At 61.7% G+C, this 66,374-nt stretch overlaps 14 protein-coding genes across 14 annotated transcripts; 7 read left to right on the top strand and 7 right to left on the bottom strand.

The window, feature by feature from the left end:
* Positions 1-36: 36 nt before the first annotated feature.
* On the top strand, positions 37-1,821 carry PLICBS_009417 (uncharacterized protein; the record flags this gene model as incomplete). Its single annotated transcript, XM_018325032.2, has 2 exons — positions 37-1,138; positions 1,196-1,821. The coding sequence occupies 2 exons, from the start codon at positions 37-39 to the stop codon at positions 1,819-1,821; spliced, it is 1,728 nt and encodes a 575-aa protein (XP_018176426.2).
* Positions 1,822-1,876: 55 nt separating this feature from the next.
* On the bottom strand, positions 1,877-3,357 carry PLICBS_009416 (ribosome biogenesis protein ytm1; the record flags this gene model as incomplete). The annotated part of the gene is made up of 2 exons (XM_018325031.2): positions 1,877-3,207; positions 3,261-3,357. 2 exons carry the CDS (start codon positions 3,355-3,357, stop codon positions 1,877-1,879), a joined length of 1,428 nt encoding a protein of 475 aa, XP_018176425.1.
* A 2,316-nt stretch (positions 3,358-5,673) lies between these two features.
* On the top strand, positions 5,674-8,002 carry PLICBS_009415 (glycogen synthase; the record flags this gene model as incomplete). The annotated part of the gene is made up of 5 exons (XM_018325030.2): positions 5,674-5,758; positions 5,816-5,913; positions 5,961-6,236; positions 6,287-7,848; positions 7,900-8,002. The coding sequence occupies 5 exons, from the start codon at positions 5,674-5,676 to the stop codon at positions 8,000-8,002; spliced, it is 2,124 nt and encodes a 707-aa protein (XP_018176424.1).
* A 6,481-nt stretch (positions 8,003-14,483) lies between these two features.
* PLICBS_009414 (uncharacterized protein) lies at positions 14,484-15,521 on the bottom strand (the record flags this gene model as incomplete). Its single annotated transcript, XM_018325029.2, has 1 exon — positions 14,484-15,521. The coding sequence occupies one exon, from the start codon at positions 15,519-15,521 to the stop codon at positions 14,484-14,486; it is 1,038 nt and encodes a 345-aa protein (XP_018176423.2).
* Positions 15,522-22,463: 6,942 nt separating this feature from the next.
* On the bottom strand, positions 22,464-24,373 carry PLICBS_009413 (uncharacterized protein; the record flags this gene model as incomplete). The annotated part of the gene is made up of 2 exons (XM_018325028.2): positions 22,464-24,003; positions 24,057-24,373. 2 exons carry the CDS (start codon positions 24,371-24,373, stop codon positions 22,464-22,466), a joined length of 1,857 nt encoding a protein of 618 aa, XP_018176422.2.
* Positions 24,374-26,379: 2,006 nt separating this feature from the next.
* On the bottom strand, positions 26,380-27,578 carry PLICBS_009412 (uncharacterized protein; the record flags this gene model as incomplete). The annotated part of the gene is made up of 4 exons (XM_018325027.2): positions 26,380-26,714; positions 26,767-26,979; positions 27,034-27,103; positions 27,159-27,578. 4 exons carry the CDS (start codon positions 27,576-27,578, stop codon positions 26,380-26,382), a joined length of 1,038 nt encoding a protein of 345 aa, XP_018176421.1.
* Positions 27,579-29,262: 1,684 nt separating this feature from the next.
* PLICBS_009411 (cytochrome c oxidase subunit 6) lies at positions 29,263-30,080 on the top strand (the record flags this gene model as incomplete). Its single annotated transcript, XM_018325026.2, has 4 exons — positions 29,263-29,462; positions 29,669-29,714; positions 29,775-29,892; positions 29,962-30,080. 4 exons carry the CDS (start codon positions 29,263-29,265, stop codon positions 30,078-30,080), a joined length of 483 nt encoding a protein of 160 aa, XP_018176420.1.
* A 468-nt stretch (positions 30,081-30,548) lies between these two features.
* Positions 30,549-34,646, bottom strand: PLICBS_009410 (uncharacterized protein; the record flags this gene model as incomplete). Its single annotated transcript, XM_018325025.2, has 4 exons — positions 30,549-31,391; positions 31,437-31,634; positions 31,685-34,381; positions 34,440-34,646. The coding sequence occupies 4 exons, from the start codon at positions 34,644-34,646 to the stop codon at positions 30,549-30,551; spliced, it is 3,945 nt and encodes a 1,314-aa protein (XP_018176419.2).
* Positions 34,647-36,371: 1,725 nt separating this feature from the next.
* On the top strand, positions 36,372-38,030 carry PLICBS_009409 (decapping endonuclease targeting mRNA; the record flags this gene model as incomplete). Its single annotated transcript, XM_018325024.2, has 9 exons — positions 36,372-36,443; positions 36,535-36,777; positions 36,864-36,895; positions 36,947-36,974; positions 37,034-37,041; positions 37,097-37,200; positions 37,257-37,427; positions 37,505-37,804; positions 37,861-38,030. The coding sequence occupies 9 exons, from the start codon at positions 36,372-36,374 to the stop codon at positions 38,028-38,030; spliced, it is 1,128 nt and encodes a 375-aa protein (XP_018176418.2).
* A 463-nt stretch (positions 38,031-38,493) lies between these two features.
* On the bottom strand, positions 38,494-40,558 carry PLICBS_009408 (uncharacterized protein; the record flags this gene model as incomplete). The annotated part of the gene is made up of 4 exons (XM_018325023.2): positions 38,494-40,095; positions 40,152-40,319; positions 40,382-40,449; positions 40,507-40,558. The coding sequence occupies 4 exons, from the start codon at positions 40,556-40,558 to the stop codon at positions 38,494-38,496; spliced, it is 1,890 nt and encodes a 629-aa protein (XP_018176417.2).
* A 1,695-nt stretch (positions 40,559-42,253) lies between these two features.
* On the top strand, positions 42,254-45,985 carry PLICBS_009407 (cytokinesis protein 3; the record flags this gene model as incomplete). Its single annotated transcript, XM_018325022.2, has 2 exons — positions 42,254-42,328; positions 42,413-45,985. The coding sequence occupies 2 exons, from the start codon at positions 42,254-42,256 to the stop codon at positions 45,983-45,985; spliced, it is 3,648 nt and encodes a 1,215-aa protein (XP_018176416.2).
* A 1,200-nt stretch (positions 45,986-47,185) lies between these two features.
* PLICBS_009406 (cytokinesis protein 3) lies at positions 47,186-50,778 on the top strand (the record flags this gene model as incomplete). The annotated part of the gene is made up of 5 exons (XM_018325021.2): positions 47,186-48,964; positions 49,019-49,134; positions 49,186-49,743; positions 49,794-49,891; positions 49,946-50,778. 5 exons carry the CDS (start codon positions 47,186-47,188, stop codon positions 50,776-50,778), a joined length of 3,384 nt encoding a protein of 1,127 aa, XP_018176415.2.
* A 399-nt stretch (positions 50,779-51,177) lies between these two features.
* Positions 51,178-52,356, bottom strand: PLICBS_009405 (uncharacterized protein; the record flags this gene model as incomplete). The annotated part of the gene is made up of 1 exon (XM_018325020.2): positions 51,178-52,356. The coding sequence occupies one exon, from the start codon at positions 52,354-52,356 to the stop codon at positions 51,178-51,180; it is 1,179 nt and encodes a 392-aa protein (XP_018176414.2).
* A 1,591-nt stretch (positions 52,357-53,947) lies between these two features.
* Positions 53,948-55,000, top strand: PLICBS_009404 (uncharacterized protein; the record flags this gene model as incomplete). Its single annotated transcript, XM_065601622.1, has 2 exons — positions 53,948-54,071; positions 54,171-55,000. The coding sequence occupies 2 exons, from the start codon at positions 53,948-53,950 to the stop codon at positions 54,998-55,000; spliced, it is 954 nt and encodes a 317-aa protein (XP_065457694.1).
* Positions 55,001-66,374: the final 11,374 nt, after the last annotated feature.

Below are 66,374 nucleotides of genomic sequence, written 5' to 3'. Positions count from 1 at the left end.
CCCATGAGCGCAGGCACGAAATTCATTAAGGCAGCCATGGCTGCGGACAAGTCGAGCAGTCGCCTGTGGGATCCCGCGTTAGGAATCCGATTCTCGCCCAGCCCGGTATCAACGCCGCCGCTGTACCCTCGCCTGGATGTAGCACGATTTTCCCATGCCGTCAGCGCGGGGCGCAACGTCGATGTGCTAGAGGAAGAGGCCGAGGCTGGAAACGTCCAGGAAAATGGGCGAGACGAGGGCGGCCAGGTATATGCCGGCCCGTCGGAAGTCCTCGCGGAAGCTCTCTATACCCCTCAAGCAACATCAACGAGCGATGGCAAAGGCGGCACCAAGTCCATCGCCACGGCTGCCGACAGAGCACCCACGACCAACGGCGAGCCCGGCAGAGCCCAGGACGCCGTCGACCCGCCGCACACGTCGCTGAGCTTCAACATGTCGAGAGACCTCTTCCGCGCCGCCCGCGCCGCCGCCCCCGGCTCCGCGCAGTCGTACTGGTCGCACACGCTCTACCGGCGCGTCACGCCGTTGGGCGGCGTCGAAAAGGTCCGCGTCCACTACTGCACCAGCAGGCACACCATGGAGCACGTCTGCCGCAAGTACTTCCTCGGGGAGCCCGTCCTGGGGCTCGACCTCGAGTGGCTCCCCTACGCGAGCCGCGCCGCCGGCCCCCGCGAGAACGTCTCCCTCATCCAGGTCGCGAGCCCCGGCCGCATCGGGCTCTTCCACGTGGCCATGTTCTCCGACGCGGGCTCTGCGGCAGAGAGGCGCCGGGCGTTGTCGTCCAAGGGAACAGCCTCCTCGTCCGCTTCCACCTCCCGCAAGGCGTCCGACGACCTCGTCGCGCCCACGTTTCGCAGCATCATGGAGGACCCCGCCGTCAGCAAGGTCGGCGTGCACGTCCAGGGCGACTGCACCCGGCTCAGCAACTACCTCGGCGTCCGGCCGCGCGGCGTCTTCGAGCTCAGCCACCTGTATAAGCAGGTCAAGTACTCGGCCGCGCGCACGCCGCGCCTCATCAACAAGATACCCGTGGCGCTGTCCACCCAGGTCGAGGAGTGTCTGCGCCTGCCGCTGTACAAGGGCGACTCGGTCCGGTCGAGCAACTGGATGCGACCCCTGAATTCCGAGCAGCTGCTGTGTACGTGTACCTGTGTATTGCGCGCTTGAGGACGAGGAGCTTGCTCACACCGATTAGATTCTGCATCTGATGCCTATGCCGGCATCCAGCTATATTACGTCCTAGAGGGGAGGCGCATGGAGCTCGACCCCTGCCCACCGAGGCCTCACCACGCCGAGCTCGGCCTCCCGATCCCCTATGTAGAGTCAGAGCCGGAAAGCGACGACTCTAGCCAGGAGTATTCCACCAGTGACGACGCCGCTGCAGTCGCCCCATCTACTTCCAAACCCGCAACGGCAACGCCCAAGCGCAGGCCGCCCAAGGCAGTTAAATCCCCCTCTCCAGCGCCCAAGCCTCGCGACGCGCGCATCGCCGCCGCCGAGCTACGCAGCCGTGAATACCGCTCCTCCAAGCAGACGCCCGTGTCAGCGACGCCAGCCGCGCTGCGCGCCTACTACCTGTGGCACACCAACGACGGGCTGCGGCCGGAGCCCATCGCCGGACTCCTGCGCGACCCGCCGCTCAAGGTCAACACCGTCGTCTCGTACATACTGGACGCCATCACGTCGGAGAGGCTCCCCTACGACAAGGCGAGACTTGGAGGTGAGATATTGCCCCTGCTGGACGCGAAGCTGGTGGGTGGGCGGTATCGCTACCTCGCGAGGGCGTGCGCCGCAGACGAATCACGGGGCGCGGCATCGTGACGCACATCCTACAGAGGCGAACCCCAATCTATTGGTATATAAACAAATGCATCATCTATGACGAGAGCAGCCCTCTCCCCCTGTTGATCTGGACCTTCTTGTCCTCGCCGCCGCTCACGATGCCCCACGTCTTGTCCCACACGACGCTCAACACCTTGGCGCCGTCGCCGGCAGGCGGCAGCTTCTTGCCCTGCAGCCACTCCCTGCCGATGGTGTAGGCGGGCTCGCTCACGCGGCCGCCGCCCTCCTCAAGGCTGCCGGGCCGCACGCTGCGCAGGTCCCAGACGCGGCATGTGCTGTCGTGCGAGCCGGATACGAGCGAGTAGTCGTTCTCGGGTGACGGCGACAGCGAGACGACCATGTTGACGTGGCCGCGCAGGGTCATGGCGGCGGTGGCGGCCGCCGACTCGCGGGGGTCGAGGAGGGTGATGTGTCGGGCCGACGTGCCGGCCGCGATGAGCGAGTTGGTGGGCAGCGCGGCGGCGCACATGATGGGGTGCATGGTCGTCAGCCGCGAGACCTCTCGTTGCGTCGTCAGGTCAATCGTCCGGACGGTATGGTCCTGCGAGGCAGAGTACGCGACGGTGGCGTCGTTGGGGTGGAAGATGGCGGCCGTGACGGCCTCGTTGTGCACGGGTATCATGGCCAGGGGCCCGCGCTGGGCCGTGGAGCCGGCGGCGGCGGAGAGCTTGGCGCGCTTGATGCTATGCGCCGAGGGGAGGGTTTCGGGATCGGCCTGCGGCGCGGCCCTCTTGGACGACGTCCAGACGCCGATGCGGCCGTCCGACGACGCCGTAAGGACGCGCCTCGTCGAGCCGTTGACGTCGATGCTGTTGATGCCCTTTTCGTGGCCAAAGAGCTCCATGCTGGGCTTGAGGGAGCCGGAGAAGCCGTCGTCGGCCTCGCTGTAGTCCCACACGACGACCTTGCGGTCGAGGCCCGCCGAGGCGAGCTGCGTCGGCGACAGCCACCGGACGGCGTTGACGCGCTGGGTGTGGCCGCCGGCCCTTCCAGAGGATGAGGTTGCCACGGTCTCGCCGGAGGGGTTCCATATCCTCACCAGCCCGTCGTAGGATGCACTGGCGAGCCGCTCGTTGACGTTGGGCCCGTCGGCGAGGCTACCGGCCGGGGACGTGGCGGACAAGACGTCGACGCTGCTGACCCAGTCGTCGTGCTGGAAGCTCGCCTCGTAGACAGGAGGGAGCAAGCTGCGGACATACTGGAGGGTCAAGGTGGTCTCGGACGACAGGCCGTTGGTGGCGAGGTACTCGTCGATGCTGGTGCGCAGAAAGGTGCCGTTGGCGAGGAAGTCGAGAGGGACGGGCGATGAGGTGTCGAGCATAGACTCGGAGTTGAGGATGCGCGACAGGCCATAGCGCTTGATGTCTGTTCACGTCAGCGTCTCTGTAAGCTCTGCAAGGATAGTCGCGGCGACGTACCGGCGGGCACGAGGAGCTGCTGCTTGGACTCGGGGAGCCGCAGGTCGGGCTCGTTGGTGGTGAAGATGACCTTCACCTGGGTCGGTGAAGAGTCCATCGCAAGGTTGGACGGCGGTCCGCCGAGGTACCGCGTCAGTGAAGCAGTCTCTGCGAGAAGATTGACGCAATATTGTCAGGGTTGAGGGTGTGGTCTCGAATGTTTGACACGATTTGACACAATTTGATGTGGAATGGCTCCCGAAAGCCACTGCGAGCTGCCGATTCCAGAAAATTTTGGGAACTCGGTCAGCCTCGCGATGGAGGTCCCACAGCGGGGCAACTTGGCGGCCAATGACGACGACGCTAGCGCAAGGCTGAAGGTCCTCCACCTAGACTGCACAGGCAGGTCGCCATGGGACGGCGACGATGAAAGTCGAGAGGAAACGCAAGGGTCGGCGATTCGGAGTCATTGTAGAATGCGTGGCTCGATACCTTAAGCCCATGAGCCTCGTTGGCGGGTTCAATGCTTCGCGAGGTCCATCATGGTGTTGCTCGTCAAGGTGAGAATATTGAGTGCAGCTACATTTTAGCAGGCAGGCCCAGAATGGCAGCCCAACTTGCACGACTGCAACGGCAACAGCCCAACAAGAGGACCCGCGGCGCAACGTCGAGTCGCGGACCCGGACAAGGCACCGAGCATGCCCCGGTGAGGGCGCGCGCTACCGGGCTTCGCTCGGTGGACGGTTGCGGTCGAGGACATTGTGGGTCGAGCTGGAGCGGGGCGAGGCGGCGGACCAGAGGGGACTCGGGAGGGGCAGATTGAAAGTGGCATCCCATCCTCAGCCCATCACCCTGAACGTCAGTCGTCTCTCCCGCGCTGACTGTCTTGTCTGCCCATGCTCGCTTGGCGTGCAAGGGAATTGAGTGTCGAGATGATTCGGCAGAGACGCGAGCGCTCCCGCTGGCTGGTCTGGGGTGGTTGCCATCCCCGCATCGCCATGCCGTCATCCCGTTGTCGCCACGCACCTCTCTGTGGTGAGAAAGCCGGGCCGCCGACGCAGGCATTGTGTCATCCCGTGCCTGGCGGCCGGACGGCTGCATGAACTCTGCGTGCGGCAGCCGGGCATGGGTGCGGGAAGGGGCCCCCAACAGGCGCCATCTGGCCGAAAAAGTAGTACTCGAAGACACCAGCCGTCGACGACCCAGAGCAGGCGGCGCCAACGGGTTCCACGATGGACCATCCGTCCGTGCGTGCCTGGCAGTAGTATGAGGGCTTTTTCTGTTCCTCTGGCGCATCTGCATCTGCCGGTGGTGTTTGCTCACGCATACAGTACCACTTGTAATCGGCGAGGCCGCTGTCGCGCCGGGTCCTCGAACGACTAGACCTGGTGATGGCGGCGCTTGTGGGCGGACGGTGGGCAGCCCGCCAGGAGTCAGGCAAGTCAGCGCACAGCAGCGAGCCCGTTTCGCCCAACGAGAGCGTCCCGGACAACCCCAGACCCACGCAACCACACCTGGCAAGCGCGGGCAAGAGTCTCCAGGTCTCCAGGTCTCCAGGTTTCGAGGCGCGGGCTGGGATGCTACCTCAGGCCACACCGTAGGTCGGCTTGGTCAGGTGCGCGGGCCTGGCCTCCACTGTTTGTGCCAGTGGGCACTCCTCACGCACCGCGGTGGGCACTCTAGCGGGCGGCGCGGCACCTCAGTGGACGTTGCTCACCTGGAGACCTCCGTGGAGGGCTCCTCCGGGCTGCAGTGCAGGCGGCCAGCACCCCACCAGTGCTAGGGGGCAGGGCCTTGCCCCCACGACGGAGAGACACCCTGCCCGCCGCGATTGTGCCGGCGGCTGAGAGACGATCAATCCCATCGCTGCCATACAGGTACTGCAACAAGACCTTGCGCGTATGCACCAAGCCAACGAACGCCTCTTCAAGCTCGAGGCTGCCCCTCTCGCCTTCCCCTCACTCTTTGCCTCCCAGCCTCAACTCTCACATTTCAACGTCAAGCGCCGTGCGTGCTCCGGAAAAAAGAGACTTCTGCCACTATCTCTGGCCCGAGCGCTGCCTGCCCTTTGTCGCTGTACCAACCGCCTTAGCTCACCTGGAAAACGCCCTGCAGCCCAGCCCGCAACCGCCGGCCACCGGGCAGCTCACCCCACCCGCTAGTTGTGCCACCACCAGCTCCCCCAAGCTCTGACGCAAGGATCCCGTCCCCGATCGATCAGGCTTTGCCATCATTTTGCGCAAATCCCTCCCAGCCTCGCTCCCCAGCTCCTGCACCCTCAAAATCTGGTCAATCGCCCCCGGCGAGCATTGTCCCAGCTTCGCAGGACCATTCTCCAGCTTCATCAGTACGGTGCTCTTTGCGCGCCGCCTCTCCGCCTGGCCCCCGGTCTGCTGCTTAGCTGAGGCCGACGATCGCCTCACCTGCCCTCGCCATGGCCTCCGATGAAGGGGCCGCGCCGGCTCGCGATGTCAAGAACCACCTCCTCTTCGAGATTGCCACCGAGGTCGCCCATCGAGGTGCGTCTGCGCTCTTCCGTCTGTTCTTGCCCCATCGTGCGCGCTAATTCCGTCCAGTCGGCGGCATCTACTCCGTCATCAAGTCCAAGGCGCCCGTCACAACTGCCGAGTATGGCGACCGCTATACCCTCATCGGCCCGCTGAACCACCAATCGGTGCGAAGACCTCCCCTCACCATTGTGATGCGTGCTGACGACGGTAGGCTGCGGTCGAGGTGGAGGAGATGGAGCCAACCAACCCGGAGATTGCTGCCGCTATGCAGTCCATGAAGGATCGCGGCATCGGCATGCTCTACGGCCGCTGGCTGATCGAGGGCGCCCCGAGGGTGCTCCTCATCGACACCAAGACGGCTTACGGCTACATGAACGAGTGGAAGGGCGACCTGTGGAACATTGCCAGCATCCCCTCGCCGCCCGGCGACGACGAGACCAACGAGGCCATCGTCTTTGGGTACCTGGTCGCCTGGTTCCTGGGAGAGGTGAGCTTGACCCTGCGGTGCATCCGTAACTTCTAGACTGACGTCCGTAGTTTGTGGTGCACGAGAAGAAGAGGGCCGTCATTGCCCACTTCCACGAGTGGCTGGCCGGTGTCGGTCTGCCGCTCTGCAAGAAGCGGCGCATCGACGTCACCACCATCTTCACGACGCATGCCACGCTCCTCGGCCGCTACCTGTGCGCCGGCTCCGTCGACTTTTACAACAACCTGCAGTACTTTGACGTCGACGCCGAGGCGGGCAAGCGCGGCATCTACCACCGGTACTGCATCGAGCGCGCGGCGGCGCATTCGTGCGACGTCTTCACGACCGTCTCCCACATCACCGCCTTCGAGTCGGAGCATCTGCTCAAGCGCAAGCCCGACGGCGTCCTGCCCAACGGCCTCAACGTCACCAAGTTCTCGGCCGTCCACGAGTTCCAGAACCTGCACCAGCAGGCCAAGGAAAAGATCCACGACTTTGTGCGCGGGCATTTCTACGGCCACTACGACTTTGACCCGGAAAACACGCTCTTCCTGTTCACGGCGGGCCGCTACGAGTTCCGGAATAAGGGTGTCGACATGTTCATCGAGTCGCTCGCCCGCCTCAACCACCGCCTCAAGAACGCCAACAGCAAGGTGACGGTCGTGGCGTTTGTCATCATGCCCGCGCAGACGACGTCGCTCACGGTCGAGGCGCTCAAGGGCCAGGCCGTCATCAAGTCTCTGCGGGACACGACGCACGTCATCGAGCAGAGCATCGGCCGCCGGCTGTTTGAGCGGTCCCTCAAGTGGCACGAGGGTGACCCGATGCCCGACGAGAAGGAGCTCATCTCCGGACAGGACCGCGTGCTGCTGCGCCGCCGGCTCTTCGCCATGAAGCGCAGCGGCCTGCCGCCGATTGTCACGCACAACATGGTCAACGACCACGAGGACCCGGTCCTGAACCAGATCCGCCGCGTGCAGCTTTTCAACCACCCCACGGACCGCGTCAAGATCATCTTCCACCCCGAGTTCCTCAACTCGGCCAACCCGGTGCTGCCGCTCGACTACGACGACTTTGTGCGCGGCTGCCACCTGGGCGTCTTCGCGTCGTACTACGAGCCGTGGGGGTACACGCCGGCCGAGTGCACCGTTATGGGCGTGCCGAGCATCACGACCAACCTGTCTGGGTTCGGCTGCTACATGGAGGAGCTGATCGAGAACTCGAGCGACTACGGCATCTACATTGTCGACAGGCGGACCAAGGGCGTCGACGACTCGGTGAACCAGCTGACGTCATATATGTACGACTTTTGTGGCAAGAGCCGTCGCCAGCGCATCAACCAGCGAAACCGAACCGAGCGGCTCAGCGACCTGCTTGACTGGAAGCGCATGGGCATGGAGTACGTCAAGGCGCGTCAGCTGGCGCTGCGGCGGGCGTACCCGGGGTCGTTCAGCGGCGTCGAGGAGGACGAGGACGACTACATCCCCGGCGTGGAGCAAAAGATTTCGCGGCCGTTCTCGGTGCCGGGCTCGCCCAGGGACCGGACGGGCATGATGACGCCGGGCGACTTTGCCAGTCTGCAGGAGGGTCGCGAGGGATTGAGCACCGAGGACTACGTGGCGTGGAAGCTGCCGTAAGTGAGCACGACGAGGTCTTATTGAACATTGCTGACGAAGACGCACAGTGACGAGGAAGACCCCGACGAGTACCCATTCCCCCTGACTCTGCGGTCGAAGCAGGCGCCGGCCGAGACGGCAGCCGTCGAGGCCACGCTGAACGGGAGCTGACGTCACGCCGGCGACGTTGGTTGAGCGCATCGCATGCACCTCGGCGGTTCTGCCTGGGCAGTCTTTTGTAGTATCTTGGTTGTGTCCGTGCTGGTTGTTTGTTTGCTTTGATCATTTGCGCTGAACATCGACGACTGTGAGATGAAGGGAGGGGGACGGGGGATGTACCGCTAGGCCACGGGGGCGCCGTCAGATTATTCAGTTCCTTCATGTAGTTACCCGGGTGGAGGAGCACTCTCGCATAGCATTGTACCGATATCTCTGACAGTTTGACGGCCACTCGCGGTGCTGGTGACGTGACGGCTTGTCTTAACACGTGGGGAGAGTCGGTCCAGTCTCGTCGACACGCGGCGTCCGGAACCAGGGCCAACCACAATCTGCATCTCGAGCTCGTGGAACTTTGGTATCTGTCACGAGGGGCACCTTTGACGGGACCAATGTCCGAACAAGAGTAACTGAGGGTTTCCGTAAAGTTACAACGACCCCGCAGCGAATATGGGAGTGACTGCCTCTTTCGGGAGACGCCATATATCCCGTGCAAGCCAAGCAAGCCAAAATATATTGCGCCCAATATTGGCCTGGGGGTGGGGGCAGGACATGATGTAGTATATCTGATGGATATATCAGCTCGGGTTATTAGCACTCAGGGATGACGCAGATCAGCCACGGTGGCGCCGGGCGTTTCAGACAGAGTGATGGGTTTGTATCTGATGCTGCCTGCTTACTTGCTGTACTGTACAGTAGTGTACAGGACAAGAAGAATTGCACGATTATGCGAGGACGGCGGGAACATATTGCTGTACGGAGCTACTGGGGATCTCCTGGGGGTTCGCTTGGGGGGGGGGGGGGGGGGGGGATATCACGCATAGGCGCGTGGATAGCGTGCTCGTTGAGCATCACTGGGGCCTATCTGACGCGGGCGTTCATCGCCCCCATCTGCCTTCCTGCCTACCTGCCTGCCTGCCTGCCAGCTGCAAAGTTCCGCCATGCAGGTTTCCGTGCCATGTCATCGTGGGGTCCGGGCCCTGGGGGCGATTGGGCGGGCCCAGCCCAGCCAAGACGACGGTTCGAGGCACCACCTCGTCTGGTCTGGCTCGCGCCGGGTCGCTGCACGGATTAGGGTGCGGGTTGGGGGCCAGCCGAGCGGCGGCGGCGACGACGACCTCTGCCACATTGGCGGCACGTTTCAAAGGGGGTTCAAAAGTCAATGCCGGGGGGGGGGGGGGGGGGGGCTTGCTGTCAGGGACGACGCCACGAGCATGTTCAGGTGTGGCGGACGGCTTAGCACTGCACATGATGCATGGCTGCTCGTCGGTTGCTGGGATGGGACCCCGGAAGCCCATGCCCAGCAACCAGCGCCAGCACCAGCAACTGGCAGCTTTGTGGAGATGCGGTCGATGATGAGGTTCGTTGACGCGAGCGAGCTGCAGGCGCGCTAGCCGGGTAGCTCACGACGCTAACTGCTTGGTTACTTGGTTAGTCAAGTGAGCTGCGCTGGCTCGACGTTGAGAATCGGCCGACCGGGCCAAGAGACGTGATGTGATGATGAGGCGACGCACCGAGGGGGCGCTAGCTCAGGGGCTGCAGCGGGAAGAGCTCTGGTGGAGCGCAATACGTATGTCCGTGGGTGGGATGGCGATGCTCCGGAGCTTTTTTTTTTTTTTTTTGGTGGCCTCGCGTTGACTATTATGTGCTCGTACTCCCGCGGGAGCTCTGTTCGAGCGCAACGAACGGGGGGATGGAACGGGAATGGGGGAAAACTTCGGTCGCCTCATCAAGCTCGCCAGGCCCTTGACCATGCTGAAGAGGAGATGAGCACTGACGTGTAGTTCGCGTGGCGTCCGCAGGCAGTGAAGAGCACGTCGAGACCGCCGCCACAGCGCACAGCTCGCCCCATCTCCCATCTCCATCTCCATCGTCCATCTTCATCACCCACTGCGTACGTACTACCACTTGCGGGGACGGGGGATGCTTGCCAGTGCATCGTCATGCCATTTGTAGAAAGTCCCATGCGAGGCCCCCCGGCACGTCTCCTCCGTAGTCGTACCCGCTCCTGCTCTGTCTGCGTGAAGCTCTGTCTCTCTCCACCGGGGGGAGCAGGAGACCGGGGGGAAACATGCTCTTCCTCATCAACGCGACACTTGCCATCGGATGTGGTGGGGTCAATGGGCGGACACAGTGCACAGTGCAAAGGCGTTGGTCCGGGGGGGAAGGGGAGGAAGAGAGGAAGAGAGGGGCCAAGGGCCCTTGGTGAGCAGGGGTGAAGCCGAGAAGCGGTGACAGGGGGGAGACGTCGTTTACCCCTGGCGCGAGGGGACGCTGTCGCTGTTCCCCCTCGTCTCGTCTGTGATGCGTGAGGTCAGGCCAGGCGTTTGGTCCCCTGCACGTCTCTGCACCCTTGTCGCGAACGAGCAGACGTGACGGGCTGTTCCACCGTATTTTTTTTTCTTCTTCTTATTCTTCTCCTCCGGCGAGACGACGGCTTGGCATGACCGCTTCGTCATTGACAGAAGAGAAATTGAAGTAGTGCTGCGCGTGCATGACAATGTTTTTCTTTGTTGTACGTGCGCGCATTCTAGAAGCATTTCCGTGCGTTGAAGCGAGATTCTCTTCAAGTGCCGGTGCATGAACATCGGAGACGCCGCGGTCTCTCGCGCACGGAAGCAACACACGGAATGGCAATTTGGATAGACAGGCATTTTGGGGGAGGTAAAACAGCTCGCCGCTGCCGTGGGCCAAAGTACGTAGGTAGGTATTCATGTGTTTCAAAAGCCATGTCTTCGTCGACGGACCGCAGCGGACGGACGGACAATGGGACAATGGAGAGGGGGGCATTCCTCAGCCGTTTCCTTTCTCTCGTTGAGCCACTCGACTTGTACGAAAAGTACACGCTATACTGTCTCGAACTGTGCAAAAAGCGCGTTTTATGTATGCGTGTGTGTGTGAGAGTGAGCACAACGCGGAGACGCAGCAGACGCGACGCCTCCACTATTAGGGGACCGATTCCTTCCTTTCTTCTTTCCTTATTAGTCGTCTTCGACAAAAATGCAAGACATGTCGAAACACACGCGACGCGTCGGATCCATTTCTTTTTCTTTTTCCTTTTTCTTTCTTCTCGTGGCGTTTGGACCCTCCGCCTTCTCGTGTCTGTCTCTGCACACCCCCCTCGCGTCAATGGGCGGGCACTCGGCGCTTGAGGCGGGGCGGCCCCAAACGGTCGCGTAGCAGCACGTAGTGGCAGTATTTGGCACTTATGCAAGGTACGCGGGAGTACGTGCGTTGCGTCGCATCGCATCGCATCGTACTCGGCTTTATCGTCGACATCGAAACGTTGGTCCCCCTTGTGTAGGTACGAGCGTGCACGTAACGCACGCACGCACGCACGCACGCAGCTACGGATTACTCATTCGGTAGATGCAAATGACACGCCCATATAAAAAAGCACGCAAGAGACAAGATCGGAAACGAGGAGAAAAGCAAAGACCGCGAAATAGAAACACAAGAGAACGGTAGAAACGAAGAAAAAGAAGCAACGAAAAAACAGGGGGCCGCCGCATGCCAAGCTCAGAAGCCGAAACGGCCGGCTCGTGGAAAAAAAGGTGACAGAGAGACCAGAGAGAGATGGAGAGCAAGAACGGAAGGCGAAGCGAGATGGGGGGGTCGGTCGGTCGGTCGATTTCGGTGGAGCTGCATCGCCGCCTCACCGTCCTCTCACCTGAGGGCGACACGCGCGCGACCCGTCCTTCCTTCGGTCCCGGAACCGGGTCCGTACCACGTTCTAATACTGAGGTGCTTAATATATCTCGTGCAGGCCCTTGCAATGTGTAACTGGTAACTGGTAACTGCCCGGCAATCTGTCACATTTTTGCCTCTCACCCTCTCTATATCTGTCATCATCATCTGCGCCCATCATCTTCAGCTGCAAGGCACGGAATGACGGCACGCAGGGGACATGGCGGCGGCCCGGGAGAGGGGTTGCGGTACTGTTGTTCCCTGTTGCTGCTGCTTAATTAAGCACTGTACGAGCTTGTTGGAAGGACAACAATGGTGGTGATGATGATGATGATGATGCCATGGGTGGTGGTGGTGGTGGCCCAACGGGACAGAAAGTCAGTGATTGACTGACTGACTGAGTGACGGACTGACTGAGTGAGCCCGGTGCATGACGCAGCGTAGGTAGATGAGCCGTGGCGCCGCGCCCGCGTGATGGGATGCTCCCCCCAACAAGCAACGAGCACGCTGGAGGCGGGTATGGCACTCACTCCTTCACTCACCATGGGAAAGAAAGCGGGCCGCCTCGGTCAGTTGCCCCGTCCCATCCCGTCCCATCCCATCCCATCAAGCGTCCCCCGTCTGCGTCGCACCAAAATCCTGTACTGTACGGAGTACCGCAAGGAAAGTACTCCGTGCATGACGACGACGACGATGGCGACGGATGCCGGCACGGGTAATGAGAGAGAGAGGGCGGGCGGGCGTGCATGCGGCGGTGGATGAGTGAGCAATCCGCATGGACGACGAGATGAGAAAGGGGTGGGCTGTTCGATTTTATCGAGAGAGAGTCAACGCTCGACTCACGGGCCCGGTCCTGGCACGAACACCAGCCAACCCGCCGCTATCACACACACACACTCTCTCTCTCTCTCTCTCTTCCTCGCTCTCCCTCGCTCTCTCGCAGCGCGCGGCGGCAATCGCCCTCTCGGCTCGTGTTCCAGATCTCCAGGTGGGCGGAGCAGTGGCATGGCACAGTGCTGTACGGCAGTGTGTAAAAATGTACTCGGACTCCGTAGACCCTGGGGAAAATCCCAAGGCCATCTCCCCTCCCAGCATCATCCTGGGAGGCACCGCGTGAACCACTCTCGCATGGCTGAGCCGAGCCAAGCCCGCTTCGCGCAGCCGAACATGGGATGCCAGATGGAGCCACGCACAATCCCGCAAGGTACTGTACCCTGTCGGAAGTCCAATGCAGACCATACACGGCACGGCACACACAGTAGCAGGTAGACAGAAAAAGCGTCGCCGGACCAGGCCCAACGGCGTCGGCTTCAGCCTCCATCCATCCAGTGCGTGCAGCCAGCCAACAACGGCAACGATAGCGGCGGCGACGACGACGACGACATGGGGCACGGCGGCCCAACGGCAGCAGCAAAAGATGGACAGCAGCAGCAGCAAGAGGAGCAGCAACACCACGCCGCACCACGGCCGTCCGCCAGCCGAGCATCCCACACCCCCTCCTCGTCCTCCTCCTCCCCCGCCAATCCACCAGCGCCCACTATCCGCCAACCGCCACCCGCCAGGCAGCTGTCCACCAACACCACTTTCGAGTACACCAGCATCACCACCAACAGCAGCAGCAGCAGCAACAACAACAAAAGCCCACACATCACCACCACCACGCGCGCGCGTGCGCAAAGACCACCGCGTGTTGGCGCGCACATGGTACAGTACCTCACCGACAGCACAGTGCAGTGCAGTGGCAATCCACTTGAAGACTTGCCCCCGTTTATCGGCCTGTGTCTTTTACAGTACCCCAGACGATGTTGTCAATCAATTCGACGCGCCCGACAAGCGCCACCGCCCAACCCCAATCCAAGCCAACGCATCCCAGCATGGTCAAGGCAAGGCAAAGCAAAGCAATCAATGAGCGGCGGCGGGCGGCGGCGCTGCGAATAAACCACGCAAGCAAGTCGTAGACATTTGCTGCTGCTGCTGGTGCTGCACTGCTTTGTACACGCTCAGGAGGTACTGTATTTGCTAGGTCACTCCACTATGACAACGACAACAAGAAGAAAAAAACATCGCACAAAGAGAGTGAGTGAATAAGAGAGCGTGTGAGAGAGACATGTCCCATGGCCGTAGTCGTCCATCTTGCATGTGCCTGGCGTCATGTGCGTCTCAGTGCGTCGTACAAACATCCATGGCTGTACACGCAAAATGTCCAGCGCCTCTCCAAGTCATTAACAAGTGTCGTCGACAAGGGGTGCCGAGATGACCCTGTTTCACGGCTCGCACACCCGCCGCCGCCGCCGCCCAACGCTGCCGACCCCCCCGGCCAGCTCATGTCACCGCTGTCAGGTACAGCACTGCATGGATGCATGTACGCGCAATGGCTTGTGTGTGTGGAAATGAACAAAACGTGTCTTGGTATCGTGGCTGCTATGAACAATCTGTTCGGCCGTGCCCGCCTGCTCCCGACGCCGTTTCCCAAAACAAGTGTAACATGACGCCCTAGAGGCCGGTTGGCCTTGATGACTCCCAAAATAAACATGTCCCATTACCCTGTTGAACGCCGTGTAGTCCCATGATTCCCCCCGGGGTCCGGAAGCCCGTGTCCGTGCCTGCGCCGCTAGCCCAGAACCGGCCGTCATGGTGAGAGAGTCCAAGCTCATTAAGAAAGCCGCCGGTGCTGTTATGCCCAAGAAAACAATGCGCGTGTAGAAGTGAAGCCGTGTCCCATGTCGTAGGTGGCGCCGCCGCGACGCGCTCACGCTCTGATGCTCCGCGGCCGGCTCATGGACAGCCCGCTCCGGAACCGGCTCTTGTGTGTGCTTGGGGATGATGGCGTTGTGCTCTCGGTCCTCGGGGTGGCCTCTGCGTTCCGCTTGGCGCCCCGCATGATGTCCTGATAGCTAGTGCGCACCTGCGTCTTGGGGGACTCCTCGCGCGGCGACGGCGCCACCTCCTCTTCGCCCAGCTGCGCCATGGGCGACAATTGCAGCGAGAAGCTGTCGCGGTGGCCGCCGTCTTGGTTGAGCATGGGGCGGCTTCGCTTCTTGACCAGGCTGAGCGTCTTCCTCAGCATCCCCGTCGGCGTCTTGGGCGTTGGCCGTGCCGACTCTATCTCCTCGGGCTCGGTAACCTTGGGTGCGAACGGGTCGATTGTGAGAAACGTCGGTCGCTTCTTCTCAAGCATCTTGGGCTTCATGCTGCTTGACCTGGGCGGGTGCAATAATGTCGAGGTGGATGAGATGGATCGGGTGCGGAAAACGGTGGTGGGCTCCGTCGAGGTGCGTACAATGCCCGTAGAAGGCCGCCTCGAGCTCGTCAAGCTGGTCGAGCTGGTCGAGGCGGGTGTCGAGGACCTCGGCGGGAGCTCGACGATCGAGGGGCGGCCGTGAAAGACGACGGTCACGATCCGGGCCGTGTCCTCGTGGCTGGTCCGCGTGGAGTCGGACCGCTGTGACTGCTCGCTGTCCGAGTCGAACTCGTCGAAATCGGAAAAGTCGTCTGCCGAGGACGAGGCGTCTTCTTCAGACGAGAGGTAGACCTGGTGAGGGGCGGCGTGGGGGAGGATGGGCCTCTCTTCGGAAGAGGCCTTTTGCGGGAGGGAGGTGAGCAGCCTCGAGGCGCGCAGGGCGCTCTTGGCCGGCAGGGCAGGGGCGGCGAGGCCGTCTTCGAGGTGCGGTAAGGAAAGCATTTCGTGGTTGTCTGGTCGTGGCGAATCTGCAACGGTGGAATCGACGGCAAGAGACTCGACGCCGGGACGAGGTTCTTGGGATTCGGCGGGCGAAGAGGGAGACATGGCGGCGTCGGGTCTATAAGAGAGGGCGTCCGGTTGCAGCGCGTTAATGGGCTGAGGGCGTGGAATGGAATCGACAGCCCCCCTCGGCGGTTCCACCGACGGCATGGAGCGGTGACGTTTCCCTTTGGCTCGAGGAGGCCGTGAGACAGGCCGTCGCGTGGTCGAGCCCGTGGGCGTCGGGCGGGCGTGGGTGCTGGTGGGCGTGTAAGCGAGCGGTGTCGTGTGGCGTGGCCGCGCAAAGGGCAAGCAGCAAGGAGCTCGATGAAGGAAGGTCGCGAAGCGCAAGACCAAAGGGAGAAAGAGTGGAAGGGCACAGGAATGTTTCAAGCCCGGGGCGGGGACGGTCAAGTATGTAAAAAAGGACGACGAGATGGTGGTGGTGTGGCAGAGTCGCCAGAGATAATGGCCGTCCGTGGCATGGCATGTTCCAGTTTCCACCTCCTGGCATTCCGCCGACGGTGCGCGGGGCGGCCGCTCGCACTGGGTACGACAGGGGAGTGGCTAGCGCGGTGGGCTTCGGGCAGGGGCCGCTGGGCTGGGCTCCATGGCATCCATGGCATGGCCCCAAAGCTCCCCCTGCCTCGTCTCCCCTCGACGGGATGGGCTCCTCCAGGCTCCCTGTGAGGCCCCGCCGCCCGCACATTGGCCGGCTCCGTTCGGTGCTGCTGCGCTGCGCAGCGGCCGTTCAGGGCATGCGAGCCTCCATTGGGGGTGCCCAGGGGGGTTCCTCTGCACGATGGAAGCCGGGTGGACGACGCTGCTGCTGCTGCTGCTGTTGAGGCCCTCTCCATCCAATTCTGCACCCCTGCCCAGGCGGCCCCCGAGGTGTCACGCGCGGGGGACGGCCAAGCGTGGCTCGTTTCAAGTGCATTGCACCGCTTGCTTGCTTGCTCCATCGACATCGTCTGCTCTGCTCTGCCGTGCCATGCCCTGCCTCGCCCGTTGTCGGGTCATCACTTTGTGCCGGGCCCCATTGTCGCTGACGGTTGGCGCAAACCTTCGTGCTTGATAAAGGGCCTTCCATGGGCCCGGTGCCTGCAGGCCAAACTCAACTGCCTGCGGATACCTCGAGGCTGTACATAATATCTGCACATACAGTGCCCACGAGGCTGGCCAGCTCCAGTTGTGGCCCAAAAAAAGATGCGTCCGCGCTCAGCCAAGGCATCCCGATCCTGCACCACCACCACCGACCCCGACCCCGTCGGCGACTGCTGCAAGCCTGCACCATATCATCATCAGCCGCCACCGCCTTGCTCGCACACATCCATCCATCCATCCATCCATCCATCCCAACTCGTCCTATCCCGAGAGGGCTTGGAGGGCCCTCGCCTGGGCAACCCGCCGTGCCGGCCCTGCGCCAATGGCAGCGCCCCGGAGCCCCCAGGGGCGCCGTGCCCGTCACCTTGGCTGCTCCACCATTCCAGCACGGGGCAGGGGACCAGCCGTCGGCCGCCCACGGAAGCCCAAGGCGCCCCTGGCTCTGTCCGTCATCCAGTCACCATCAACCTGCGAGCCATTCCGGCTCAGGGGACATGGGGGCAATCCGCACGCAGCACCGACCGCACTGGCGGCAGCCCATTGGATGCCGCCTGCGAATATCGCCAGGCCATGGAGATGGAAGCAGTGGCCAGGAGCTGGTCCCGTCGCTCGCCCTCCCCACGACCGGCGTTTCGAGTCTCGCGCCTGTCGATGATCGGCCGTCATGCAAGAGAACGGGGGCCGTCCTCCACGGCGATCCTCCTCAGACCAAGCGTCGCCAATCTATCTGCCATCCGGGGCCCGTCGCCCATCCATCCATCCAGGGCCCTTCCTTTCGCTTCTCCGTGCTGGCGTCGACCGGCGTGTTGCAGAAACTCATCTCTCAGGAAGGCCCCTTTCGAGAATTCCATGACGGTCGGTACAGTGCACTGCAGTCGATCCTTCGTGCTGGGCCAGCCGACCAACGGTCGGCCGTGGGCCCTTAATTAGCAGGCAAGGGGTTTGGCACGAATTGTCGGTCGAGAGGGCCGCTTTCGCTCCCAACGGCCGACTTTGCTGGGTCGTTTCGATCCGTCTCCGCCGACTCTGACGCCCGTCCTTAGCCGGAGCGCCCAAGTGTTGAGCCCTACCTGCCTCGTGCAGCGTCGTCTTTTGCCACGATGCAGTCCCTTGGTTGCAGGCAGAGTAGCCGTCGACTTTTGCTTACGGCATGATCGACGTAATCATACGTACGGGAGGCTCGCGCAGCCGTCATCTCGCGCAGGTCCTCCGATGCGTCGGTGGCCCTTCCATCCCCCGTCGAGGCGCACGGCGCGCCAGAGGGCCTGCCGCCGGACCCCAAAAGCTGGTCATGACATGGCGAGAATAAGCATCGCGTACGGGCTGCTGGCGGGTGCGTTGGCGCAGAGGCGCCTCCACCACACCACTTGGGTGTGTCGCCGGCTCGTATTGCCATGGGCGGCGACAACGAATGGCGGCTCGCGTGCGAACCGGGTGCGCAGACCGACTTTTCCGCGAGTCGCTCGCTGGCGGACGGGAGGCTTCAGCCGCCCTCGCATCGCAGCGCATGGCATTGCCTCGCCTCGCCTCGCATCATGGGATGCCTCCGCGGATGGCGGGAGAGCCGTTCCCCTTGCGACACCAGTTCCTGCTCGGGTGCGCTCCCTCGATGGCGGCGCTGCTGCTGCGACGCTGCGATCCATCGTGGTGGTTGCGGCAGCTCAGACAGGAGGGACAAGCCAGGGCGTCTCGCCGCGCCGTGGTGGTGCTACCTTGATACCTTGGCTTGCCTAGCACCACCACCACCACCACCACCACCACCACCACCGCAGAGGGAGCGCTGAAGGTAATCGGGGCGGCCCAAGTACCTCTGCGGTGGCCACAGTGCGCTGCCGCACATCGTCTCCTTGCGACAAAAAGGAGTCGCTCGCGTTCGCCCTCGGGCGCCGGCTCGCCCTTTGGCGGCAGCGCCGTCGTATCTAATGTCGTCGAACCCGGCCGCGAGGACTGCCGCTGTCCTGCGACGCACTCGCCCGACGGACGGTGTCGCCGGTTCGTCTGAAGATGGCGACGAGGAGCCCTAATCAAACGCGGCTGATACTCGCAATGAACCAAGCCACCTGAATTAGACTACCGCCGCCTACCGGTGTCGCTGTGGCAATCGATGCCCACGTGTCCCACGTGTGCGCAGCGCTTTGACGGCGAAGAAATTATGGCCCCTGGTGCTTCATTTGGCGACTTGCCTGGCCGGACGGCGAGGGGAGCGATGGTGACCGCTGTCTGTCGTCGTCGTCGCCGTCGTCATGGTCGGCTGCCGAAACGCGGCCCAGCGACAACGATTTCAGGCTCGCACAAAGATACAGAGACGAAACGGCGTGGGCGCACGGCATCTGGCGGCGGCGCTGCAGACGCACTCGACTCGACTCGACTCGTCGACGGGGTCGAATCGCTGGCTGCAGGCCAGTCGTTGCACAGTGGACGACCGACAGGGGCTGGATGGCTGGCAGCCTGAGAGAGGGACGGGGCACGGGGCGCGTACCTTATCCACCATGGCGTCATGTTCATCTGCCGCTGTGGCACAGCAGGCGTGCTCCCCACATGCCCGATCTAGCGAGCTTCAGGCCTGTGGCGACAACCTCAAGCTCCCCGCCGCGCCCGCCCGCCTGCAGCGCCACACGGGGGACCCTCATGAAGATGTCATGGGTGGCTGGAGAGTTGTGCACCAGCCACGCTCCCGCATTGAGGTCCCGTGTGGCACTTCTCACATCAGTTCGCTCGCACTGCCCCGCCATCCCGCCCGCTGGTCCTTCCAGTGGAGGGGGTCTCGCACCGGCGGGCGGCTTGACTTTGACTTGACTTACGGCGCCCCCCAGCCACGCCATTGTCGTTTCGGGCCTAGACGGTGCTTCTAAAAATGTGCCATCCCACTAATACTTCGTAAACCGCGTGCCACACGCCTGTCACGGCTGAACGACGTTTCTGCACCACAGGCAGGAATTCTTATCCGAGCTTAAAAAACACAGATCTGCCTGGGCGCGCCATGCCATGCTTCGCTGTACAGTAACGCACGACACTGTACGGTGCCAGTCAGATCTGCCCTTGGCTCGCGCCGGCATCGGGTGGGCTGGCTGCCCGCTTATACCTACTAGGCGTACCTACCGTCGGCCCCCAGGACCCTGCAGTAATACGGCGCCCCCACTACCGACCTGGTACCCGCCACTGTTGGGCTTTTCTGCCATGACCATCGTCTGATCAGTTGCGAGGGCAGACGGCCAGGAACCCTGCCCGTCATGCCAGAAGTCAAGTCAGTCCGTCAGGCACGCGGCTCTGTCCAGAACGGGAACCCGCTCCCCGCTGGGGCTGACGAGGGCCACGGCCACGGCCATGGACGGAAGTTGGGAACCCCTCCTCCTGGCCTTTGCGACGCGAATATTGAGGTCTGCGTGCCAGACGGGGGCCGCACGCTGGCCGGCCCCCTCGCCTTTTTGGGTGTTCCGTGACGGCTTCTAGACCCCCTCTGTCGATGGGTATCTGCATGCCTGTGTGGCTTTGTATGGATGTTATGTTACCTGTCTCTGTCGGGTGTCTCACGGGATGGGGGCGTGCGTGCGTGCGGCCCGAGCAGTGCGCGCTGCACAGACGGGCGGACCACGACGGACGGACAGGACAGGGCAGGGCATTGTAAGCACGCCTCCCCATTGTGTCGTGTCGTGTCGTGTCATGTCGTAACATCTGCGTAACAGCCAGCCAGCTGTCGGGGAACTGGCCAGAAGGAGAGGGACATTCGGCAAGGGGGGCGAGGGAGCCTTCATCGTGAAACGGCAGAGCATTCCATAAAGGCCCTGCCCGTCCGAATACTTTTGGAGACGCATGCCGCGTCCTTGTTCGTACGTACGAACAGTGTGTATCGTGTACGTTTCTCCTCCTGAATGCCGTCACTGAGCATATGCGAGTCGCCACGAGGAGCAGCTTTTCCCGCGCAAGGTCTCGGTTACACGACAGCTTTTTCTCTTCTCTTTTCCCCCCTTCCTTTTTGCCCTTTGCCTTTCCCGTTCCACCTCCTCTTACGTAGATGGCAACCTCTCCCCCAACCTCCGTTGTCGCCTTCCCCTCCCCAGCCTCCCTCGCCTGCGCAGCCGCTGCCGCAGCCCATGCAATGACATCTGAATGCGTAAACGAGTTGACTACGTGGCGGGCGAGGCGGGCGGCAGCACGGCGTCCCGGCTTCGGCTTCTCGAAGGGGAGGTAGGAACTTTGACTGCATGGATAAAGAAGGAAAAAAAGGCTGCAAGACCAGGTGTCGTTGTCGTCTCCTCTCGTCCCTGCCGCTTCCCCCGCCCCGGGCACCCGCGAGAGGGGAACGAAACGAAACGAAACCCGGCCCGGACGATGACGCCAGGCAGGGCACACTGACCGTGCCGCGCTGGGTTCTGGAAAACCCTCGGGTCGCGGACGGGCCGCCCGGAGGCGAGCGGGCGGGGAGGAGGCATGACGTGCGTTGCATGACGTGCATCAGACACGGGCCGCGGCCGGGGGCTGGGGCCGCCGTCGAAACGTCGCAGAAAGAGAGAGCACGCACACACGCAGCGCAAACGCGGGAAGCCCTCCCGGCACTCGGGGTGGAGGCGTCAAGTTACGTAGTATACTCTGTAAGTTGGGAGTGTAATGCACTGTACTGTATTTACCGGGCATGGGACGACGATGACGGCGAATGAATAAGGCAAGGAGATACCAAACACACAATTCGGAGAGGGCGATATTATCTGTGCCCACGGGCAACAGACAGAGCCCGGCATGGAGACGAGGAGGGAAGTACACTCCGTCCACATCGAATAAAGACGTCGTACGAGTGACCTCTCATCCCTTCGAGCCATCCTCGGGATCTCTCTACCTTAGTTACCGAGTAACGATCCCTACCTAGCCGTGACACGGCCTGCGCACATATGTGACCGGCTTGCAAAAAAAGCTTAAAAGTTCCCTTCATAGTCTTGCTACGTGCCTGGCATTACTCAATCTGGCCGAGCAAGGGGGGCGTCGTCGTCGTCCTCCCAGGCTATAGTATGTACATCATACAGTATTCACACCCGCATCAACCCTCGGCACATTACCTACATTACCTTATACGCCCGCCGCACCGCGCCGCATCCCCACCACCACCACCATCGTCAACGGTGCCGTGCCCCAGGGGCCATTCATTCATTCATCCATGCATGTACGTACCTACATACATAATACTACTTAAGAGATTGCCCCGTGATGCGGCACGCTTGGGGAGGGAGCGGAGGGGACGAGCGGGTGCCTAACTGCCCACGGTTCCCCCGGCGAACAGGCATGACTCGCCGCGGCCTGTTTACATGATGGAAATCATAAATAAAAAAACGTAGGGAGGGCATGGGACGATGCTCTCAAGATGAGGGAGCGTTATGCGCCGGACGCACCGCGCCCTCGCGACAGGCGGGGCCGTGGAAGTGTGCATGGACATGACGAGAAAAACTTCATATGTTTCGTCGCGTGGTGGGCCACCACGGTTGACAGAACGCAAAGGCATGCCCGCTCCCAGGGCGGCAGGCAGACGGTATATTCTTGATCCCATGATGGCCCCCTTCACGCATAGTTACACATCGCATTACTCTACTCTTTAGGCGAGATGCCGGTGGTGCATAAAGCCCTATCGGTGACGCCGACAATGTACTCTCTTCGTTTGCACACGGTGCTATCCCCGTAACGTGAACATGCTCGTTGCCTCGTTTCGAGATGCATTCCATGAAACCGTCATTACGTTGCGGCTGAGGGATGCCGCCACCGTTGTCCTCGTCAGCCATCGTCAGCCATTCTTGCCCGGCGCCTCCTCGCGTCTCTTCGTCCCTTTACATGAACACAATCTCCCGTGCCCGTCGACGGCCGGTGAGGCGTCGTGGCACCCGCGCGCGCACGCGCGACTCAAATCGGTGCGTCCGGCGCACCCTACTTCCAGTGTCCCCTGCTCCTCGTCGGCTCGCCGCCGCTGCTGCGAGGCCGCGCGGCGTTGGCAAAGGGCTTGGGCGGCGCGCTCAGCGTAAATCCCGCGTCGCCCGTGCCTCCGGGCACCGCCAGGAAGCCGCTGGTCCCGTTGCCGATCAAAACACTCCTCCGCGCCTCTCCGCGGTCCCAGCCCGGCCCCGTCACGTCCGCGGCGAGGCCGTAGCTGCTCATTGGCCGTCTGTCGCCGTGTCCTCCCGTCTCGGCGGCGGTAAACGAGTCGACCCGAGCAAAGTTCCACTTGCCGTACTCGTCGTTCTTGGTAAACACCTCGAGCGTCTGCGTCGGCGGGAATGCACCCGCCCTAGGTTGCGCGAAGGGGTTGTTGGAGCTGAACCGGTTAGGATTGCCTGTGGGCGACATGGGCTGTCGGCTGGGAAACGTAGGGGAGCGAGGGGGCTGGACGGGGAGTGGCGAGACTCGTACCGCCGGCGGGCTCGCGTTGGACGAGCTTGAACCTGGTCGTCTACCGGAAAAGGCGGCTTGGGGCGGTGGCAGTCCGGAAAGTTTGTCAGGAAAGCTCTCGTCGCGCACGTAAAGTCTTCGGAGCCGGGGTAGATTGCCCGACATGATGCACGACGCCAGATACGTGTAGTATCCGGGAGTGGCGTACGGGCCTGCTCCAGACGTCGACGATATCTCGTACCGCAGCGTCTTAAGCCTCTTGGACGACAATAGCGCAGGCGATTCGTTGGTTGGGAACGGATCCTGGACCTTAGCCTGGATGGCAAGCGTTCTGAGTGCCGGCGCCATCTGCAGTACCTCCTGGAGCCGCCAGGGCTGGACCCCGGTGTCCTTGAGTGTCAGCACCCGGAGCGCCGACTGCGTCTCGTACCACGACAGATACTCAACCAGGCCTGCAACCGTCATCCGTGGCGCATCCTTCACCACCAGTTCCTCCAGTGCCGGCATGGGCGGCAGGCTGTCGGCAGCGACCATGACCTCGTCAGAGAAGCTCGGCGTCTCCGTCACTTTGAGAGCGCGAAGCCTCGTGAGTGATCCCAGGACGTTTCGCAGGACCATCGGATCCACGTCCAGACGGTCGAGCTCCAGCACCTCCAGGCACGGCCATACCTGGGGCTGGGCCAAGGCAGCGAAGCTCCTCTCGGATCCCTTGACGTACGACATCTTGCGCAGGTTGGGGCATCGGGCCTGGACCTCGAGTCGCAGCGTCGCGTAGTTGGGTTCGTCCGCGAACATGCCCTCGGGCAGGTCGACGTACTTGAGATTGGGGAGGACGGCGATGGTCTGGGCCAGCTCGACGTGGCAGGACTCTCGAATCATGTACGGCGTCTTGAGAAACTGGACGAGCTTGCCTATCCGCGTCGGGTCATCACGGACGGTTCGTCGAAAGAGCCTCAGGCGGGCAAGCGCAGGGTCCTCGGGGATGCCATTGCGATCAAACCGTGACGTCTTCTTGCGCTTCTCCGCCAGAAACGCCTCCAGCTTGCAGTAATGCACCGGGTCGATGCGGACGCTGTGATATCTGGGGCCGGGTCAGCTACGCCAGGGCTTCGTCCGTCGTCGGGGGAGACATACAGGATCGTGACGGCGCTCGCCCGCCACGTCCGGTTCACCTGCGCGCAGTGTGAGAGGTCCCGCAGGTCGCAGAGCATGCACCCATCGTCGCCGGCGCTCTCTTCGCACGGGTCGTAGCTCTCGTCGCGGGTGTGCGGGCAGACAAAGGCAAAGATGCGCTGCAGCAAGACGTGGGAGAACTGGTCCAGGAGTTGCGCCGACCTGTACGTCGGCGGCGCGTGAAAAGTCGTGGCGGGCGGCCAGGGGCGGAACTCCTCGGGGTACGACGACGACGACTCGCTCTTCTTCTTGTCCTTTCTGCGGAAAGGGAGTCTCATGGTGGCGTCGGGCGGCGCAGCGGCTCGGGAGCGAGCTCGCGCCTGGTCGGGAGGGGAGGGGACAGAACTTTATGACCAGGCGAGGCTGCGGTCGAAATGTGAGACCAAGGGAGCGAGGGACGCTATGCCGTCAATATGTCTCTTGGCGCTGAGACAGTCGTGGCACGCCTGAAGAGGATGGTGTCAGATAGATCAAGGCGTACTCTCTGCGCACATGCTTTGCTGCTGGTGCTGCTCTGGTCGGGGGCCTGGGCGCGTCCTGCAAATGAGGCAAGACCCAAAGTTGAACTTGGAGCAGAGCTGGTCAGCAAACGTTTCTCACGCCTTCGCCAGTCGTGCTCACTCTCGCGGGTGGCTAGGGTCAGAGATGAGCGCGCTTCGAAAAGAGGTGCCCTTGGAGCCTGGCTCGCGATAGACTGGGCAGGCGTCGCTCTCTGCCCGATCGCGCACTTTGCAGGTGTCGAAACGAGAACACAAAGTCGTGACAAGGCCAGCCGGCTCTCTCTGGTGAGGAGGATGTCGAGAGGTGAACAAGGCAAGCCGCTCAAAGACGCGAGAGAGCAAAGCCGTGCTGATGCGACCCCTCCCATTCAGATTCAGGAGCACAGGCTGCCCGACGGCACTGAATCCAGCTGCCCGCCAAATGTTAGCGGGCCGGGCTAGCAGCCCCAGATGACAGCGCAGGGGGTGGGGCGCTGCGCGTGCTAAAGCCGTCTGGGCGGGCACTCGTGCCTGTCCCTGGGCCCGCCCGCCTGCGCGCACATCAGATGAAGTTGCGTAGGTGTGGGGGAGAGGCGGCCACGCTGCGGCTAGTCGAGACGCTGAACAGTGAACGGGATGGACCTAGGGGGGACGGCCTGGACCCGACGCCCGCTGGCACTTGGCGCGCACCTCCAAGGTTGTCCCAGGTCCAACCCGACAGCCACCACCTCAGCGACTGACGCCAGCAGGGCAAGCAGGCAAGGCAGGGCCAGGCACCTCACCCCCGCCGCCGCGGAGGCACCAGGCTCGCCCGTGCGCCTAAAAACAGCCCGGAGCCCTGCAAGGCGCTTCCAGGTTCTGCACGTCCCAGCCCAGGCCTGCCCTGCCCGCCTATCGAGGTCCATCCATCCATCCCCACGCCCGTCCCTCACAGGCTCGCGCCTCGGCCGCCCCTGAACGACAGGATGATTCCAACACGAATGTTGCACGGAGAACCTTCAGCCAATAGGCCGGGCCCAGGTGCTGGCTGCAGGTGAATACCTCTCACTGCCGCCGCGGTCGCATCGCCAGTCAGCGTGCTTACCAGAGCCGTTGGTGCAACCCATTGCTCAAAGAACCTTGCCAACTACAACGTCGAGACGTCCTCGTCGCAGGCGAGCCCTACCTGGACGTGCTTCTCTCGCTCGATTGGACACTGCCTGCATAACCATTACCACTGGGCTGCAGTCTCCCGCCGCGAGCCGCGACGTCCTGCAGACCACCAGCACCAAGGTACACACCACAACTCTTTGCAGACATGCGGAACGAGACTCGATTCCACCTTCTATATACCCCTCACTCCGGACCGGGAGCGATCTGATGCTTCAGTTTACACGACGGCCGCCAGCCGAGATTAAAAGTCGTAGTGGCAGCAACTCCTCCCTAGCCCTGCCATGCAATTCGGCCCCAGCCGACGAGCAGTCACCGTGTCATGCTTTCCGTGAACCCAAGCCAGTACAGCGTACAAGTGTCATCAAACCCCCCATCATCGTGACCGCCAGTAAAAACACATATTAACGTCGCCAGCGCTGGCGACGGCTCTCGGCCCAACTCCTGACCAGATTCGCCCGACTGCGTAAATCGAAAAGTACTCCAAAAAAGGGGCCGAGGTGTTTCGCCATTAGTTGTGAATAGTATGACGTGGTTGTAATGATTTGCCTCCTCGACAGTCGACAGCCCGAGAGCGGCTGCGTTGCCATTGTCGTCCCTTCCCCTCCGACGGCAGCACGCCTGTCCGCGAGAGACCGTGGGCTTCGGTCGGACGCTTAGGCCTTGCGAGAGCGGGTCGTGGCGCCGTTGGTCTTGGCTCCGGTGGTGCTCGCGCCGTTGCCGTTGGCAGTGCCGTTGGCGGCCGCCTGGATGTGGAGGGGGTCGGGGAGGGGAGCCTGGCTCATGCGGCGCAGCGACTTGCGGGTGGTCGTTCCCTTGCCGCCCTTCTTGTACGTCGCAAAGTAGAACGAGATGAAGAGCACCAGGTAAGAGCTGAGGATGGCAATGCCAGAAAACGCGGCGAACTCCTCACCCGCGCACGTGCCGGCGTTGGGCATCCACTGGAAGTAGGTCGAGGTGAAGTACGTGTACGAGGCAAAGTAGACGAAGCCTGGGCACTGTCAGCAACCGCATTTATGCGTGATCGCGCAGGGGAAACTCACCAAGATCAATGATGAACTGGATGATCTGGAGACGAGTGACCCACTCCTTCCACCAGATCTTGACGCCGCGCGCGCTCTGGAAGTAGTACCAGTACATGACCACGTGCACGGTCAGGTTGAGCGTGATGACGACCCAAGAGACGGCAGTCGAGCCAATGAGCTGGGTGTAGCAAAGCAGGGCGGTGGCACCATGGTGGTAGCAGTGGAGGAACGCTGCACGTCGTTAGTCAGATCCCGACCAATTGCTCTGCTGCTGTGAAGACTCACTCAGGGGCTTCTTCTTGAGGAACAGGAAGACAGTGTCAAGAAGCTCGAGGTACTTGGTCAGGTAGTTGAGCTGCGCACGTGCGTTAGTGACTGAGCCGTGCTCGCCATCGTATAGGGACACCCACGTAGTACAGCACAACCAGGGGCTGGGTCCAACCGCCATTGTGGTCGCAGATCGCGTAGAAGATGCCATGGCGAACGACGGTGGGCAGGAGCTGCTCAATGAAGAGAGCCAGGAGGATGCCGCTGATGGCGGTGAGGTAGAAGTTGTGGATGAGGAACAGCGTCTTGAGCTTGAAGGGCTCGCGGTTGCGCATCAGCTCGCGGCCGCCGAGGATGACGATGTAGTAGACGACGATGAAGATGGCGCTCGACTTGAGGGTCGACAGGGGCGTCTCAAACGGCACAAACTTGAACTCATCGGTCGGGTAGCCGAGGACGGCGGTCCATGCCTTGTCGAAGATGGGCCACAGGTGGATGCCGAAGGGACGGTCGAGCGTCGGCAGCGGCAGCTGCTCGTAAAAGGAAGCCGGAGCGGACGACATGGCGGGCGGCTGTCAGGCGCGCGATTGCAGCGGTCGGGATGATGCGAGTTTGATGGATCGCGGGTCGCAGCGACCGGTGAGGACACTCGTTGCCGTATTAGGTTTCGAGTGTAGGAGGAGGGGGGGGCGTTGACGCGACGTAATCGACGCAGGCGCGCGACCAAAAACGAAGTATGGGGGTTTGGTTCAAGGAACGACGAGAAGAAAAGAGCAATCGCACACGGGGCAGCCTCCCTCGAGCCGAGCGCACGCACAAGATCGGGTTGTTGGGAGGTTGTTGAAGAGAGGGATGAAGGGAAGGGGAAAGGAAGAGGGCGAACGGGGGGGCGGACAAAATTTGGGATGGACGGGAAGTCTGCTGCTCGGGCGTGTCGGGGTCGCTGGGGCACGCGTCGAAAAGGGGAAATTTGGCGTGCCCAGCGCTTTTTTTCCCTTTCCAAGGCCTCATCATACCCCATTGGGGGGGTCGCCTCTGGGCCTCTGGGCCTCTGTGCCACTGGACCTCTGGGGGGGCGCGGCGCCGCCGGCGCGGACGGGACGGGACTTGGCAAGAGCGACTTTGCGTCGCGGGGCTCGCATGTGATTCGCTGGGGTCGCCGGCGTGGCCAATCAGACGCCCGGACCCGGCGAGCTGGGTGGACGGCACGTGACCTCATCGTGCCGCGAACGCTGACACGCGCGCCTGAAGTTGCCGTGGCTGCCAGATGCGGCGTCGGGCGGCGCTATCCAGATTGCCCTCCGCCCCGTGTGCCCAATCTCCGTGGCCCCGTCAGGATCAGGACTCAGGCATCCATCCAAGACGCCGTGCCTGCGGTAGCGTACCCTACAGCTGCAGGGACCACGAGTCCGCGACGTTGCCTCGGCCTAGGTGCCGGCTGAGGGAGGCGGCTGCATTGCTGAGCTGAAAATGTTGAGAGCGTGGCAACGGGCAATTGATGCACGAAATGCTGCGGCGGTCAATTGCATGCATGCGATTTGTAGCGTTGCTACAAGGACTTTGTGAGGTTCGAAGGGATCGGCAGCTTCAACAATGGCAACTCAACGTCGAAGACCACACTCTGTCGCAGGCGCCGGCGCATCGGACATGCACGCCTCACTCGGATTACATCATGGATAGATGCAGCAAGAAAAATCACCATGGACACGTATAGAAAGGCGCATCGCAGAAATACCCGACTCCAATCCTCGACTTAAGCAGCCGCCGTTTTCATGATCACCAGCGTAGCGCAGCGCGTCGTTGTGACGCTCGCTGCTGCCGGCCGCCCGGCCCACTGCCGCGAGCACTCAATTGTCGCTGCCCAGGTTGGCTGCATTGGGGTGGAATGCGGCAGCGCTGATAGGCGCGGCCCCAGTGACGAATTGGAATCGGGCCAAAGCAAAGCTCCCCCAAGCAGCAGCCAGCACCGGCGGCAACGCTATCAGACGCGCCGTGTCCGAAACCAACCGCACGGTCCCATCTCCACCCATCCGCCGGCCTAGCAAGCTCCCCTCGCATCCAATTCACACTGTCCCTCGCTCCCTTGGCAGTCAGGCTACCGCCAGCTTAGTCATCGGCGATCAGACGATTCTTGCTTTCACAACACCTCTGCAAACCGTCACCGAAAAATACGATCACAGCACCTCAACTGCATCGCAGCCCATCCGTCACGCCGCGCCCGCCCCTCCGCATCTCCAACCACCAACAATGCCGTCCACGTCTCTCCTCCGCGTCGCCGTCCGCGGCTCCACCTCCTTCCTCCGCGCCTCCTCCGCCCGCCCCGCGCAGCCCCTGATGGCTCGCTCGGCCGCCGCCGCCGTTGTCGTCGCCCGCCCGGCCGCCTTCAGCACCTCGGTTGCCCGCCGCAGTGAGCACGCCGAGGAGACCTTCGAGGAGTTCTCCGCCAGGTGAGACCCGCGACGTTGCCCGCCGCGCGCCGACGCAATGGGCAGATATCCGGCGCACCCGACCTCGTTCTCGCCCCGAGATGCCGCGCCCGTACGGCCGGATGAGCAGTATATTGCTCCAGGTCGACTGGGCTGCCCGGGTGCTGCCCATTGGCGTCCCAAACGCCGCTTGCAGGACTCAATTGCTGACGGGATGTCGGGGACAGATTCGAGAAGGAGTTTGACAGCGTTCAGGACGTCTTCGAGCTCCAGGTGAGTCGCCCTGCTCGTCCCGGTTCCATCCGCGACAACAGCTGACCTTGACGACCCAAGCGCAACCTCAACAACGCCTTCGCCTACGACCTCGTCCCCTCTCCCACCGTCATCGCCGCCGCCCTCAAGGCCGCCCGGAGGGTCAACGACTTCGCCACCGCCGTCCGCATCTTCGAGGGTACGTTGTCGCGCCGCCGATTGATGCCGCCGACCCAACGCTTGGCCAGCTGCTAACCCACCCTCGCAGGCGTCAAGGCCAAGGTCGAGAACAAGGGACAGTACGAGCAATACCTCCAGGAGCTCAAGCCTCTCCGGGAAGAGCTTGGCGTGCCGCTGAAGGAGGACCTGTACCCCGAGGAGAAATAAAGGGCAACCATAAAAGCGCCGGCGCTGCGGGGATGACGCCCGTCCCCCGGTGCACCGGTATGAATCTTGTACATGTTATACTGACGGAGGGTTTGGCTGAGCGGGGGATTAGACCGGAGGGCTCGTCTTGTTGACTTTGCTCAATGCAAACGTGTGTCATAGCACTAGGATATGCACGCCGCATCTCTTTGTGATCTGTCTTCTCTCTGCTAAACCGGTATCCGTGCCTGCACCTGTTTTAAAATCAAAGTCTGCTTCCATGCCGATGTCCACTCGAAATTTAGAGCAGCGACCACACAGGAATTGGTATAAGTCTAGAACACCCCACCGGGTCAGTCTGGTTGAGCAATACGAGATACCCGTCCTCCGCAGTCCTGCTCTCCAAAGTCAAGACCGCTGCCTCTCTAGTACCCGAGATAACCGCGTCCAAAAAACGCCAAACCATAGCCCAACGCCATATAATAGTGCCTAGTCGCGGAGATGATTCCCCCATCGCCCGTTGCCCTGCTGCTGCACGCTCATGTACTGCGTGCCGGGACCGTCAGCGCCGGCGGCCGCCGGGCTGGTGCCCCTGCTAGCGGGACCGGCATACGCACGACCGGTGCGCGGGCTCATAATGCCCATCCGGGGACTGCGCGGCACGCTAGACTGGCGAGTCTCCCTTCGCCCGTTCTTGAGCTGCCGCACGTCGTCGCGGAGCGTGTCCAGCTCTCTCTCTCGATCCCTCAGCTGCTGCTTGAGGTGGCCAATGTGTCCCAAAAACTCTTTACTCTCGTGCTCGGTCTGCATCCGATGGACGCGTTCGAGGGTTGCCGTCTTCGCTTCGTCCAAGGCCCTATTCTGTTCAGTGAGCCGGCTGTTTTCGTTCCTAAGCTCAGCAGCCGCCGTGGACGCGTCCTGGTACAGGTTTCGGGCGTACGCGGCGTCGTTTTGTGCATTTTCCAGGCGCTTCTCGAGCGTATGGATCTTGCCTTGGGCTTCCTTGAGTTGCCGCTCTGACACGGCCAAGGGTGAGTCCTCACCAGAGGCCCCGGCAGTCAGACGCGCAATGTTCGCTTCTAGCTCCTCGATCTGTGCGCGAGCCTTGTCGCTCTCTTTCTGAGCCGCAGCCGTTGCTGCTTGCAGGGCAGCCTCGGCCTTGAGCTTCTCCTTCTCGAACAGGGTTCGGTCGCCCAAGGCTTCTCGATAGTTTTTGTAAATCTTACGGGACGTCCGTTCATGTTCTTTGACTCGCACGGACAGTCCCTCGATGACGCTTTTATACTCTTCCTCGGCATCCTTGGCCGCAAGCTTGCGCTCGAGCTCGGCGCGCTAGTATCGTTAGTATCGTGCGCGCAGTACCTTGAGGACTCGTACCTGCTCAGCAAGGGCCTGCATGACGGCCAGGGACACTTTGACCTGCACTTGTGTCGATTTGATGGCCGTTGAGTTGGGGTCGACACTAGCAAGCAGGTCTCGGACTTCATCGGGGAGAGGCAGTTCATCATCCTTGATTGCCGGCTCCCTGCTTGGAAGAACGCGCATCCTTTTCGGTTCGTCATCGTCGGACTCGTCCTGCGTCTAAGTTAGCGACCTGGCGCGGCAATGGGCACATCCATGCTTACAAGCTTGCGCTTGCGTCCGTTGTCATCTGCCGCAATTGCCGGAGGCATTTGCGAACGAGTCTGAGAATTCAAGTAAATGTCAAGGATGTCGTCTGGTATTGGGATAGGATCCCAGGCAACCCCGTCCACGTCTCCGTTGAGGTATTGAACAAACAGGCTTGCGAGTTCGTGTGGCTCAGGGTAGCCTCTGTCAGGATCGCTCATCAATTTTCGGGCATGAACGATTGCGGCCAGCAACGCGTTCTTTCGCTCCAGGGGGCCCATGTCCGAGGGTACATGAAGGTCGATATGTTCAATCGAGTGAGTCGTGACCAGGATCAGCACCAGGGGGCCTTTGAGGCGCTCGTCCTCATCTGCCTCCAGGCCTTTCAACACCGGCGAGCTCGCAAACGTATGGTCGAATCCCACAACTACGTCAAAGGAAAAGCCGTTGACGTCTTCGTCGGACAACGCAAGTCTGACCGTAGCTGCCGATGCAGGGTGCCTGTCCATAATGCCCAGGGCGTCGCATACGCATTCGACGTCCAAGGCCTGCGTCAGAGCATGCAGAAGCCGGAGTAACTCGACGGAGCGAGCCACCACCAGTATCTTGACATCTTTCTGCAGCCCTTGCAAGAGCTCGTACAAAAAGTTGAACTTGGCATTCGCGTCGCATGAAAACTTGGCGAGCTGGGCAGGTGGCAAAGCTTCCAAAACCGTGCCCACCGCGTCCTGTGGATAGTCGCAGATGCCGAATAACCGCCCCAGGAGCTCATCAATCTTGCCGACCAAAGCTTCGCTGGGTGGCACATAGACTTCGTTGTTGAAGATTGTGCCAAACGCGGTGACCTCCCGCTTGTATTCCAGTAGAGTGTCATCGTACAACGGTCTCAGACTGGCTTGAAACGGGAGGGTGATGATGTGTTTTGGATCCTGCGGGCCCATGTCACTCTCGCTAGAACCACTGGAGGCTTGCTCGCTGAGAACCTGACCCATCTGTGGCGGTAGCTCCGAGCTTGCGCCTTCGAATAGATTCGACGACGGGGCTTCGTGAGCCGTGAGCGAGGGCATAAAAGGGAGCGCTGTGCCCTCCAACTCTGTATGCCTTGAAATGTCGGCGGGTGAGATGGTAGCCTGTTGGTGGTGCTGAGGCTCGTCTAGCATATGGGTTGCAGAGGGAGGTTGACTGGGAGTCGTCGAATAGGCCTCGTCGACCATGCGGTTCAGCAGGTCGACCGCTGATGGCTGCGGTGGGCCAGAAACGGCGGGAGGCAGGTTGTCCGGCGGATGTTCAGGGGTCACTACCTCGTCAAGGTGAACTAATTGACTCAGGTCTTCCGCCGCGGAGCGGTGCGGCTCGGAGCCGTCGCCGTCGCCGTCACCCTCCATGTCGTCGCTTCCCTTTGTGTCGACTGCTTTACCTCCTTCAAAAGATTGGTATAGTGAGTCTACCAGCTCTTGAGCTAGGCTACCAGGTTCGTCGGGAGTTGCTTCAGACCGCTGAATGCTATGTGTGGTCAAGGGGTCCTCTTCTGAGCCAAAGTCGGGTTGATGTACAAGTTGAGCGTCTTGGGACACGGGCTCGGCGCTCGTGGCTGACCGACGGACGTCGGGTGGGATACGGCTCTCGAATACCGGTGTCTGTTGGACTGCGCTGTGACCAGATGACAGTGGTCGTGGACTCTGTAGAGAGCTTTCCACAGCGGGGAAGGATCTGGCAGGTGGCTGGGTAAGAAATACAGAACTCGCCTGAGACTCGACTGCCGCCTCGCTCTCAAAATGCGGTACTGAAGCGGAGTCTTCTTGTCGCTCGCTCGGCTGGTCGTCTGGTTGGGGATCAAAGACGGCCGGGGAAGGCCCCTGACTCTCGGCCGGGAATGATTGCGACTCGGGCTGTCGCGACGGGATCTCCGACGGAATCGACTGACTCTGTGAGTTGAGTCCTAGAGCACCCCCGGTTGACGCCAAGGCTTGCGAGGCTGCGGCCTCGTTGCTTCCCTGTAGCCAAGAGCTCTCGCCAGAGGGATCCTGCGAGTCAGGTACAGTCGTTCGCACGGTAAGTTGAGAGTTGATGGCGTGCCTTTCGTCTTCAGCTTCCAAGTCGGCCAATGGCTGTGAAGTGCCTCCGCTGTCTTGGGTGTTGGGAACGCTCTGGCTTTCGTACTCGGCTGGGTCAAATGAGGGGCGCTTACGGCCTAATTCGACATAGAAAGTAGGAGCCTGAGCTCGCGCGATATCCAATTCTGGGCTCTCGAACGTTTCGCAGGAGGCAACCGACGCACGGGAAGTGATGGAAGGTGGCTCCTCAGAGGGAGTAAGGCTGTAGTCGACTCTGCGGATCTTGCGCGGCCTCTCGCTTGGCTCTGGGCTGACGGATCTTTGCCTAGATGACGCTGCGCGGGTTGCTTCGAGCTTCCTCCAGTTGGATGGGCGGGGAGGCTGGCTGTCCTGGCTGCTATCCCGGTCTGCCGGAGGTGAGTGGCTCTCCTGCTCCGCCGACGGCAAAGGACTCTCCCGCTCCGCCGATGGCAAGGGACTCTCCCGCTCCGCCGATGGCAGAGGGTTCTCCTGCTGCGGTGCCGGTAGACTCTCGCCCTCGTCCTCGGACTCAAGAGGCTTCTCCTTTTCTAGCAGGATCCTTTCCTCTGCTTCCTTCTCGCCGTGCAATGCTTTGAGCGCCTCCCACTCGGAGAGGGCCTCTGGTGTGACTTCAAAGCTCTGTGAGAGATAGGTTAGCTACGACGCGCGCGACGGGGTAATTGACGGGCATGCGTACCCAGCTAGCGGGATACTTTTCGCCCGTCTCTGGGTTATCGTCCCATTCCACCAGGTACTCTACGCGGCGGCGGTTGCCCTGTCGCTCGTCAACGATGCCTTTGATCGTGTACCAGCCGCCGTCGTCGTCGGGGTGCACGTCCTGCTTCTGGCTCTTCTTGGATCTCGTCTTTCGTCCTGCCGGGGCCTTCTTGCGTGATCTGGGCATTGACTCTGCGTGTCGGCGACGCTCGGACGATGCGCGGGAGCTGTGCGCGCCGACGTTTGGGTATGGGCTGCGCTCGCGACGGGAGCTGGGGCCGACGTGTGGTCAGTCGCAGCCGCGGTCGGGGCGGGATGTAAGCCAGGCGATGCCGGGGCGACGACGATGGAGCGGGCGAGGCTGCGAGTCGAGCTTCTTGCTGCCCCACGCGGGCGTCGTGCTGCTGGAGCTGGCGGCGGCGCGGCAATCACGTGCTGTCTGGGCACCTCGACACTGGCGCTGGCGCTGTCACTGTGGCTCCCGCTGCGGGCCAACGAGCTCGGCGACATGGGGCGGTTGAAGAGCCCCGGGCGTGTGCTGGCTTCGGCGCGGCAAGGGCTGCGAAATGCAAGACGGCGAGGTTGCAGAGATCAAAGGCGACGGGCCAAGTTGTCCGGCGGAGGGGTGCGAATGAATTTGGGAGAAGTGGAAGAAAGCTGTTGAGAAGAGGGCAGAAGGGGGCAATCACTCGTGGCTCTTGCCAGTGACTAGAGCTCCCAACCTACCCAAGGTTGCCCGGGCGTGCCCTGCTCTCCCTCCCTCCAGGCTCTCAGCAGCTCTGGTCACCACCCGTCACAAAGGGCCCTGGACACAGCGCACATAGGTGTGTTTGCTGGTGGCACCCGTTAGCGCCCGTCCCCGGCTGTTTGTGCGACGGGCGGCGCTGGAGAGATCCATGGATCTGGCGCTGAAGGCGGGGGTGCTCAGGCATCGCTCTCTTTGGGTGTGCAACCCACCTCGCCCTGCTCCCATGCAGTTCTACAAGTGATCAGTGTCTCTCAGTCGATTATCTCGTCGCTGCGTTGTTTACAGGCCACCGCTTTCAACCCGGGTTGCTGCAGCCCGGGTTACAGGTCGCCGCTCAGACGCAAGCCACACCATGGGCAAGCTTTCGTCGAATCCAACATACGAAGTACTAGGTAGGTGATGCATGTCTCGAGGTCGTTCGCACCTGTCATCTAAGGCACTTTATGATGGGTGGCGATGGCTCCCGTCTGCCATGGAAGTTGTCGCCCACGGGGTTCAACGGTCCGGCCACGTCTGGCCCCGTGACTACTAGGTACGCAAGGGAGAGGATTTGATGCTTCATGTAGCGATAGCGAAGCAAATTTTCTCTCCTGCAGGCAGTCTTGAAGATGTTAGCTGGAAGGGCCGCTGCGAGTGGCCAACCTGCCTCATGCTGCTGGCCTTCGAGGGGCGGCTCACGTTTCACGCGCTTGCCAGTTCTCAGCTGAGGACCAAGACGCAATTTTCATGCATGATGTTGACCAACCGCATCATGATACAAAATGTGCGAAGTAAATCTGCTTCAATCGAGCTCGTTGATCGGTGATGCTGTCGCTGGCTGGCCGTTGTCGCGCGAGCACTCTGTGAAACTCTGCGTGGGCTAAGTCTGCGCCGGTTCGGGTGTAGCAGCACAGCTTCTGGGCGGCGTTGGAGGTTCCTGCTTCCATGCTTCGTATCCACTACCTAGCCCATTCAACGACCTTCAACACCACGCGACCACCAACGCCAACGGCAGCTCTCACTTCCACGCCACGACGTCACTAACCCAACCGCTTCACCTCCATTCATTTTCATCGAGCAGAGACTAGTACGCGAACCGATCGCATCGCTAACTTTCCTCCGCCGCCCGCAAGCCCGGGCCTCGCTTCCGGTGCAGGCCCTCCCTGCGGGCACTCGCCCTTCACCATGGCCGCAAACTTCTCGATACAGCCCGTGGGCCGCTTCGCCGGTCCCAGCCAGCCCGTCAAGAGACCCAAGGTCAGCCGCGCAGAGCCTCATCTCGCCCCACCTCTCCGAGGGAGAAAACCAAACGGACACGCTCCCGCTGACGACGCCCCCCCTTCGGCAGGAGTTCGCCTGCTTCTCGTACGACGAGAATCATGAGTTCCACCTCGGTGACCGCTCCATGAAGTGGTACTACACACCTAGGCTGGGCGCCGACCTGTCCAAGGGCTTTGACTCGTTCCAGAAGCACGATGACTCGCGGGACGAGCACCTGGACAGCCTGCTCAAGACCATTGTCGCTCACGAGCAGGAGACGGGGCAGAAGATTGACGCCAACGTCGTCACTTGGCGCGGGATGGTGACCAAGGTATGTGTTGTTGGCCAACGCCGTCGCAACTCACGAGCCGCACGAGCCGCGTCCATGTCTGACAATGGTGGAAACCCCTCCTGCAGATATTAGCGACTCCGTTTGAGCAGAATGATGGGTACTGAAGAATACCGCGTGCCGCCCCCGGATCTCCTCTGACTGGCTGTAGATTTGAAATGAACGCCACGCTGTACCAGGTGAGTACCGCTTCCTCCCCATCAACGAGACGTTGGGCACCCTGCTAACGCACAGACAGGGTTGCATGTAGGATTGGGCCCGGCTCTGTGAACGGGCGAGAGCATGTTACTGACCATTTCAGCTTCATCGAGGAGAGCCACGAGCACAAGATGGCCATGCGGAGGCAAGAGGCTCAGCGGCCACCCCGACGAGGGGGTCCGCCGCAAGAGGTGATGCAGTTCTGGGGTGCGTTCCCCTGCCTTGCCATTTGTGAGAAGCTCGCCATCTCACATTCTTGCCAGGCTACAAGTTCGAGACGCTCTCCACCCTGCCCGCGACTTGGGACGAGACGTCTCGCGACTACATCGAGAGCCGGGAGGACCATGTCGTCAACAACAAGGAGCAGTACTGCTCCGTCGTCCGCACCGGGATCGGCAAGGCCGTCCTCTGCCTCGGCGGCGAAGTCGATGCCAGTACGCCCTCCCCCAACCCACTCCACCCCTGCCCCCCTCGTCCCGCCTGGGGAACCCATGCTCACACGCAGCGACAGTCTGGGACTCCAAGCCACAAGAGCCCGGCGCCCCGATCAACTGGGTCGAGCTCAAGACATCGGCCGAGATCCGCAACCCTGGCGACCTGGACAACTTCCACCGCAAGCTCATGAAGTACTGGATCCAGTCCTTCCTCCTCGGCGTCCCTAAGATCATCGTCGGCTTCCGCACCCGCGACGGCGTCCTCGTCGACATCAACGAGATTGAGACGCACCGCATCCCCGACACGGTCAAGGCGCGGCCCAACCCTCGCTGGGACGGCAACATGTGCGTCAACTTTGCCGCCGCATTTCTCGACTGTTCGTTTCCCCCGCTCCCCTGGCCTTTGCTCGCCGCGTACTGACTGTGGGTGCAGGGCTGATGAGGACCATCAACGACGAGGGCGTGTGGAGGATACGCAGGCGGCCGCACTCGCCCACCATCGAGGTCTTCAGGGTAGAGGAGACGGGTCATGGGGACATTTTGACAGACGAGTTCAAAAACTGGCGGATCAAGCTGGCCCTGGGCCCGAGACCAGGAGACTGAGCGACCAAGGGGCATCGGCTGGCACGTCGTGTATTATACTTGTATACCCACACCTTCACAGATCCGGATCGCAGGACACGAGCTTCTGCCTCTATGAGATCTTCCTTATTTCACAAAGTGATCGTACACTACCTACGTCCAAAACCTGCGCAATGAAAGCCTAAAGCCCAGAACCCATGATTCCCCAACGCCGTCGCCCGCGGAAAGCAAAGACCAGGACCCCAACAGACCCGAAACCTCATAAACAGGGCAGGCCCGCAAAGGGGTTGCCATGAGAGCAACAACCGAATGCCTGTCATGCTTTTCCAATGCCGGGGTATGCAAATACATGCTCGCTCCGCACACAAGATCGTACAGTCCATTCAGGGTATTGTCGGAAACAGACAGCAACAAAGAAAGAAAATGCTGAATGACGTCGACGCCATTCAACTCGGATTACATCACAGCACGGCGCTGTCGTATATCAAACAGCGGGCCAGCGAATGCGGAGGTTGTCCGTCCAGCGCTGGTAGAGCACGTCGGACAGCTGCTTGCAGTGCTCCATGCCGACACGCGCGTCGCAACCAGGGTACTTTTCCTCGAGGAGCGACTGCTTCTCCCTCTCGAAATCCTTCTCGCTGAGTTTGAGGGGGGACGTCTCCGTCTGTCGTCGGCGGTGGCTCCGTAGGTGAGGGTTATTCGACGCCAGGACCAGCTTGTTGGGGCTGCCGGCAGAGGGCGTTGAGCTCTTAATAATGACGGTCCCCTGCGGCGTCCCGTCATCAGGCACCTTTTGCAGAGGCTGCCGAAGCAGGGCTGCGTTGAGCTTCTTGTCCTGTGACATGGACGCCACGAGACTGCTCATCAAATGATACGCGCCTTCGGGGTCGACCGCGTCAAGGGTCGCGAATGCATCGGAGAGCTTGGCCAGGGCTTCTCGCTTCTGCATGGCCGACGTCTGAGCATGCAGCTCGGCCAAGCTAGGTTCCACGGCCTTGTTGTAAAGCCTGCGCCCGAGAACGGCCTCTTTGCCATACGGTTCTATCGGGGCCGCGATCGGAGGCGGCAAGTTCTCATCGCAAAAGACATCGTCAGGTGATGTGGGACGGCCCGATTGCCCTGATGTCGAGCTATCGGACGGCACTCTCCGGAATAGTCGCATGGTCGATCCGGAATTGCCAAAGGACATGTCGGGCTGTAGCGGTTTCTTAGCGGCCAGAGACGGACGAGGCGATCCATTGGAGCGAATTGATGAGGTACGGGCGATGGAGGGTGTACGGCGCACCGTCGACTTTCGAACAGTGTCGGGTAAAGGAGATGGAGCACCGAGCGGACCTTCGCTGACGTCCAGCCTTCGGAGGCCATCTTCCAAGCCCAGCATGGAGGACCTCTTTCGATGCTTGATGGTCGGCCTCCTGGGCGGGGCCACCGATTTGACCGTGTCAAACACCCACTCTTGGTCGTCGTCCTTTGGCGCCATCGACTGCAGCGTCTCCTGATAGTAGATCGGATGCCTCTGGCGATTTTGGTTGGCGTCCCACATCTGGCGCCGGGCGATGAGCTCCTGCAGAGCCTCGACCTTGCCGGCGGAGCGGATGAAGCGATGCTTGAGGAGATCCTGGGCGGACGGCCTGCGTTCGTAGTCCTTTGTGAGACACTGGGAGACAAAGTCCTTGAAGTCCCGGCTGAAATCTCCCTCGAGCTTGGGCGGCGAGTTCTTGGGGATGTGGAAGAGAACCTTCATGGGGTGGATGTGGCACAGCGGCGGCTCGCCGTTGGCCATTTCCATGGCGGTAATGCCCAGCGACCAGATGTCGGCCTTGAAGCTGTAGCCATCCTGCTGGATGACTTCCGGGGCCATCCAGAAAGGTGTGCCGACAAAGGTGTTGCGCTGGGACTTGATGTTTGTCAACTGGGCGGCGACGCCAAAGTCGGCGAGCTTGACCTTGCCGGTCTCGGAGAGCAAGACGTTGGCGGCCTTGATGTCGCGGTGGATCTTGCCTTCGCTGTGGAGGTATTGGATGCCCAGGAGCAGCTCGCGGCAGACAATGGCAATGTGCGTCTCGCTGAAATTTGCCGGTTTGAGCTGCCATGTGTCAGTTTCAGTCTGCGAGGGGCATCTCGAGGGAGAAGGCGACGAACCAGGTCAAGGCATGAGCCGCCTCCCAGATACTCCATGACAATCCACAGCTTGTGCCCTCGCAGAAAGGAGCCCTTGTACTGAGTGACAAAGGGGCTCGCGCATGTGCTGAGCACGGCGATCTCGGCCTGGATCTCCTCGATGTCGTCTTCGCTCGATTCCAGGTCGATCTGCGACGGGAACTGTTAGAAGATGGGATACGGGACGGGGATGGGCGTAGGGTAAAGCATACGTGCTTGATGGCTACTGTCTCGCCTGTGGCCTTTTCGATGCCCTTGTACACGACTCCGAAGCTGCCTCCTGCGTGGCGTTAGCGATTGCTGTCTCGAGACCGTGGTGTTTGGAGAGGAGACGCACGTCCAAGCTCCTCCAACACCTGGTAGTGCTCGGCGACACCCTCGACGGCCATTGTGTCTGCGCGCAGCGTCCGCGGACAGCTTGAGGTGCGCTGCTTGCGATTGCGTTGCGTTGCGTTGCGTAGAGATGCAATGGGAGGCGGGACGGCGGGACCTGAGCACGTGGTGTCTGTCGCTGTCGCTGTCGCTGCCTCACGTTGCAGCACCGGGACGTCGAGACGGAGGCTTATCGGGACGAGGGAGCCCAATGTCGAAACCCAAGCGAGGGCGGTCGTCAGATATTATTTGGGTCGCACAGTCAATTCACTCTCTGACCGCAACCCGGCGCAGCTCGCAGCCCGGGGTCCTTGGTTTAATGAGCCCCGTTGTCTGGGACAGCGGAGCTGGGGGGGAGCTCGGACCCAGGCTTGTTTACTGTATTCCGCTTTGGGATAGCTGTGAGGAGCCGGGGCAGCTGGCCGTCGGGGGCCTGATGGAGCGCAACGACTGGGATAGCGATGCCGTCGAGAAGAGTCGTGGATTCGGGCCTTGCATGGTGATGCAGCGGATTGCGATGGTGTTGCGGCGTAAAGGGGGAAAGAGCAAGACGACGAGAGGTGCATCGTCTGCCTACATATCATGCGCCGGGTGCTGCGTGCCTCCCGCCCACCACATCGCCAGAGCTTTGGTGCCCGGCCGCCCACACTGATCAGATCGGCTGTTGGTGCCCAGGTGCTGTGCGGGTGGTGCGGCTCGCTGGAATTTGCGATGACGGGTGTGCGCCGCCAACGCTGGACGCCGGTTGGTCCGTTGCGGCACAGCGCACGCCAGCCGTCGCCATGGCGGCCCTGGGGTGAGGTGGTGGGACGGGCAGCATGGGCAGCAGCTATGGGCCTCTGGCGTGCGCTAAAAGCGATTGATCACTGAGGCGAGCTGGCGAGGTGTGGTGCGCCCGACGCTGGTTGGTAGGGCTCCCCGGCGGTAAAGCCAACCTAAAGTGACGGGCTCCAGCGGGCCCCTGGGCGGGCTGTGGGGGGGTTAGGTAGGTAGGTAGGTTCAGGTTCTAGGCTGAAGCGGGCGGTCTCAGCGTGGCAGGCGTGGGCGCCCATCACGCGTCGCCTGGGGCATCGGCGGGCCGCTAAAACCCAGCGGTAAGCAGCCGTTTGGGGCGCCCCTTCACTGGCTAGCGGCGCCGTTGTCGTGGCAACAACAGATCCGATGCCCCTCTGTTGTTTAAGCTCCCCTGCCTGGTCTGGCAGCCAAGGCCAATCCCGGCCAAGGCTCCCACTCCCATTCCCATTCCCACTCCCACTCCCACTGCCACTCCCACGCCCCGGCACTCGTACTCTGGCGGAGAGGCTGCGACGAGGCGAGAAACAGGCGGTGTTGTCACCGTCATCCCGCGCGTCGAGACATTGTGCTTCTTGGATCATTCATTCCCCGTCGCTCGCTCACCGTCTTTGTTGGCCCACGCGAGAGGGCGTCTCCCTTCAGACCACCCGCCGCCTTCCCGTCATGCTGTCTTGACATCCACGCCAGCTTCACCACCCGCCAGACAGTCCGCGTCCATGCCGCACCCGCAGACTGCCCTCCGCGCCATCTCACCGACACCTTGCTTTCGAACCGGCGCGTCCCTGCAAGCTCTGGCTGCGCCGTCGGCAGCGTCAACACGAACAGACGCATCTGCTGCGCGATACAAGCCCGCCACAACGCATCCGCGACGCAGCAAGCACCAACCTTAATCGCACGCGACCGCGCAAGCAGCCGTCATGGTGCCTGCGCCGTCGCCGCTACCCATGCGGTTCCCGTGTTGGTGCCGGGCCGTGTATTCCTGGGGAGGCGAGGTAAGCAAGACTGATCATCGCATGGCAACGCATGGCAAAGCATGCATCCTCCCGCGAGCACAGATCGCTGACCGCACCTCACAGTCCAAACGTGATCTCGGCTTTATCGAAGGAGATCTGATCGAGTGCCTGAATGCCGGTGACGGCTCGTGGTGGGTTGGTCGTCTCTACCGGGATCGCAGAACAGTTGGCTCCTTTCCCTCCAATTTCGTCGAGGTGCTCCCTGACGAGTTCCGCCCGACAACGCGGTCCGTGAGCCCGCTCCCGGGAAGCAACACGCCCAGTCCCAAAAACATGCCTGGCAAGTCCAAGACGTTTCGCAAGCCCTTCGAGGCGTACGCCAAGGCTCCTCACTACACCACAGCTAAGCAGCCGACGACGTTCAAGGACCCCCAGCTGTCGGCAAAGCCGTCGCTGGCGAAGCCACCGTCCAGAGAAAACTCCAACACATCACCCGCCAGGAGTGTCCATGAGGGAATCGGCCGCGTGCCGTCCCCTCCTGAGACGCGCGGCTATGGTTCCAGAGCGCCATCGCCCGCGCCGTCAATGCACCGCGCTCCCAGTCACAGGGCGCCGTCAGAACGAGCAGACTCTCCGCCTCCGCCGCCTCCGCCGCCTCATCGCCATGTTGCCCGGAATAGGTCCCACGACATGCACCAGAGCAGCCACCCTGACCTTTCCCGCCAGGGCTCTACAGCATCCTACATTCCCTACCGCCCCGGATCGCAGCTCTCTTTCCACGAGCCTCATGATCTGTCTCGCCAACCTTCCTACATGACCAACGACGATCGGTCCTTGGACCATCGCCCACGCACACCCCGGGCCGTGTCGCCCCGGCCGCCTTCTCCAGATGAGATGCATATGACGCCCTCGCCATTGCGAGAGGCAATGGACGGGGTCATGGAGCAGCTGGATCAGCTTGAAGGTCTTGGGAGCTCTTGGGAACCAGAGCCTCTGGGCCCGCCCGCTGATCCTTGGGCTCCCGAGTCGTTCGGCATGGCTTCCCCGTTGTCCCCCCGGTCCAAGCGCAGGGGAGGTGACAGCGCCCGACCACTTACCTCGACGGGTATCGCGCATCACGATGAAGGCTACGAGACCTGGAGCGGCGGCTCCTCCCAGAACACGTCGTATCAGGGCCGCCAAAGGGGCAACACCAACGACCTGCCACAGCTGAGTAACTACGTGGAGCGGATGGAGAAGCAGTTTCAGACATTACACCAGCACAGCGTGAGCATGCCTGAAGCTGCTCTTGAGGACATGCCACCGCCACCGCCACCCAAAGGCCATCCCTACGATCGGCCAAAGTCGTCTTGCGGTGAACAGAACAATGCTGAGCGCAAGCTGCGAAGCCGCAAGTCGGCCTACGAGATTGGCCAAGGGGTCAGTCGAACGTATACCACCAAAACCAATGCAACCAATTCGTCGGCTGGTAATCAAAGCAATGCCAGCGGCTCCACTCAAAGCAGCAGTAGGACGCTTTGGAGTGGCATCTCGGCGGGAGGCTTCAGCTCGACCAGCGCAGGTAGCATGGCTCGCGCCCATCACCAGCGCGCCCAGAGTGCGTTGGGCTCACGCGAGGCCGACATCCTCGAGCGACCCGAGACGCCATTCTCTGGTGTCACCTATCATAGCAGTCATGCTAGCAACGCAGTGGCACAGCGCCCTCAGTCTCAAGCGGGTTTCCACGAGGACCTCAACGCAGGACTGGGGGGCCTTGTGCATCCAAAGGCGCCCAAGCGCAACATCTTCAAGAAGATATTCGAATCTGCCAAGACTGGGGTTGCTAGCAACCGCAACAGTATCGCCGTCGGATCCGGCTCGGGCCTCGCCTCGGTGAGATCGTCTCCCTTTAATCGGTCTACCGGGCACAGCTCTACCAACCTGTCATCTGGCATGGCGGCCATCAGCGGCCCTCCCGTCGCCGGCCGTGACTCGGCACGCGAGATGGGCCTAGGTGGCGGCGTCGACTGGGTACAGGTGAGACGTGATGTGAACCGCTCCAACTCGCTCAGCAAGATTGAGCGGAGCGAACGCAGGGACCGCTGCCAGATGATGGATCACCCGGCACTGAACCCGGTCGATGAGCTGTACGAAAGCATTGAGGGTGACGAGGGCGCAAATGGGATGCCGGTGGCGGATCCGATCAACTACCAGGCCATTAACCTCAGCCAGGTTGATAAGAATTCGCGCTTCATCGGCGAGCCTCCGCCTATGACGACCGCCATCACCTTGGCAACGACATATGTCTGTCGGCCGTATCGCAGCGACGTACAGCGGCTCCGGGCCATTTTCACCTGGGTCGCTGAGAAGATATGCTGGGAAGAAGACTTCGAAGGCGAGATCGACACGCGCCGCGTGATCCAGAGCAAGCGCGGCTGCGCGGAAGAGTATGCCGTGCTGGTCATGGAGATGTGCGCCGCAGCCGGGCTGAGATGCGAGATTGTACGCGGCTACCTCAAGACGCCCGGCGATGTGACGGACCTGAACGTGGTACCCCGTTCGAACCACTGGTGGAACGCCGTCGTTGTCGACGACGAGTGGCGCATCATGGACTGCTGCTTGGCAAGCCCGTCGAACCCTAAAAGAGCCCGCTACTCGAGCGTCAGCGGCAATACGGCCGACTTCTGGTGGTTCCTGGCTCGGCCAACGGAAGCGTGCTGGACGCATGTGCCCGAACACCACGATCAGCAACACGTCGTGCCGCCCGTGGCCCATGAGATCCTTCTCAACCTGCCGTGCACCTGTCCGTCGTTTTTCCGCAACGAGATCGAGATGGTCGACTATAACACCTCTGCGACGAGGATCGAGGATCTCGAGATGGTGCACATCAAGTTCAACGTGCCGGCCGACGTCGAGATTGCGGCCGAAGTCGAGGCTCGAGGCTTTGCCAAGGACACAGACGGAGACGTGTTTGAGAACGGCGACTTGGTCAAGAAGAGGGCACTGGCGCAGGCGGAGTGGTTCAACGGCGCAAAGCGATACACGGTCAAGGCGCTGCTGCCGGGTGACGAGGGTCATGGCACGCTCAAGATTTACGCAGGCAAGAGGGGCCTGATGCACAGCATCAAGGATATTCCTCACCCGCTCGCGTTTGCCATCCCCATCATCCACTCGGGCGAGAACCCGCCGTACGAGTTTGTTACGCGACATCCGACACCGCACGCGCAGCGGCACGACATCTACGTGGTTCAGCCTCAGTGCCAGCGATTGGCCCTGAACAATACCTTTGTGTTTGCCATCCGGCAGCACCCCAGCTCGCTGTCGAGCGGCGGACTTCACTCAGCCCTGACGCCGGCGTCGAACCCGGGAGCGACGAGCCCCGTGCCGTTCGCGCGACCCAGCTCGGCCATGAGCATCACGGCGTCGAGTGTGAGCGGGTCGAACCCGAGCTCGGCGAGCGGCACCGTCGCAGGCAAGAAGCCGGCGAAGCTGGCGATCCAGACGCCAGGCGGCAAGATCCTCCGTCTTATGCGGAAGGAGGAGCGGCGCGGCATCGGCGTCGGAGGCAAGCTGGCGCTGACGGACGAGGACGCCAGCGACGGCGGCACATGGGAGACGATTATCAAGTGTTCGGAGAGGGGACTGTGGCGGGGCCTGGTCCTGGCGGACCGCACTGCGCGATGGTGCGTGTTTGCCGAGTGGGTGTGTGTAGGTTGAGGGAGGCGTTGAGGGAGGCGTTGACGGCATGGCATGACATGGCATGGCATTCCACTGGTGGGTTGGACACGGCCTGGATAGAGGATTGCGGTTCGGACCAGGCGTTGTATCAAGGACAATGCATGGATGCTTGCCCGGAGCATATTTGGCGTTGGGGATCATGATGTTTGGCTGCAAGTACGGACCGTCTTGCTCGCAATGTATTTGGTGTAGGTGTATGGATGTAGGAGTACAGGTATAAAAATGTACTACACGCTGCCTGTACGGAGGCGCGGACTTGTATGAGCGGCGCGGGGTTTTTGATCCATTTGTTGACCGCCTTGCCGTGATTTGAAGTTGAGGTACTGGGAGTCTTTGTGTCTTGACAGTTTCAGTCCAGAAGGTGCATAGTAGGCGTAAAACAACTGGGAGCGTGTAGTGAGGTTCACCGCAAAGCAGGTTTGGGAAATGTTGGCGTTTTACGCTGGCCTTGCAGCGACAGATCCATGGATTCTTGGACTGGGCCTGGAGGGGGAGCCTGCAGGGCACGCTCCAGTGGATCGTCAGCCATGTGACGCCCTGGCACAGCGGGCGTGGCTGCAGCATAACACCCGCCCGCTGCTGGGCCTCTCCACACAACCTGGAACCCACTTAGGGAGGCGCGCGCCCGCGCAGCAAATCCCGCCCAGTGGCCGCCAATCCATCCACCTCTGGGATGGGGGATGTGGACGAATAAACTAAACCCAACTGGGAAAACGGACTGCCCGCCGAACGAACATCGAACCGCCCGTCTTCCGTCCACCTTCGACTTGGTCTCCTCGACTACCCTACCTTCGCTCTTGCGACGAACTCGACTCGACTCGACCTCAGACCGCGGCTCGACACGATACGACGAGACACGACACGACAGCCACTTCCAACCCCGGCGCCGCACGGACACGGCCAATTCGCCGAGACGCAAGACGCGCGAGAGTCCCGAGCAGCGTCTTCCCTCTGAAACCCTTCCCTCTCTTCCGGACAGACGGGGACCGCCACGCGCGAGCGCACGCACCGACGACCGACGACGCCGGACGCGCGATGGAAGCATGATCGACCGCCGGCCGCGACATCTCGATCCCCTCACGTAGCAGCAGCAGCCGCAGCAGCAGCGCCGCCGCCGCCGAGCACCGCCGTCGCGTCTCCCTCTCCGGTCGGACCGTCGTCTGATGCCGAGACGGTGACATGGAGTACCGAGGCTCGCTGCCCTCGGGGCAGGCCGCCGCCTTCTCGGGGCAGCCACAGGACGCTCACCTGTACGCGCCCCAGGCCGGCTATCATCACCAGCAGCACCAGCACCAGCACCAGCAGCACGTCCATCCGTCGCAGCAGCAGAGCCCCCAGCAGAGCCATCATCATGTGCAGCAGCAGCAGCATCACCAAGGTCTCTATGCGAGCAATGGTGCGGGCGCTGCGGCGATGCCGGGGCAGTTCTACGGCGGAGGACAGCCGATGCAGCAGCCCCAGCAGCCCCAGCCGCAGCATCACCATCAGCAGCAGCAGTTCCTCAACCACCACCCCAACCAGCAGTACCCCATGTCGCCGCAACAGCCACAGCACCACCAACACCAACAACAACAGCAGCAACGGCAGCAGCAGTTTGATCAGCAGCGACAGCAACAGATGGCGGCGCGGTACGGCGTGGGCTTGAACGGCTACCAGGTCTTCGACGCGGGCGGCGCGACCTTTGCGCCCATGGAGATGCAGCAGCAGTATCCCAAGCAGCAGATGATTGCGCCGCAGCAGCAGATGCAGCACCAGAGGATGCAGATGAGCCAGCAAATGAGCCAAGTCGCCCATCATCGACACCAAACGTCGAGTCCTTTCATGCCATCCCCGATCATGGGGATGTCGCAGCAGCACTTGCAGTCGCCTGTGTCACGACCCCTGTCCGGGCCGCACCTGCAGCAGCAGCAACAACAGCAGCAACAGCAGCAGATGCACGCCCAGCAACAAATGTTTGGCAGCCCTGTAGCCTCGCCCCAGATTCACCACCAGGCTTCACCCCAGCCTCGTCCCTCCTCGACACGACCTCTGCACCAGCAGCCGCCACGACCACGACAGCCATCCACACCGCGCGCCCAATATCAATCGCCGACGCCTCAACCACAAATCCCACAGCAAACACCGCCTCCGCCTCCACCACAACAACTGCAGCAACAACAGCAGCCACCCACGCCGCAGCCGATCTCGCAGGCGCAAACACCCGTGCCCGAGCCTCAACCGCCGATACCAGAACTCGAGCAAACAATACCGCAAGAGCCGTTGCCGCCGCCGCCGCCCGCGCAAGAGGAGATTCATTTCGTGAACCCGTTAGACATCCTCCAGGCACCCCCTCCTCCGCTTCCGCCGCCGATACCCATGGGCAGCGCGCAAAGCTCATCCTCCAAGACTCCAGCGCCGGCGGCGCCCGAGCAATCGGCGCCCGAGCAGCCAAAGCAGAATGACACTATCCAGGACACCATCCATGTAAAACCTCCTATACCAGGCACGATCAAACCATCGCCGGTGCAAACACCCACAACAGCCAAGCCTCGCCCTAGGAAGGAGACGAAAGTTGAACCGCCGAGGATCAAGTCGAGCCCGCACTCTTCCGTCTCCAACTCTCCTGCTCTGTCTACGAGGTCGCCCAGCATCACCAAGAAGTCGCCTGCGATTCCCCCGAAGCCGCGGCCCGTCAACACTGGCCCGATCATGGTGGCTATCGCAGAGGAATGCCTCGACAAGGCACGCGCCTCAGTGCACGATGTTGCCATGTCTCTGCATCCGAAGAGGGTCGACGAGTATCAGAAGCTCATCGCCACAAGCCTCTCATGTCTGGAGGCCACCCTGCAAAACAGCCGGTTATCACCTCGAGAAGAGGCGCGCTTGAGGTTGCGGTACGCCGCAACCATGCAAGAGGAGACGGACAACATCATGGAGGCAGAGACGGCGCTGGGCAAGGGTATCACCATCTGTGACAAGGTATGTCTTGACTATTAACCGCTTCGACCAAGCCGCATGTTCTGACATGACCAGCACCGCTTGATCGACCTCAAATACTGCATGCAGTACTTGATGCTCAAGGTACTCTTTCAACGCAACAACAAGGCAGCGCTCAAAGCCGTCGACGGCGACATCTCGGACTGCGAAGCGTAAGTCCCATTACTGTCTAGATCTGGTGCACATTACTAACGCCAGCTCAGATTCAAGCACGTACAATGGTACTACGCCTTCCGCTTGCTCAAGGCCACATTCTACTTGGAAATGGGAAGCGCCTCCGATGCCGGCGCCCTGGAGAATATCCGCTCGCTGCAGAACATCGCCAACACGCGCGGCGACAATGCATTGAGTGTCCTCTCGTCGGTTCTCGAAGGCCTTACCCTTCTCAAGACATCCAAGGACGGCGGCATCGAGCGGGTGCAGGCGTGCATCGCGCAGGCGGCCAAGTTCCAGTTCGATCCGACGGTCAAGATAATGCAGCTCGACATGCTCACGCTGCTTCTCGACTTTGCGTCCAGCCTGCACCGGCAGAGCCCCGACACGACGGCCCAGAAGCTGCGGCTTCTACAGAAGAGGCTCGACGAGTGCGAGGACTGGCACAATGTCAAGTCGGAGTTCCTCGTGCCCATCAAGAAGCAGCCGACCAATGCGCGAACCGTGAGCGAGGATACGGCGGCGATTGTGCGGGCTGGCGACGGCGACTCTGCGTTTGACTATCTGGTCATGTCCTTTATGACCAAGATGGAGCTGCGGTCGCTCATGTGAGTCTGCCGGTGTGTCTGAATTCGGTGCTCGTGCTAATGTGATGCAGTTTTACATTCAGCGGCCTCGCTGACCTGCACAAACCCTCGTCGCAGGGCCGTCGGTCAACAGAGTTTTGGCGGGAGGGCCTCAAGATCCTCGACACCTGTAAGCTGCATTGGAAACCCCTCCCCCAAATTGCCATACACTAACACATCGCAGGGGACAGCTCGACGGCAGGCATCCCGTACGGAGCACCCGTCCCGCTATCAATCGCCGTGCGGCAGCGGACGTGGCGTGTCGAGGCGCAGGCGTATATCAACGTCCTCCTGGGTCTCATGGCGGCTAGTCACTGTCAGTGGGACACGGTCAAGCAGATTCTGGCAAAGCTGGGCACGCTCATCACGCCTACGACGCAGCCGACGGTGAGATTACTTTCTGTTTATTTGTCTGGAGTCTACCGCCAAGGCACAGGGGACCTCAAGGGCGCCCTCGACGTCTTCGTCGACAGCCGCTTCGCGGTGCCGAGGGGATCGTCGGCTATCAAGGCTGGACACCAGGAAATCGCCCTCCTTGCCGGTCTGAACCGGCTGTGGATCATGCAGCACCCTTCGTGCCGAAACGACCAAGAAACACAGGACCTCATCGAGCAGCTGCAGCCATTCTGCAGCGACCACTGGAACATTGACCTCCGAACCGCGTGGCACAACGTCGTGGCCGCGCTGGAAACCGACCCTCCTCAACAGCTCAACCAGCAGAAGCAGCACATCCACGCTGCCATGGCGGGGTCCAAGATAACAAACAACATCCTCGGGGCGGCCGTCACGCTGTGCATCATGCGCAGCCGCTTCTTCGAGAACGTGATTGGCGAGCAGGCGCTCAAGAGCGCGCGGGCGGCGTCCAAGCAGGCGCAACGCAGCGGCAACATTCTTTGGCAGAGCGTCGCGGACGGCATGCTGGCACACTCTTACGAGGTGCAGGGCCAGCGGGACGAATCGCGGCGCGAGTGGGAAAAGGCGACACAGGAGGCCAAGGATGCATTTGCGGGGAGTTGAGTTGGTGAGCGCACAGCCGCGTGGCCGTGTCGTGCCTTGTTCTCTTGATTTATCTTTGCTTTTCTCACCCGATGATGATTATTTGCTAGGCGTTCTTGGCCCGATGTGCCGATGGCATTGAGAGGGTGGGAAAACGGGCTGGCTGTCATTGTTCTCTGGGCCGGACAGGTGTGTCTCTGTGTAAGATACCTGGCCGCATCTGGCCACAAGCACATTGATTCTTTTTTGACGCGTGAATAAACGGTTTCACGATCAAGTCTTGTCGAGGAGACTTACGTACTTATTACAGTAGTCTTGTCATGAGTGTGTCGATTATTTGCTGGGAGCACAATTGGACGCGTAGGCCGTGGCCGAACCACATGGCCGCGTCGATGTCGTAGTCGGGGACGTTTTCATCGCTTAGCGACGAGGGAAGCCAGGCGGAGGCTGGAACCCAGGAGGAGGCTGGAAGCCGGGAGGCATCGCAGGCGGCGTGCCCGTGGCGCCGGGGGGAGGCGGGCCGGGAAAGCCAGGAGGCGGAGCAGGAAAGCCCTGCTGGGCGGGCGAGCCGTTGGGAGGACGATAGCTGCCGGGGTGATAGTCGGCAGGGTTGGCGAAGCCGGCAGGGCTTGGGGGCGGACGAGCAGGCAGGCCCGCGGGAGGGGGGCCCAGAGGAGCAGAGCCACGACCGCCAACCACGGGAGGAGGCGGGAACTGGCCGCCTGCGCCGTACGGAGAGGGTCCGCGGTGCTGAGGAGGCGGGGCGAAGCCAGTAGGTATGCCGTGCGGAGGAGGCGCGTGAGGGGGCATGCCGACAGCGCCAGGAGGAGGCAAGCCGCTGTTGATGGCCGAAGGATCGAAGCCGGGAGGGGGTCCCTGAGCATGCGGGAGCGTGGTGCCCGGAGCGGCGCCCGTGGGCGTGGCGTTTGCACCAGTCGTGGGCTGCTGGAGGAAGGCTTGGGGGATGGGCTGGGCCTCCGGGACGATGTTTCGCAGCTTGGCCTGGGCGGCCAGCTGGCGCTCAGCCTCGTCGCCGTGGCGCTCGCCGCGGCCGTCCTTCTTGAAGGCGTACTGGACCGAGATCTCCTTGCTGAGGAGGTACTGGCCACCGAGGTTATCGATGGCGGCGTCGCTGCTGTCAAAGTCGGCGAAGCTGACGAAACCAAAACCCTTGCTGTTGCCGCTGTCGTCGCGGGCGACCTTGGGGAGGCTGAGGAGGGGTCCGAAGCGGGAGAAGGTGTCGTAGAGGAGCTTCTCGTCGACCATGTGGTCGAGGTTTCCGACGAAGAGCTCGGCGCCGACGTCGGTGCCCTTTTGCTTGTCGGCGCTGGCCTTGTTGACGCGCAGGGGCTTGCCGTAGAGCTTGATGCCGTTCATGACCTGGGCGGCGTACTCGGCGTCCTGGGGGCCGCGGAACTCGACGAAGCCGAAGCCCTGGTGGTTCTGGGTGACGCGGTCGCGCGGCATGTGGATGTTGTGGATGGGGCCCATCTGGAGCATGATTTCGTATATCATGGCGGTCGTGGCGCGCTCGTCGATGTTGCCAATATAGACCGTCGCCTCCTTGTCCTGCTCCCTGGGAGGAGAGGGAAAATCCATTGTTAGACGAGCTTGTTTCTTTTCTCGCAGGGAAAGAAGACAAAAATGACAAAACGCGCGACGGGGGGAGCTTTACCAGTGCCGGTTCTGGGCCATGACGGCGGTGGTTTCGTGATGGTTAGTGAGAAGGTGCCGATCTTACGGACGAATATCTGGAGATGACGACGACAAGGTGCAGGTGAAAGGAGTGTCGAGTGTGACGCGTGGCGGGGGGGTCGAGAGGGTGGAAGGTGAGCGGTTGCAGGAGGAAGGAAGTTCGTGGTGGTCGTGCGTTTGCAGGCTGGTGTTGAGAAGCTGGCGGACCGAACCAAATAATTTCGGAGCTCTGTTTGTTCGTTGCAGTGCAGGCGCGCAGCTGGCGGGCGGATTGGGAGGGTGGGTTCTGCCGACGTTTGCCCGGCGCGCGGGTGCTGGTCCGCCTCTGAGGCAGCGGCGCCTCAATTTTTCTGGATCTGCGGACTCAACCTCTAACTATCGACCCGCGACAACTTACCCGACGACGACATTACGCCATCGTCGCACCGCTGCCCAACGACACGACGACCCCTCTTGCTTCAGATACTCCCACCGATACCCGAACGCCTCAATCCGCCGCAGCCATGTTTGCCCTCTCCGAGGAGTCCAAGGTTCGATCGACCCAGTGACACCACGCCGTGCCGGCTCGGGGCGCTGACAGGAACAACAGGAGCGCATCGCCAAGCTCATCGACGTCTCCCGCGTCGCCATCCACTAGTAAGACTTTCCCGTGTTAGGGCTTCGATCGCACCGACGCTGACATTGATGCAGTGGCTACCTGCCCCTGATCCTCTACCTCGGTATGCCGCCGCCCGCCGCCCGCCGCACTCGCCCGCGACCCAAGACCATCATCCTCTGCGTGCAGGCATCGCTGACCCATCCGCAGGCTACACCCGCAGCGACCCGCGACCCTCCATCATCCGGTAAGAGGAGCCTCCATGTACTACCTCGTCTCGCGCGAAAGCCACATGCTGACGTTGAAACCCTGCAGCCTCCTCTCCCCTCTCTCCTAAGCGACGAGCGACTGGCGGGTTGACGAACTGTACATTACTCGAGGTGGAACGACAATGAAGAAGGGGCGAAAGCTGGAGGACCAAGCACAAGAGACTTTTTGTCGCATTCAAGGCGTTGGGATACGGACGCGGTCCTGGGAACTGAGGCGGAGGAGCCACGCTCAAATTCGCAGGCGGAGGCGGCGCCCGCGACGACAAACCTGTACCAACATACATACATGCACCGTATTTTAGATGGAAGAAACCACCCTCTGAAACAAGCCCTTGGAAGTGGTTGCCCATTTTTACTGCCACGGGGAAGTAATTGCGTAGTTCAAAAGGTTGTTGACTGGGAGTGACGGGTCGACGTAGGCGCAACGCCGAAACTGGCCGAAAGAGCTCCTCCATCCGGTCCGGTCGGCCTCCCCCCCAAAAAAGTTGCCGACGTCACTCCATCACCACCACCATCACCATCACCACAGCTCCCGGGCCGCAGCCAGCCAGCCCATCCATACCTCAACAACCACCCCCCTTCCAGCCATGTAACGGGTGCGGCACAGGCTCTTCCAAGCAAACCACCTTTTATGCCCGACCCCAGCCATGCGGGCCTCTCCCCGGCCGCCGTCGAGTCCGTCGCGGGCCTCAGCGCCGGCACCATCGCGACTCTAGTCGTGCACCCGCTCGACATTGTCAAGACCCGCATGCAGAGTATGGGCGGCGCCTCTCCTGTCCCTTCCCCCTTCCTGGCTCAAGCATTCGGCACCCCAAAGGACACAAGGCTGACGGGGAAAACTCATGTGTGTAAAGTCTACCGCAGCGGCACGTCGTCGTCGCCGCGCCCCACGACCGTCGCGCTCCTGCGCTCCCTCACCGCAAACGACCGGCCCCTCGCCTCGCTCTACCGCGGCCTGACGCCCAACCTCGTCGGCAACGCCTCCAGCTGGGCCTCCTTCTTCTTCTTCAAGTCGCGCCTCGAGCGCGCCCTCGCCGCGGCGCGCGCCCGCCCCGGCGGCCAGCCCACCGCGGGCGACTACTTCGTCTCGTCGGCCCTCGCCGGCGTCGCCACCTCGGCCCTCACCAACCCCGTCTGGGTCCTCAAGACGCGCATGCTCTCCTCCGACCGCGCCGCCGCCGGCGCCTACCCCTCCATGCTGGCCGGCGCGCGCCAGATCCTCCGCACCGAGGGCCCGCGCGGCTTCTACCGCGGCCTCGGCGTGTCCATGCTCGGCGTCTCGCACGGCGCCGTGCAGTTCGCCGTCTACGAGCCCGCCAAGCGCGTGTACTTCAAGCGCCGGCAGCAGCGGCGCGAGGCGCGCGGCCAGGACGCCCTGGGCGACGCAGAGGCCCGCAGGCTCACCACCGAGGCGACCGTCGTGCTCTCCAGCATGGCCAAGCTCGTCGCCGGCGCCGCCACCTACCCGTACCAGGTGCTGCGCAGCCGCCTGCAAAACTACCAGGCCGACGAGCGCTTCGGCCGCGGCTTCGTCGGCGTCGTGTCGCGCACCTGGGCCGAGGAGGGCCTCGCCGGCTTCTACCGCGGCCTGGTCCCCGGCGTGGTGCGCGTCATGCCCGCCACCTGGGTCACCTTTCTCGTGTACGAGAACGTCAAGTACTACCTGCCGCGCTGGCTCGATTAAAGGTTTTCCGCGTGCACATAGAGCCACAGGCGCAGCGTGTAAAAGAGTGCCGGCCATGTTGGGATGCGCCTTTGGATGGGCAGGCGGGCGGGCGCTCAGACGTACATACAGGAGCGCGTGGGACTAGACGGCGGCGCACATATCACGGCCGCAATCGCCTATAGACAGGGCACTACACACGTACAATAAACAATACAAGCAATTGTCAGACTCGCATTGTTCCATCCGCTTTTACTTCTGCAAGGAAGGGCTGCGCTGCACGTCTGGCTGTCTCGGCAGGGCCCGCTGTCGAGCAGCGAGAAGCAGTGGTGGTGTAGGGTAGGAAATTCTTCAGGGGCCGCCGCGCTCACGACGAGCCTCGAGACGGATCGCGAATGAAACGTGGCTGTTCAATCGTTGATTCTGAATTCTTGTAGCTCCATAAGCATTGCAGTGGTTCTGTGTTGTTGACTTGCAGCTGCGAAGTCGTGATGCTGGCTGCGAATCATAAACCCATGGTTGCCAGGCCCAGGGTCAGATCCCACCGACGAGGCAAAGGAACTTTCTCTTCGAACGCATTGCGTAGCAAAACACACCTGGAACAGAAACTAGCAGCGGAAATCAACTGTATCGCAGGGGAAAATCCACCGCACGCCGTGATACCGCACCGCTGCTTTGTTCCAAGGAGTGAAATGCCACATTGTGGGCCTCACCACCTCAACGCCAGCCGCAATGATATCCCCCGGCAACAAGCCCTCATCTCAACATTTCACCTTCAAGCCATACTCAAATCAAAGCCATACGAATGAGCTAGCTATGTGAAAAATTTGAGCCCTGGCGGCCAAGTCATGGCTTCGTACTCAACGAGTGTCTTACGCATCCGCCGTGCCGCGGGGACAGGCTGGCTGGCTGGCTGGCCCCCAAGCATGGCCGACACGCCAGAGCCTCCAGGGGGTCGCGCCGCAAAAAAACCCAGACACACACACCCGTCTACACAGCCTCACGGCATTGACGAGCCTCATTTCACCTTCATTTCGCGCTCATCACGGGCCGGGACGGGCAGCCGCGAAAGCGAAGCGACTGGGCAGACGTCACGCCGCTGTGGCGGGCTGAAGTCTCACGGCTCGAGACGAACAAGAGAAACGGACGCGGCACGCGAAATACGAGCCGTCTTGCCGTACCATCGGCCAAGAGAGCAGCTCCTCCAACGCCCCCCCTCATGGTCGCTCCCCGAGCACCCGGTGCGACCGTTTTCACACGCTGGCAGACGCCCGCCTCTGACAGCATGACGGGGTCATGGGGGCGGGGAAGTGGCAAGCGGCAAGTGGGATGGAAAAAGGTCTTAAACACCCTTCTGCGCGAAGACCATTGCGGCAATGGCGAGCGGCAGCAAGTGTCAGTTGAGGGCCGGCGGGAGGCTCTGTATGGACCAGAGACCGCGTGTGGCGAGACTCGCAGACGGTAAAAGGGTTCATCCTGGTCGGGTAGCCTCTGCGCTGGCGACATGGAATCGCAAACGAGCGGGCGAGACCATCGCGGCGTCGGCGCTTCATCTTCGAAAAATAAAAAAACAGGCATCTGGTGCAGAGTTTGCCTCAGGGGGGAGAATCTGTACCTGCGTACCTGCTGTGTCTGCTGCAGCCGTCGCGTCAGGGGACGGACGATATTGCACATCTCTGCATCGCCTCAAAGCTTTTGGCGGCGCCGAGCGCTTTGACATTCATCTCCTAAGCGTGTCAACACGACACATGAATGGAATAACGAGTGAACAGGCACCCTCACGGTTGCCTACGCGGCCGGCTGAAACGGATCATCAGGCCCGGATCAAGACGCTCCCACGGGATCGAGCCGGAGCAGCCCCGATCGGTAGCTCCAAGCCCAGGCCCGAGAATCTGGTCACATATTGTCTGGTTGACGGGCGCGGGCATAAAGTGATACCATGGGTATGGCTAAATGCGAGGAAAGGGACAACAACGATTTTGCAAGGGCCAGGGCCCAGGGCTCTTCATGGGTGTGGAGGCGGGAGGCGGAGGCGGAGACCCGACTGGGATGCTTGAGAACGAGATGCGCGAAAAACCGTTCATGGACTGCTCGCAGCTAGTAGAACAGGCCGGCCTTGAACACGTCACTCCCTTTCTCGACTTATTCCGACAAGTACCGACGAGGGTCGGGCTGCTCTGATCCCACGTCTGCCGTCGAGGCCAAGCAGTCTAGACAGGCATCGCCAGAAAAGGATGGGCAGCTAGTCGAGCAAGGTCGGATGACTCGAGAGATCTGACAACGGGAGGCACCCGTTTTGCCGTTCCCCGCTGCTCGAGTGCGCATCGGCAGACAGACTAATGCCACTGTTCCTGGATCTGGAAGCGCCGCCGGGCCGAGCCTCAGCTTGAGGCAGGTTCTTGCAGGTCCCGTACCAAAGGAAAAAAATTCTCCTTGGACTGCGGCAGACGCACGCTCGGATGACCCGCGGACCCGGAGGTCGGCGATCCTATTATGCGGGCGTTCGCTTGGGTCGTGCGTAGACTTACATTCTATGTATACACCACATACGAAAGGGGCAGCGGGACGGCGGCGGAAGCGCTGCAAGCCTCCACAGGATGCGGGCCGTAGTTCGGTTCATGATGAGGGGCAAGGCTGCTCGTGTGGTAGCCGATGAGGACGAAAACGCTCAGCAGATGGGGTTCGGAGCTGAAAGGAGATGGACCGAGGCCGGATAAACCAGTTGGTGGCTTTCCTGGTAGAGCCTCGAGGGAGGGCTGGCCTTCAAGGTGGATGTGAGAGTTGACTGGTCTCATCTAGCTACGTGCTTGCAACGGGACAAGCCCATGATGGCAGACAGGCCGCCAGATCAGGCGGAGCGATAATGCGCCTGGTGGTAGCTGCATATCTGGATCGTATCAAAAAAGAGGAGCGCGGGAGGCGGGAGGAGCTCGAGCCACCCTGCGCGGCCGGGGAGAGTTGCATCGGAGGCTTGTCAAGCAGCCTTGCCCCAAGGCTAGGGAAGCAAGCTCGAGATCTGGTGTACCCCAAGAGAGCCAAGGTCAGCGGGGCAACGGCGGGCGTCGCGTCACCACGATCCGAGTTGTGACTCTGTGAGAGGTGCAAGGCAGGGCAGGACAGGGCAAGGCAGGGGTGTGACTGGGGATAGCTGGGGAGCGAGATCAGATCAAGCGAGGGATGCGTACATGCTACATACCTACGTATTGCCTGCATATATGTACATGCGTACACGCGCAATCATGTTGTAGCACACGCTAGTTAGTCGAGAACTTCAAGCCAAAGCTGGAGCCGGTGGCTGAGGTATCGTATGTACGGACGGGGCAGGCGTTTGTGAGTACCACTAGACGTGAGAGCCGGCGGCCATCACGAGTCCCCTTTCGGGATGGCCCAGAGGGACGGCGGGCTGCATGTGTGAGGCAACAAGACTCGAGCTAAGGGTTGCCAAGGGCCGCGAGCAAGAGATGGCGGCGACGGGATGGCTGGATGGGCGAGTGGAGGGGGCGTGGGCAAGCACCGAGCACAGCATAACATGGCGCGAGGCCAGGGAGACGGCGTGACGGCGCCGACCGAAAAGCCTCAGACACCACACTTCGACGCGCAGCCGTACCTGCGGCGGGACAAAGAAAACAAGACGACAGCCAAGTGTCGGAAGGGGGGGAAGGGAGCCCGTCGCACGGACGCAGCCGGCGTCGCTGCGTGTCCCATTTCGCCTCCTGAGAGAGAGAGAGAGGGTGAGTCCCCTTCCCCTGGTTCTTGGCTTTCCAGGGCGATGCGAGGCTGGCCAGGCCTACCTATGGTGATGGCGATGGTGGGGGCGAGGCGACAGACGACGAGCGGTCGTGGGCAATGCATAGAGCCTTTCGTCTCGGCCATGCGGTCGTCGAGGTAGCTGTTGATATGGCCCGGGGCCTGCGCAGTATAGGCGTATGGCCGTCGTCGTTGCTGCATGTCGACTGTCGACTCGGTGGTTACCAGGTATCTGGTATCTGGGACGGCCTAGTAAACAATGCTTGCTGTGCATGCGGCGGCGCGAGGGGGAAGGGATCATCACGGGCATCCTTTGACGCATCAAGAATGGATGGATGCAACGAACCGTTGCCCACTGCCACTAATACCACCACTACCAGCCGGCATCCCGGCGCCGCTTCCGGGTGGGCGGCGCTGCAGCCGTGGTCCTGTCGAGTGATGCATCACAAGCCGCTTGAGAGTTGATACTACTGTCCGTACATGGAGACGCTACGTCGATATCGCGGGGCACACGACTTGGGGCTCAGCTCCAGACTCTCGAGGCTAGCCCCGGCTGAATGGCTTGTAGAGGAGGGCAGTTAATGTACTGCACCTATGCCCGTTCTTTCTGTTGCCACTGCCTGGGTCCATGACGGGGCAAGGTGCGGACTCGGCGTCCATTGACCCGCGGGCCGGAGGCGAACTAGGACTTGGCCGTGAGATGACCTGGCCAGGGACCTAGCTTGTTCTACCGTCAATGAGGCGATGAGGTAATAATCGGGGCTTTCTTATCAAGGACTTCGTACGCAGCGGTCGTCTCGCTGGCCGCCAAAAGAGAGAAGCCTTGCGAGCAGGACCCAGCCACAGCGACGGGGGTCCTCGACTGCGACAGCTGAAAGATGAAGTCGCCCTCGACTTTCTCCCAATGGCTGCTCAGAAGCTGACCCGGCGGGCTGGCGTCCCCAACAAGCTACTGCAGCCCCCGCTGCTGCACTGGGAAACCATCCCGGAGGTCGATCGCTGTGGCTGGTGTGTGCTTGGTGGTCCACGCAAGCGCCGCCGTAACTAGTCGTCTTGCCCGTGTGCTTTCGTGCGAATACATGCCACGGCTCGCGTCGCACGTGCCTTTGGTAGGTACTCATTGTACATGCCGGATCAAGCGCTGCTGCAGCGGAGCAGTGCTCCGGCCACGCCTTGCATAGTGTGCCGTCCCTCTGGTATCATCCCGAGTGCCTGGTTACGTCTCATCGCCCGACCGGTAGTACAATGACGGACATGAGCCAGCAGGAGCGATGCCCGCGCAGCGGCCCCCGACTCCCCGCGACGACAACGGGGCTCTCTCTCCTCCACTCGGCGCTGACACAATATCGCGCAGGCTCGCCCGCCGCGGCGGAGTGCGACTGTGGGCAGGCGGGCGAGCGGGCCGATCCAACCTCGGGAGGCGGATACGTACGGGTCCATGGAATCGTCGAGCGACTCCATCCCGACGACGCGAGCCCCGTCGCTTCATCGCCAGGCCGTCTCCAAATGTTGTCCGTGACTCCGTGGGCTGCGGCCGCTGCGGCGCAGGGAGCGCTGCCGCGCGCCCGCACCCACCCGCAGATACGTTGGATGATGGCGCAACTGGGCGGTTAGCAAGGCATCACCCTCTCGCGTGTCAAAGTCTGACGGGCTGGGATGGACCCTGTTGCCAGAGCGCGGGCGGGACGGGAGCACCGTTTCTGCGCCGCCTTTCCCGCGCGCCGCCTGCCCCATTCATCCACCTTCCATCGCCTCTTGGCCTTTAGCGGCGGATAATGCGCAGCTGCTTCACATCCATTGTCAGCAGGCTCGGGTGTAAGTGAGGTGGCTCCTCGTCCTGGCCGCAAAATTTTAATCGCACCCTCCAAACCCAAGGAGACAAGCAGATACTCACCCACGGGAGGGAAATTCTGAACCAGCTTCAGACGCGGCTGCAAACGCACGGCCGCTGCACGGCAGGCTATGCAGCACTCCGTATGCACCCCGTCAAGCGAGCCAAGGTCAACACGCCTTGCTCGCCCCTGAGGGCGCCGGCGTCATTGCAACCTCGAGCCGATGCCGCCCACATTTTGGTCCGAACCGGCAATGGGCCAAGCGAAGGAAGGCGAGGGGTTCGTCCCAGGGTCCTTCATCCCTTGGTACAGGGCTTTCTTCTTTCTTGTCGCGCTGCATGACGTGCCCTGCCTGGCAGACTCGTGCGACCGAGTTGCAGATGCAGACAGGCGACGAGGCCCGTGCTCTGTGCCCGTTTTCGTCATACAGAATGCCATCTGGGTTGGCTACAGGACAGACCTGCGGCGTGTCCCGGCTGAGAAGCAACGTGCCTGGAGCTTCCGGCTCGATGCTTCCAGCCATGTGCGGAGTGCCTGCGTGCGCACAGCCCATGTGCTCGCGCATGCAAACGACGATGCACGAGGGCATGGACCGCACAAAGTACAACGTAGACTGTAGGCCTTCTCCCCACGGCCTGGCGCCCGAGTGACGTTGGCCCATGCAAACTTGCCGTGCCACCATGTCATGGGACGCAAAGACAAAGCGCCTCCCGTGAGGTGGCGCACCAGTCTGTAGCGGATGCAGGCACAGGACTGGAACGACCGGCCAACGGATGCCTTCGATTTGTCCCGCGCGCGCAAGTGATTGCTGGCGAGGCACTGCCGGCCGCAAGGCTCGCTTGCCTTGTCCGCAGGCGGCGACGCTCCGCCACGAGCCTGGCCATGGCTCGGCCATGCTTCGGTCATGGAACCACCGTTGCTGTTGATAATTGAGTGCTTACACGTCAGATTTCTCGCATCAACGGTTCAGCTCCCCATGTGCAAGAGATGCTCATCGAGTCCCCACGACACTGGAGACCCTTGTCAGGGCCCTGGCAGGGTGGGCAGGCCGGCCCCTCATCCCTGGCTCCCCGGCCGATGAGGCGTCCCGTCCATGGCGCCTCCGATAGCCGTCGGTCATAAGACTTTCCGATGCCAGTCCCGGAGCCGATTCGCATCCATCGGACTCGCTCTGTCACTGGAACCCCGCGTGTCCAGTTCAGCGTCCCAGCAGCACGTGTGCTGTCGAGTCCGTATCCGCGAGTCCAACATGCGCAGCCACACCCTGTGTTTGTGCGCTCGCCAAACAGTCGTCGACGTCTCGTGGCCGGGTCGGTCAGTGTCAGTATTGAGCATTGTCGTCGACACGCGGCTCCAGTGCCACGCCCCCTGAGCGTGGCATACAGAGTCTCACCGTTCCGCGACTGACCCTGCGACTCACGTACTTTCGTGAGACAAGCTCGGACGCCGTTGAACCCGTCTCTGCTGCTACGTACGTCGTGGCTAGTCCCGCTGTGTCGTGCATTTGCTCGCCCCATACCGACGCGCTGGCTCGAAATAGCAAGCCCTGGAAGAGACAAGCGCAAGCCGAGCGGGGGAGCTCATTGCGGGGAACATGGCAATGGCCGTTGTCCACGGGCTCCGGTCAGGGTTGGAACTTGGCGTCTCATCACCACCGCCAGCCCCCACGCGCACCCGAGATGTGCCTGCCATGCCTTGCTCCCCCCCGGCCCAGCGAACCACGAAGCTGTCGGTCCCAGACTCTGAAATAACTGACCCGGAAACAAGGCACGCCGCAGGAGGGAGGGGGACGGGGGTCGTGACGATATGCACCTCTAATCCTTGCCTGGTCCGAGTCTGCGACCGTCGAGGGTGTTGCCGCGCTCCCCAGGAGGTGTCGATGGCCAATCCAGCGCCTCCATCCCGCTCGGCCAGGCCCAAACTCTCGGGACGGCTCATCTCAGTGCTTGTGTCCCGCCAAATGTCGGGACAAGGGTCCCTGCCGCCCCGTCCCAACTTTGCCTCCCCCCTGTCGCCTTCCCGTTGATTGCCTGGTCGCATCTCACTTTCTCGGGCTTCAGCCAAGCCAGCCTTTGGTCCCCGGCCGGGCAGGCTGCCCTGCCCTGGATCGGCTGGCCAAGCATCATGACTGGCATGGCACGGCGCCGCGCTCGCCCCCGATGTCCAGCCGGGCGCCTCGCGACCCCCATCTTTGCCGCCGTCCGCCATCTGTTTGGCGTCTGCAGCAGCCCGCAGCGGCAGTCGAAGCCTCCTGCCCAGCCTTGCATGAAGTGCTGCTGCTCCCCCATCCGTCCTCTCCTTTGCGCAGCCGCCTCTCATGAAGCCCAAAACGGCTGCTGCATGACCCCCTTCTGGATCCTGTCACATCTCGCCTGCGTCCGCACCCGTTTACCATGCCTTTCTTCCCATCTTAACCGGGAGACAGCTCCTGTAATTGACGGTTCGGGTTCAGTAATCACGCAGGCGGACCCCCGGACCCCCCCTGCCGTACCTTCGGCGGCGTCAACCACCCATGGACGCAGCTTCGACGCCGCCTACCGTTAACGCCGATGGAACGACTTGGCCCCGTCGCGCTCCCGCGCCCGCGCGCTTGCCATCGATTTGTTGCCCGGTCATGAGGACATCGTGCCGCATCCGCCATGGCTGACTGCCGCTCTGTCGGTGGAAACCTCCGCTCAGGTTTTTCTGAATGGCCTATGTCGTCATCCTGGCTGCTCTCGTCCTCCGACCCCGGCCCAGCTGGCTGCATTTGTCCGTACAGAGTACTTTCTGCGTACCAATTAGTCGGTTCATGCGAACCGGATGCCAGGCGCCTCTCCCCCGGATGCCCTCGGCCGAACCTCACATCAAGATGCGTTGCGCAAGGCAATCGGTCATTTCCCACACTTCCTCGTGATACACAGAGTTTTTGCCCTCCAGCAAGCACGCACTGACCCCCGCCCAATTGATTCCCACCGCAGCGACAAGGATCCGAATCGGGCTCTTGCGTTGCTCAGTCTCGTCGGGTTTGAGCCCAGCATACCCCGTTTCTGTAGATGCGATACTGGGCGCGATCACTTGTCTTCATCCTGTGCTGTACCCGCGTTCGGCTGTCGATAATACCAGCGGCGCTCTCGATGGCTGAACGCATGGCCAAGCCGTGATTTGGAAGTAGTCCTCCATCGGGTCTAGTTCGCAGATCAGCGCCCAACAGTCCTCCGCTGCCCTGCGAGGACTCTGCAGACGACGTGTCACATCTCTTCCAACATGCGTGATAGGGTGCAGATATCAGGCTGTGCGCCCCGCATCCCGGCCACCAGGGCAGGGCCTGCTAGCAGGCGAGCCACCTTTTGGTGGCAGAGCACAACTTGTTTCCTCCTGCTGATGGGCCGAGAAAAGATGATGATGCTGTCCAGCTCCCAGCTCGCATTGCTGCGCTTCCCGTCCCTTCTCTAGCCCGTCTGCACCTGTAGCCGGGAACCTGGGACGCCGCTGCCGCGAACCCAGATATCTGGGACGCGCCCATTATGTATGTTACCGAAGATTCTCGGCTCCTCTGGTTGCGAGCTATATCGTCTACACATCTCTCGGCCGAGTTGATGGATGAACCAGGGCCCGGGAGGCATTACCGGAGGTCCTTCAGCGAGGAATGATACAGCGGCCCAAGCCGCTAAAAACGAGTTCCTGGCTGCTTGTGATGTCGGCGTCACGAAGAGAGTCGGCTTGAACCCAAGCAGCGTCACTGAGGCTGGCCAAGCCTCCTTGCGTCTCCGCGGCTAGTCCTACCTTTCCATTTGTGTGCCGGGGCGGGGCCGGCCCTCTTTGCGCCAGTGCGGGCGGGCCGCAACCCAGTTTTCGGCGGAGAATGAACGTCAAAGGATGAAGCCTGTTCTTGCCAAGCGCGAGGAAGTTGGCGATGCGGCGCGAAGGGACGTTCAAAGGGCCCTCGACGTCCTCCTGCAAAACGACGTCCCTGGTAGGGACGATGCTCGATGTGAGACAGACCGGCGCCAGTTTCTGGGGTAAACCGATCTTTGTGGCCGATCCTTTTGAGAAAAAACAACAAGGGCGCACTCGAGAAGCCGTGGGCGCCTGCTCATTGGTCGTATTCCGTTCCTGGTACCCAGCCGCCACGCTCTCCTGACTGAAAACCAGGCCCAAGAATCCCCCGCGTGCTCCCACGAGCCTTTTGTGGACAATGTCGGAGGTGCTTGAGGTGCCGAATTCTGCAGCCCCGTGTCCTGAGCTGCTGCTTAGTGACCGGCCCAAGAAGAGACGTGTGCTTCCGCTTTGGGCCCAGGTTGCTGGGAATGAACTGGCGAGCCCATCCCTTGCATCGCGACGCGAGAAGCCAGCGGGCCGATGCTGCCCTCGACGTCTGTTCCGATGGGCGCCGATCAGGTATCCTGACCAAAAGAGGGCTTCCTGCTGACTGGCTGTCTCCTGCAACCCTCCACTCCGTAACACGGCTGCTAGGTGACACCTTGGCCGGCTTGGGAGCCCGGGGGGGGCTGAGATCTCTGATTGAACAGCCCGAGATCCATGATCCCGGTAACGCACCCACCATTAGCCCTCCCGTCGTTCCGTCGCCCTGTACCCACCTGGGCGACCAACCGTTGGCCACATCCCACCAACGGGGCAGCCAAGAATGGGGTCCTTTTCGAAGCTGGCATCTTCTCAGACCCTCAGACCAGGCGCCAGCGGAATAAAGCCCGCCGTCACGCGCTTCCTCCACCGAGCCGAGATTGATGCGGACGTGGCACTGACTTGACGGCCTTGGCCGCTGCCTATGTCAATCAGATGAGAGATCTGTCTCCGGGGGCCTGGCAGAGGCCACCAGACGATCATGGATGCCTGGGTGCCGACCGCTGGTCGTTGGCAAAGGCTGACAAGCCGGCATGGCTGGGCTGGCAACTGGGTCCGGTGCCACACCAGTCCGCCGCCCCCTCTTTCAGCAGGCGCCGTTTGATTGTACGCAGGGCAATTCGTCTCACCTGAGCGACTGAGAAAAGAAGTCTAGCCTGAATCAGAATTACGTCTCGGGCATTTTTTTGCAAGCGCTAGCCATCAAGGAAAAGTCTCAGACGCGGTAGACCTTGTGGGTTGTGGCAGGCATCAAGCAGCGCCTGGAGCAGGCTCGCAGATCCAACGTAGCGACGCACGCTGTTTGTCGGCTTCGCGTATGGCCTGTTGTTGCCGCCCCTATACGTGCAAGAACAAGCTGCTTGTACGTACGTACAAGTGTCTGGGAAGATGATGTCTTCAGCCTCGTAATCTCCATGGACAGGGGCACTGGCTGACCCTAGCACGTTGGCGGTCGATCTGCCGCAAAGGCTACGCGGGCGCTTTGACGTCCAACAAGGGGAAATTCTGGGCCTCTTGGCTTTATCGTGGTGGTGGCTTGCACGTGTCCACCGTCATCTGGCGCAAGCTCGGTGTAATATCAGTGAGATCGAACCGACACCTTGCGGTTGGTGCAACTGGCGGGCTGATGCTGCTCTTTTGTACGGAGTTGTCCGTACGGGTACAGTACCGATTCTCCGTGGACGAGGCAGCGTTGGTCCCAGCGAAACAAGTGAGGGCCTTTTATTTCGGCCCATGCGATGCGAGGCTGCGGGTGGCAATGTTTAGCGAACGACTGGAAGCCGTGGAGCACAATAACGAAGTCGAGAGATTCCTGGCCATCTGGACGTTGGTTCGAAACCTCGTCTCAAGGACAGTCCGTGCCCTATGATGCCGATTCCGAACTCGACGTGTGTCCAAGTACCTCCGTATGACGAATGGTCTCCACGTGTGGTCGGTGGCTGATCCAACCATTGCTTCAAGAGGGGCATTTC

Source organism: Purpureocillium lilacinum (genome assembly GCF_023168085.1).
Source record: "Purpureocillium lilacinum CBS 284.36 DNA, scaffold_7, whole genome shotgun sequence".
In the NCBI taxonomy this organism is placed as follows: domain Eukaryota; kingdom Fungi; phylum Ascomycota; class Sordariomycetes; order Hypocreales; family Ophiocordycipitaceae; genus Purpureocillium; species Purpureocillium lilacinum.
Note: the sequence above shows the minus strand (reverse complement) of the source record. Positions and strands in the feature narration are given on the sequence as shown.